General features: G+C 41.2%; 1 protein-coding gene and 1 long non-coding RNA gene across 4 annotated transcripts; both read left to right on the plus strand.

The window, feature by feature from the left end:
- Positions 1-10641: 10641 nt before the first annotated feature.
- Positions 10642-36236, plus strand: oser1 (oxidative stress responsive serine-rich 1). 2 transcript variants are annotated; one of them, XM_046319329.1, is made up of 5 exons: positions 10642-10790; positions 18678-18849; positions 23301-23410; positions 23569-23679; positions 35128-36236. In XM_046319329.1, the coding sequence occupies exons 2-5, from the start codon at positions 18838-18840 to the stop codon at positions 35867-35869; spliced, it is 975 nt and encodes a 324-aa protein (XP_046175285.1). In that variant the 5' UTR covers positions 10642-10790; positions 18678-18837; the 3' UTR covers positions 35870-36236. The 2 variants fall into 2 exon arrangements, with proteins under 2 accessions (XP_046175285.1, XP_046175284.1); XM_046319328.1 differs by having other exon boundaries at positions 10689-11062.
- A 1932-nt stretch (positions 36237-38168) lies between these two features.
- On the plus strand, positions 38169-47726 carry LOC124008540. 2 transcript variants are annotated; one of them, XR_006834112.1, is made up of 3 exons: positions 38169-38525; positions 40113-40295; positions 46847-47726. It is a non-coding gene; the product is annotated as an uncharacterized LOC124008540 (long non-coding RNA). The 2 variants fall into 2 exon arrangements; XR_006834113.1 differs by lacking the exon at positions 38169-38525 and adding an exon at positions 38632-38885.
- Positions 47727-58352: the final 10626 nt, after the last annotated feature.

Genomic DNA, 58352 nt, shown 5'->3' on the forward strand with positions numbered 1-58352 from the left:
TGCCCTGGCCCCCCAATGGTGGAACAAACTCCCTCACGACGCCAGGACAGCGGAGTCAATCACCACCTTCCGGAGACACCTGAAACCCCACCTCTTTAAGGAATACCTAGGATAGGATAAGTAATCCCTCTCACCCCCCCTTAAGTTTTAGATGCACTATTGTTAAGTGACTGTCCCACTGGATGTCATAAGGTGAATGCACCAATTTGTAAGTCGCTCTGGATAAGAGCGTCTGCTAAATGACTTAAATGTAAATGTAATGTTTTACACTATCCATTCTCAAAATAGTCCAGTTAGTGCAATTGCGCTGATAGAACGCTAACTTCAATATGCTAGTATATTTTGATTGTGGTTTTATGTGATTGTGCCAATTCATAATTGCCTCTCTGCATTTTTCTTCTGATTTGAATTCTCTGTTAGCAGGGAAATGTTGACTAATATTATCAATTTTGCTCAATTCTTTCCATATTTGAGCCGAATTAGTAGAATTTGCGTACACTTCTTTCAGCGACTCCATGGTTTCATTAAAAATAACTATTCTCCAAGACTCTCCTTATTGTCCTGTGATATTCATATTTATTCTTTGCTCCCAAGTTTCATGTTATTGTGCTATTCACTTGAGTATATTCTTACTTCAAATGTTATAATTTCTATATTTCCCTGTACTGTATAATATTCTACCTTGCAGCACAGTATGCAATTGTCAATGGCCTTACCAGGCAATCGCTAATATCGTCTTGACATTTATTACTAATTTAATATAATGTTCATGTATTTTTTACATTTATCGTAACTGTTCAAACTTCTAGTATTATATTCCTTCAATGTGTATTTATGTACCATTCACCCACCCCTCCTTTAGTGCGGGACTGGGTGCGTCCTCCCAACCAGGCTACACTTAAGCAACGGTTTCGGGAGTGGTGTGCGACCCTTTCCCCACCAACAGCAAATAACTTTTACACTCACTTTCACACACCCCTTCCGCTTTCCTAAGCGACCTGAAAACTTTAGTCCATTCTATAATAAAAAAAAAAAGTATTATGCAGAATTTTCACTTATTTATTTAACAATATCGATACACTTGCGCGACACAAAAAGCAACCCTATAGGATTTCTCTTAGACTTTCCTAAGTGACCTGGAAATTTAGAATTTTCTGATGCACTTCCTCGACACAGAAAATGCAATATTATACAGGATTTTTTACCCACCCAAGCAGTCCCACGCTAAATCTAGTTGAGGCGGTATTCTGCGCTACCCACCCAAGCAGTCCCTTGCTAAATCGAGTCAAGGCGGTATCGTGGGATTTCCTATCCGCCCAAGCAGTCCCTTGCTAAATCAAGTCGGCATCGTGGATTTCCTATCAAACAATTTACAAGTAATGTTATTCGACCATGCAGATAGACAGTTACCACTTCAAACTAGATTGAACAGAAGCAAACAAATAACCTGAACGAGACTGAACACCCACCCCAGCTGAGCAACTGAGCGAGCTGGATGAATTGAATGACCCACCTGACTCTGAATGACTGAATAAGCTGAATGGGCTGCGTTGTGCGCAAACTCAAACAGGTCTAAACAAATAAACCCAGCCAAACTGAATCAGACAGTCACAACCCAAAGACTGAACAAACTGGTCAGATGAACCGCCTGAACAAATTAGAGAATAACCCCACTTAACTGAGCCAGACAGATGAAGCACATAAATCTCCCTCTGCAATTGGTCACACACACCAATTACTATACTATATTTTCACTGTTGCAACACTCAAAAGTGTTTAATCCCCCCAATATTTTGCATGCATTTCTAAGATCTCAATATTTCTTTGGTTCGTCAAATTTGGAGACCCACATGGTGAACTATCGCTACGACAGATTCCCAGAGTGAACCACAAACTCTATTAATATAGGTAAGTACTCAGCTTACCGTCTTTCAAGTTGTATTTTTGTGCAGTTCATCCAAGAAGCCTGTCCGCAGCTGCAGATTTTCACCGTCTCTGGTCCCTTTTCGCCACTCCTGGCTAACTCGACATTTATGTTGTGGAAATATTCAGTCAATAATATTTCTCGAATACCAGAGCCTGTAAGTTCAAATATACTTTTATTACAATAGTAATATAAGCCGAGCTGGTTCATGAAACAACTAACTTTCTAGTCTTGGCACACACTCTTTATAGAGGTTACATCCTTACGTCACACACACACATAGTAACTCCTCTTTATGATTCATCCACTCTGGAATTTGGCCACCATTATCCTTTTTGCCTTGCACTAATTTTAGTTTGGTTTCACATTAGGGCATGGAAACTTTAGAGCCATGGCAATGATTAAAAAATAAACAGTCATGTCCACTCCCCAGACAGGTGCATGTCTAATGGTGTCTAATGAGAGGCGGACCAAAACGCAGCATGGTTATTATTCATGGATCTTTAATAAAGAAACTATACATGAATAGACTAACAAAACAAGAAATGTGAAAAACCAAAACCGCCCTATCTGGTGCAAACACAGAGACAGGAACAATCAACCACAAACCCCAACACCAAACAGGCTACCTAAATATGGTTCCCAATCAGAGACAATGACTAACACCTGCCTCTGATTGAAAACCATATCAGGCCAAACACAGAAACCGACAAACTAGACACACAACATAGAATGTCCACTCAGATCACACCCTGACCAAACAAAACATAGAAACATACAAAGCAAACTATGGTCAGGGTATGACAACGCACATATGCACACATACCCATATGCACACATACCCAGATACACTCTAGTGCACTATTCTTGCTGGCTCCTCTGAAAGGAGCACACATGTTCTGGAAAATTCCCAATAGGCGTAACCAACCATAGCAACAGTAAATATTAGACCATAGCCCTGGTACAGAAATTATAAGGGCACAAGGCGAGACCCAGATGGTTAGAGTCTTTGTAGTGTATTTATAATCCAAAAAGGAGTAGGCAAGAGAATGGTCGTGTGCAGACACAAGGTCAAAACTAGATTCTGAGTCTAAGAGGTAAAGAGTGGCAGCCAGGCTCAAAGTCAGGGCAGACAGAAGGGTCAGGCAGGTGGGTACGGAGTCCAGAGAAAACAGGTAAGGGTCAAAACCAGGAAGACTAGAAAAAGGGAATAGAGAACAGGTGCATGGGAAAAACACGCTGGTTGACTTGAAAACATACAAGACAAACTGGCACAGAGAGACAGGAAACACAGGGATAAATACACTAGGGAAAATAAGAGACACCTGGAGGGGGTGAAGACAATCACAAGAACAGGTGAAACAGATCAGGGCGTGACAGAAATGAACAGTCATGTCCACTCCCCAGACATGTGCATGTTTAATGGTGTCTAAAGACACAAATGCACATAGAGTGATTAATCCTTATCCCAGTCTGCTGTTCCCACATGCTTCAAGAGGGCTACCATTGTTCCTGTTCCCAAGAAAGCTAAGGTAACTGAGCTAAACGACGTCCGCCCCGTAGCACTCACTTCTGTCATCATGAAGTGCTTTGAGAGACTAGTCAAGGACCATATCACCTCCACCCTACCCGACACCCTAGACCCACTCCAATTTGCTTACCGCCCCAATAGGTCCACAGACGATGCAATCACAACCACACTGCACACTGCCCTAACCCATCTGGACAAGAGGAATACCTATGTGAGAATGCTGTTCATCGACTACAGCTCAGCATTTAACACCATAATACCCTCCAAACTCGTCATCAAGCTTGAGACCCTGGGTCTCGACCCCGCTCTGTGCAACTGGGTACTGGACTTCCTGACGAGCCGCCTCCAGCTGGTGAGGGTAGGTAACAACATTTCCACCCTGCTGATCCTCAACACTGGGGCCCCAGAAGGGTGTGTTCTGAGCCCTCTCCTGTACTTCCTGTTCACCCACGGCCATGCATGCCTCCAACTCAATCATCAAGTTTGCGGACGACACTACAGTGGTAGGCTTGATTACCAACAACGACGAGACGGCCTACAGGGAGGAGGTGAGGGCCCTCGGAGTGTGGTGTCAGGAAAATAACCTCACACTCAATGTCAACAAAACAAAGGAGATGATTGTGGACTTCAACGCTGGGGGCAAACTACCTGCCCTCCAGGACACCTACACAACCCAATGTCACAGGAAGGCCATTAAGATCATCAAGGACAACAACCACCCGAGCGACTGCCTGTTCACCCCGTTATCATTCAGAAGGCAAGGTCAGTACAGTTGCATCAAAGCAGGGACCGAGAGACTGAAAAACAGCTTCTATCTCAAGGACATCAGACTGTTAAACAGCCACCACTAACATTGAGTGGCTGCTGCCAACATACTGACTCAACTCCAGACACTTTAATAATGGAAATGGACGGAAATTGATTTAAAAATGTATCACTAGCCAATGCCACTTAATACACTGCTCAAAAAAATAAAGGGAACACTTAAACAACACAAAGTCAATCACACTTCTGTGAAATCAAACTGTCCACTTAGGAAGCAACACTGATTGACAATCAATTTCACATGCTGTTGTGCAAATGGAATAGACAACAGGTGGAAATTATAGGCAATTAGCAAGACACCCCCAATAAAGGAGTTGTTCTGCAGGTGGAGACCACAGACCACTTCTCACTTTCTATGCTTCCTGGCTGATGTTTTGGTCACTTTTGAATGATGGCAGTGCTTTCAGTCTAGTGGTAGCATGAGACGGAGTCTACAACCCACACAAGTGGCTCAGGTAGTGCAGCTCATCCAGGATGGCACATCAATGCGAGCTGTGGCAAGAATGTTTGCTGTGTCTGTCAGCGTAGTGTCCAGAGCATGGAGGCGCTACCAGGAGACAGGCCAGTACATCAGAAGACGTGGAGGAGGCCGTAGGAGGGCAACAACCCAGCAGCAGGACCGCTACCTCCACCTTTGTGCAAGGAGGAGCAGGAGGAGCACTGCCAGAGCCCTGCAAAATGACATGGGCAAATTGAGCCTCAACACACATCAGTTGCCACTTTCGCAATGCCCTCGACTGTTGACTCTGACACCCTGTTTAGCACAATAAACTCCTTGTAAGGGACAAGGACAACATAACGCAGGCAGACACTCTCCTGTTCAGCAGCACTGACATCTTGAGTACCATCAACAATTACTGAAAAGTGTACAAACGAAAGAGACCTAATATAAGCTGCAATGCCTCGAATGACTGTATTGGCCATGATGTTCAGAATTTCATTCTGTGCCTTGGGGCCTGTGTACATTGTGGTACGCTCTGTTAACCACTTCAGTAAAATTAGATTATCCTCTTCTGCCCTAAGTTTCAAAAGCTGGTATAAATTCCCACTGTCATCCATGTAGCCTCTGAAGGCCTGTCCCTGTCTTGCTTCATGCCGCACTGAACTAACAATTTTCATCAAGCAATGCCTTATGTCCTGCTGCTGTTTACCCCACGCACTGGATAACTGGGAACTGATTGGATTTAGCTGGTGTGCTGTTACAGTTACAAAGTGGCGGTGGGTTTGGCTGTTTTGATGTGCTGTGAATTTTACAATGGCTTTTCTCAAGTTCCTAAATCCTGCACTATTGAAGGCAGAATCCACTCTTTGGCCAAAATATGGCCAGCTTGAAAACCCTTGGCTACAGTGAAAACACTCCTTTTTTTGATGGATTATAATATAGCCAAGGGACATCGCGAAACCATTTATCTTGAAACGTCAACACTCTTTTGGCAAGAGTTTGTGGTTCTATAAATTGTTGGTGTGGCTGATATGGTTTTTTGCCATCACTGAAGTAACTGGACAATGCTGTGCCACTGTCCCCTATACTGGTGCTGCTGGCAACAAGGTTGACACCTGGTCCTGCCGTGGCTGTGACACTGTATTCTGAAGTCTCTCTCCCTGGCTCTTTCCCTTTCACCACCCTCACTGACTCACATTTTGCCTCCTAGAAAATAAAGAAGATGTTTGCCAAGGTGTCTACCGGTACCCAAAACTACACAATTAATCACAGCAGTAATACCATTGCCTTAAATGAATCTTGGTTCAGTCACCAGTTTAAGTTGAGAGTGGGGGTATCCATGGGATTGTCCAATTATGTCCCTGTTTTATAGGTCTAAAAGAAAGAGGTGACCTTTCATAATGTTGTCAAACAAAGACTCAAACTTACCTGAGACTCCCTGTCTTTGCCAATGTGTCCCTGCCTATCTGTCCCCAGCTCTGCCGTCTGTGTGCCATCTGTTGCCTGCTCTGCCTAATGACATCATTATGAAACAAATCCATTAGCATTTCACTTCTTTCTTGTGAACATTTTATCAACTAGTCTTTGAGATATTAGGCTACTAAGGTTCTTACTTTGCATTTTAGTGTACTGAAAAATGTATTTTTTCCTTTTTCTGCCATTTTTCTGGCTGGCTGACTACACACACACACAGTGTGCAGGCTATTTACAGTAGGAGATGGGCTTCTATCATCTACAAGGGTAGCTGTATGAGTTCACCATTTACACAACATATGTTGCAACCTTTTGTAATTTCAATATTGTTTGTTTTTGTTTTATATTGGCTGGCTTCCCACAATAGCTGAATTTGCAGAGCTAGCGAGCACCAATTTAGTTTCAGTGGTGTTTTCTATAATCTTTGCTATCGTCACTTTACTCCAAGATCGGCACATAGGTGCTTCAAAGTCCCCTAGCAGCAATTTAGCTTTTGCAACTAGACCATTAAAGATATTTAAGACAGTGGTAGAAGAGAGTGTAGTTCTGTTCAGTTTGGAGTTCAGTTTATCGCTAACCTTATCACAGGGAAGAATTACAGCCGCATCCTGATCTTGGAATAAACTGACAATAGCAAAGATTCCATCTTTGACGACGCCACATAAATGGAATAGGTGCTAGCTAGCTAATGTTTGCTCCATTGGTTTGCTCGCTAGCTCTGAAAATGAACCCTGCCAACATAAAATGAAATCGCTATGGTGTGATTGACTGGATTAACCTCACATTAGCTACGTGCATTGAGTGTCTTCCAGATGGTAGACACGAACACTGTCACATTGCCAGCTAAGGAACACTACATTGCATTGCTAGCTTCTCTCATCGACTCAAATTCAAACAGCTGCAAACACTGGTTGATGTTACTGTAGCTAGTTACTACTTTTTCCGCCACTGTAAATCACTGCTCTTTTAAATACTTCACTCATTGCTTCAAGTCACACCTCGCCACACCCACAAAGCTGGAGCAAACGTGCCTCAAATCTGTTGAACGAATGTGGTGCTTTCAAGACAACTGCGAACTCGGGGGAAGAAACTTAGTTAAATCATTACGTCAGTGATCTTCAGGTTGGAAAGTCTGAGCTCTAGAAATATGCCAGAGTTTCCAACATGGATTTCCGAGTTGGGTGACTGTTGAAGTCGGTTGTCAGAGAATTCCGAGTTCCCAGTTGTTTGAATGTGGCATTGAAAGCACCATGACGTTGGTGTGTATGTTCGACTGGATTCATTGGCGGTAGAGCAAAGAACGAAGACTCGCTGGGGACAGCGTTTTTCAAAGAGACGTTGTGTGAACAGTTAGAATTAGCGCAAAAACAAACAATCAAACTTTACTTGTGTGGTGATGGTTCGGCTCAGCTGTGCTATGACTGGGTAAGATATGGTAGGAGATAGTGATGGAGAAGAAAGTGAAGCAAGTATGGAGCATAGTGGTGCAAATAAAGGAGGGAGTAAGAAAGAGTAAAAGAAAGCGGGAGAGAAAGGGTGTAGGGGTTTGAAGGGGAGCAAGAGGTCTATGGAGGTGGAGAGGAGGCAGAAAAGTTTGAGGAAAGCAACATAGTTTCTAATGCTAGCGGCAGTTCAGAGGTAGAAAGTGCAGAGGAAGGGCAAGATAAGACGCGAGGGGAGCATGGAGGTGAGGAGGAGCATAGTGATTCTGAAGTTTAGGGAGGAAGGGTGTAGGGGTGATGAGTACGATAAGGTTGGCGGCTGCGAGAAAATAGTTGATTGGGAAAGTTGTCAATGCTAAAGTGTTAAAAGATGGGAGTTGGGAGCACCCGGGACTGCTGGATAGGAGGGAGGATGTATCGGGTTAACTTCACCTGGGAAAGATGAGGTGTGCTATGTTATGTTGGACCATCTTAGTGATGAGGCACTGGATAAGGTATTGGTGTTGTACAACAGTGTGGAAGGAGGGGACACTACCAGGCAGCTGGAAGGAGGCAGTAGCGGTACCAATCCGGAGGCCAGGGAAGGACCCAACGAGGCCAACAAGATCAATAGCCTTAACATCACATGTATGTAAGATTATGGAGCGTATGATAATGGAGGCTAACTTACTTCCTGGAGAGCAGGGGGTTAGTGTTGCCACATCAGAGTGGATTCAGGAAGGGTAGGGGAACAATGGACCCAGTGCTCTGCTTTGAAGCAGAGGTCAGGAAGGCTCAGGTGAACAAGGACACTGTTGTTAACTGTATCTTTTGATGTGGAGAAGGCATATGATATGATATGGAAGGAGGGGTTGTTAATCAAGCTTGATATTATGGGGGTAGGGGAGGAAGAATGTACAACTGCATAAGGATTTCCTGTTTGGGTGGGGAAGTCTCCCTCAGACAGCTACAGTGAATAATGGTGGATAATGGTACACCACAGGGAAGCGTGATTAGTCCTCTGTTGTTCTCAGTCATGATCAATGATTTACTCTCAAATACAGACAGATATTGGGAGGTTGTTATTTGCAAATGATGGGGCCTTATGGAAGAGAGGAAGAAATGTGCCAGATAGTGTCACAGGCCAGCTCATAGCCTGTGGCAAAAATGAGGGGGCACGAACAACAGGTATAGGCCAATCAAAAAAGTTATTTATTGTAAACCAAAACTATAAACTTTAAACAAAGAAAAAGGAATGTGGTGTGAAAGTATCATAATGTAAGGTGTATGTAAAGTGCAGGGATGCATGAATCTGTGTGTGTGAATATGACTGAGTGAAAACTAAGTAAAACTACAAAGGAACAAACAAACCTGCTCCTCCAGGATAATACCTGGAGGAGCAGAGAGAGAGAGACAAGAATGATTAGTGAAGCAGTTTAAATACCCCGAGCCCAGGTGACTCCAAGCACTAACGACCCTCCTCTGCCTGCAGGAGGAACCGCCCCTGCACTGCAGAGGAGGGGCCGTGACAATAGTCAGGAAGGTACAGGAAGCAATTGATGAGGTAGAGCGGTGGGTATTAATGTGAGGATTCAGGTTCTCTGTAGAGAAAACTCAGAAAGTGTTCTTTACCAGGAGAAAGGTGGGAGATGAGGTATGCTTGAGGTTATATGGAGATGGTTGGAGCCTTCAAGTACCTTGGGGATACTTTGATGCTAGAATGACCTGGGCAGAACACATTGAGAGAGTGATGGGACAGTGTAAGAAGGTACTAAATGTGATTCGCTGTCTGACAGGGAAGGACTGGGTGTGCCTCATTGAAGACCATATATGTTGCATTGATCCGATCTGTAATAGACTATGGAAGTATAGCATATGGTTCGGCAGCTCGTACATCACTGGAAAGGCTAGACGTCATACAGGGACAAGACTCAGAATATGTAGTGGGACGCTTCGGATGTCCCCAGTGGCGGAGATGGGGGAAATGCCATTGCAGATTAAGAGACAGATTAGGAGACAGCAGCTGGCAATTATTTATTGGGTCAGCCTGCAGGGACATGGGGTATCTCATCCTGCGAAAGGGATTTTACAGGCATGCTGGGAACATGAGTGAAGGCAGAACACAAGCTTTCACAGATGGTTCAAAAGATCCAAGGAGAGGGTCAGCATTTGTAGTGCAGGAATGTGAGGTGAGAGTCAGGAAACGTAATTACAGATCATCCGGCTGTATATATGGCGGAGATGATGGCCATACTGTTGGCCTTGCAGTGGGTGGAGGAAGTTAAGTCATAAAGAGTAGTTATTTGCTCTGATCCATGTGCAGTGCTGAGGAGTCTCCAGTCCTTTATATCACAAAGCAGACAAGACCTGCTTTATGAGGTGCTACAAACCTATGGCAGGAGTAAACAAATGGGTATACAGAAAATGTTTACATGGATCCGAGCTCATGTGGAAGTGGAGGGGAACGAGGCAGTTGATGTGCTGGCTAAACAAGCACTAAGTAGTGGGGATGTTGATGTGGTAGTATCAATGAGCAAGGTAGAGTCAAAAAGTGTGATATGGACAGTGATGGTGGAGAAATGGCAGGAGCAGTGGAATAGAGATACTAGGGGCAGGCATTTATTTCAAGTACAGAGGAAAGTTGGGGAGGGTAGAACGGCAGGAAAGGACAGAAGAGAGGAGGCTGTATTTCCAAGATTAAGGGTGGGACACAGCCAGTTGAATAAGACCTTACAGGTCTTGCTAGATAGGAAAGCATCCAACAGGAAAGTGTGAGTATTACTAGGAAACAGAGACGTGGGAGCATGTATTGATACAATGTGGGCATTATTGGAGGGAAAGAGAGAGGATGAGATCTAGTTTGATGGAGAAGGGGATACAGGAAATTAGTTTAAAGAGTATATTGAGTAGAACGTCATTAGATATAGTCACAAATATGTAATATTTTTTAAGAGCAATGGGGCTGGCAGGTAGGATTTAGTTTATCCCTATCTCTGGCCTACATTCCAGTACAGTAGGTGGCACCTTAACGTTGGATGCCAACCGCCGATAAACCACACCGAAGAAGAAGCGTCTGTGTTCTACGTCAGGGCAGAGTGCGTTGTTGCAGAGTCACTGCGAAGTGGTTCGTGTGTAAACAAGATGTTGGAGAAAGAAAAGTCTGGAACTAGACAAGTAAATACTGCTTTTGAAAATAATAATAGATTAGAATGAAACTGAATTGATTGTAGTGTGATGCTTGTGGAACGCTAAACCTAATCGAAAAATGCAATAGCTCGCGTCTCATCAATCGATGAGACATTGCTAACAGAGTTAGCTACTTTAGCTAGCCACCTCACTGTTGCTTAATAGCTTGCTGCATTTGAGGCCCGTTTGTCGCAGCGCCTGGTAGACCCTGCATGTCCAGGCCATCCTCAATCTGGACTGTGGACAGGAGATCCTGAGTTGTGAGTACCCCAATTCTCACACGATGTCAAACTTCGATATTGCTTGGCTAACTAGTATCCAACGTTTGATTATTATGGAACTGATGCGCAACTTCATCCACACACGGTAGGCTAGATAGGAGCAATTCCACGATTTTCACTTTAAAATGTACAAAACAAATACCATTGATTTTAAAGCTTAATAAACCGTACAACTCTATGCACAAGCAGTACGTTGAACAATTTACAACATTTAAGAAAAACGAAGTTACTGGAAGAATTGTGGATGCAAAGTTTGGTGGCTAGCTAACATTTAGAATCTCTATGCTAAAATCAAACTTAGTTTTTTTTATGCGACGTTTACCAAAAACTCTTAAATATCTGCACCGAATTAAGATTTAAAGATGTCTACAGAAAGAATGGGGTGTCCGCTATGATATGACACCTTGAGTTTGAAAAAATATACTGTTGTTGTTGAACTAGGCTACAGGGAGTGAAGTGTATTTATACCTGGTATCAGATTACGGTAACGGAATTACATAATCCACAACATTTTGTTAAATTAATTTCTTAACTGCCATTTTTTTCCTTAACTATATATTTAAATAAATGCAAGCAAAGTTGCTATTCCTCAACAAAGTTATTGGAAGTGTTATTACTTATTCTCCTAGGAAGAAACATGGGGGAAATTAAAGAAATGAGATTCTTGAAAATAATGTTTTAGGATTTCTTCTTGGAAATGTATTTTAATTTTAGGGCAGCTAAACCCTTGTCTTGACTTGAATGGATACTTTTGTAAACATGAACGTTTTCTTGCACCACAGTTGGCTACCTGATATTTCATTACAGCAAGAAAACAAATTAAACGTGCATTATCTAGCTAGCTAGTAATTAACAATATATTACAATATATATTGCAATATTCTAGAAGTGTTAAATAGCTAGCGCTATCTCGTCAATTTGTAAAAAATTGAACTGTCGTTAACTGTCCTAGCTATGTTGGCTATAATGTCGTTACGCGTTAGTTAGCTAACGTAGCTACCTAATTTACAGATCACGCAGTCCCTCTACCATCATTTCTCCTATCATGGACGACACCTTCTCCTCCAGCTGGTCCACATGAATGGTCTCTCCGCACCACTTATTTTTTTACGGCGTCACTGTCCCTTGCCAGATATTTCACGGATGTATACCTGTAAAGCATCCGGTTGACGTTTTCAGATATGGTGATGAGAAGAAGCCCAGTGGCCAGCAGTGGGAGATGGAGTGATATTTTTTTAAATTTTTTTATTTCACCTTTATTTAACCAGGTAGGCTAGTTGAGAACAAGTTCTCATTTGCAACTGCGACCTGGCCAAAATAAAGCATAGCAGTGTGAACAGACAACGCAGAGTTACACATAGAGTAAACAATTAACAAGTCAATAACACAGTAGGAAAAAAAAATGGACAGTCTATATACAATGTGTGCAAAAGGCATGACGAGGTTGGCGAATAATACAATTTTGCAGATTAACACTGGAGTGATAAATGATCAGATGGTCATGTACAGGTAGAGATATTGGTGTGCAAAAGAGCAGAAAAGTAAATAAATAAAAAAAAACAGTATAAAAACAGTATGGGGATGAGGTAGGTGAAAATGGGTGGGCTATTTACCAATAGACTATGTACAGCTGCAGCGATCGGTTAGCTGCTCGGATAGCTGATATTTCATTTTTTTGCGGCTTTTTATGCATTCTAGTACAGTTAAATAGTTGAAACACACACAAATGACCTAAAAAGTAATTTTGTTGCCATTTACTTATTCGCCAATTCGCATTACCAGTAAAACATAATGAAAGCTTTTTTTTTCACTTGCTGTGCTGTTTCGTTGTTCATTTTTTCAGTCTCAACCAGGATTTTGTTACACGTGTCATGCAGTGAACTTTCAGCTCTGTCTGTCTGTGGCCTCTTCCTCGGTGCGCTCTGTCCGCATCGAGCATGGTGGCGACACAATAAAGAGACTGTATGTCACCGAATCGTAGAGTACTTTTGCAAGTTTTAACCCCACGGTATGTGTCGGCAGTTTTGTTGAGCAGGTGTTTCAATGCTATTATACAGAGGGTACTGCGTCTCCTGCAGACATAGTTGGATTAGCTTATTTCTTGAGTCAGTTGTTCGTTTCAGCTCGAATGGTGCTAAGAGTGTCCCCAAATCCTCATTGACCCACTGTGCTGTCAGTCAGCATGCTCATGGGGCTGAGATCGCTGGTCCAAATGTCAGTCGTGAAGCTAATAGCAGTTATTCCCATAACAAGTAGCTCAGGGATGTGCGTTTCAACAATACTGTGTAACTCCGGTAAGGCAACCTCTGAAAAATAGCACCTATTTGGTGGTGTGTACCGGGGCTCGAGGTGCTCAACCAGTCGGCGAATACCAACATCATCCACGACAGAGAACGGTTGATTGTCAAGGGCAATGAATTCCATTATCTTGGAGTTAATGGATTTCACCTTTGAGTTGTCTCTCTGAAAGTTTCTTACTCTTTCAAATGACGGCTCGACTTGAACTTGTTTAGTTGTTGGAAGTGTGCGCTTAGTATTTTTCTGCTTTTGTTCTGTGTAGCGCTGTATTTTCCGTTGCGTCATTACGTCATCTACCTACATTATATAGGTATGCACGTCAGCTTTGACATCGGTTTGCATATCGGCTTTAAACCAGACATTGGGCCGATGTTGGCATTTTTAACTAATATTGGCCGACTCCGATATGCTTAACGATATATTGTGCATCCCTAACGTCCATGTTTGGGCCAAATCAAGGCTGTTTTGGACCGGCCCAAAAATAGACATTTGTGGATGTTGAAGTCAAGGCCAGGGCGGACTGACCAAACTTCAACCACTTCAACATCCATGTTCAGGGGGTGTGGATGCTGGTTACAGTAAGTGGAAAGAGAGGGGGTCATGGGTAGGTGTCAGTAAGAGCCGGTAGAGGTATCATTAACTTCTTGACGCTACCTATCCCGTTAGTGGGATAATTGTCAACAACCGCTGAATTGCAGAGCGTCACATTCAAATAATATTACTAAAAATATTTACATTCATGAAATCACAAGTGCAATATAGCAAAACACAGCTTAGCATTTGTTAATCCACATGTCGTGTCAGATTTAGAAAATATGCTTTACAGCGAAAGCAATCACAGTGTTTGTGTAAGTTTATCGATCACTAGACAAAACATTATGAACACCTAGCATCAAAGTAGCTTGGTCACAAATCAGAAAAGCAATCAAATGAATCGCTTACCTTTGATCTTCGGATGTTTTCACTCACGAGACTCCCAGTTAACCAATAAATGTTCCTTTTGTTCCATAAAGATTATTTTAGATCCAAAATACCTCCGTTTGTTTGGCGCGTTATGTTCAGAAATCCACAGGCTCGAGCCGTCACGACAACGCAGACAAATTCCAAATAGTATCCGTAATGTCCACAGAAACATGTCAAAGGTTTTTTATAATCAATCCTCAGGTTGTTTTTAAAATATGTAATCGATAATATATCAACCAGCACTGTCTTTTTCAGTAGGAGAGGGAGAGACGATGGCTGTCCAAGCTCTGTTGTGCAAGCAAAACTCATGCGAACACCTGACGCGATGTTATCTTTGTCGCTAATTTTTCAAAATAAAAGCCTGAAACTGTCTAGACTGACACCTTGAGGAAGCGATAGGAAAAGGAATCTGGTTGATATTCCTTTAAATGGAGCGAAGGCAGACTATGGAACATGGAGCTTTCAAAATAGAAGCCACTTCCTGGTTTGATTTTCCTCAGGTTTCGCCTGCAATATTCAGTTCTGTTATACTCACAGACAATATTTTGACAGTTTTGGAAACTTTGTTGTTTTCTATCCTAATCTGTCAATTATATACATATTCTAGCATATGGGCCTGAGAAATAGGCCATTTACATTGGGAAAGTTATTTTTCCAAACATAAAAAGTGCTGCCTAGCTGAAAGAGCATTTTCAGACTGTTCACACTCGCTTTGACCACCATATGACTAAAAGAGAAAGAAAAACGTTATGAGCTGAACATGTTTAAAAAATAAATTTAAAAAATGTAACCTTTATTTAACCTGTTAGTCCTACCCACACCGTATTCGGTAGCGTAATCATAGCCTCAAGCTCATTACCATAACGCAACGTTAGCGATTTCTAAAAATCGCAAATGAAATGAAATAAATATGCCTATCCTCAAGCTTATCCTTTTCTTAACAATCCTGTCGTCTCAGATTTTCAAAATATGCTTTAGAACCAGAGAAAATCAATAATTTGTGTAAGAGTGGTGATAGCTAGCTTAGCATTTAGCATTAGCATTTAGCACGCAACATATTCACAAAAACCAGCAAAGGGATCAAATAAAATAATTTACCTTTGAAGAACTTCAGATGTTTCAATGAGGAGACTCTCAGTTACATAGCAGATGTCCAGTTTTTCCTGAAAGATGCTTGTGTAGGACACAACGTTCCGTTTTGTTACTATGCATTTGGCTACCGAAACTAACCGAAAATTCAGTCACCTACACGTCAAACTTTTTTCCGAGTTAACTCCATAATATCGACTGAAACATGGAAAACGTTGTTTGAATCCATCCTCAAGGTGTTTTGTCATATATCTCTTCATTGAAATGCCATTCCTGGAAGCCTGCATTGTTCTCAGATTCGGATGGAAAAATACTGGTAGGTGACTTTTGCGCACCAATTTCCACGCAGACACCGTGCGGGACCCCTGGTAAATGTAGTCTCTTATGGTCAATCTTCCAATGATATGCCTACAAATACGTCACAATGCTGCAGACACCTTGGGGAAACGATAGGAAGTGTCCGTTCATTCCTGTCGCATTCACAGCCATATAAGGCGATCATGGAAAACGTGCCATCAGAAATCCTGTTGATTTCCTGGTCGCTCAAACATCTTGGTTTTGCCTGTAGGTTTTGTTCTAAGGCACTCACAGTAAAAATCTTTGCAGTTCTGGAAACGTCAGAGTGTCTTCTTTCCAAAACTATCAATTCCAAGCATAGTCGAGCATCTTTTCATGACAAAATATTGCGCTAAAAACGGGCACGTCTTTTTATCCAAAAATGAAATACTGCCCCTAGAGTCTTAACCGGTTAACTAGGCAAGTCAGTTAAGAACAAATTCTTATTTACAAAGACTACTTAACCCGGAAGACGTCTGGGCCAATTGTGCGCCACCCTATGGGACTCCCAATTACGGCCGGTTGTGATATAGCCTGGAATCAAGTCAGGGTCTGTAGTGACTCCTCGAGCACTGAGATGCAGTGTCTAACAGTATGCCAGTGGAAGGAAGAACAGTAAAAGGTGACCCAACTGTGGTTTGCGACTACTATGAAAAAATGTATAGGTAATTTTATTACCGATTTGGTAACAAAATTAAGAGTTTTAATCACTTAACAAAAAATTATATTAGTACAAACACAAACTAATTGGTAGGTTTAACTTGTTACTTCTGTTAACTTTCATTGTCCTTCCTCATGAGGTAAAACATTTTGGTAACAGAATTACAAGACACACGGCAATGTTTTTTAAACTAAGAAGGCAAATCATTTCTACAAAACCATTTTTTTTGTTGATATTAGTTGGCAGGGGTCTTTAAATGTATTTCTAATACCTTTTAAGACTTTTTCTGGTAGAGGGTTTGTAAGACCCTTTTTCGATCAGTTTGACCAGAACTCAAAGCCAATACTTACGCCTAATTTTTAAGGGTGCTTGTTATCTGGAATCCTTGGGACATCCCAATTCTGACGTTACCCAATTGAAGTTTGAATTTAAAATGGTAAGGGTTACGTTTAGGCTTAATAACTTCTTAAAGCTGAAATCCCGTGAACGGGATCGATTTGACAGCCAGTGAAAGTGCAAGGCGCCATATTCAAACAGAAATCTCATTAAAATTCCTCAAACATGCAAGTATTATACACCATTTTAAAGATACATTTGTTGTTAATCCCACCACTGTCCGATTTCAAAAAGGCTTTACAACGAAAGCATACCATGTGATTATTAGGTCAGCGCCAAGTAACAGAAATCAGCCATTTTTCCAGCCAAAGAGAGGAGTCACAAAAAGCAGAAAGAGATAAAAATGAATCACTAACCTTTGATGTTCTTCATCAGATGACACTCATAGTACTTCTTCATGTTACACAATACATGTGTGTTTTGTTCGATAAAGTTCATATTTATATCCAAAAATCTCAGTTTACATTGGCGCGTTTATGTTCAGTAATGTTTTGCTTCCAAAACATCCGGTGATTTTGCAGAGAGCCACATCAATTTACAGAAATACTCATCATAAATGTTGATGAAAATACAAGTGTTATGAATGGAATTAAAGATATACTTCTCCTTAATGCGACTGCTGCGTCAGATTTAAAATGCTTTACAGCGATAGCACACCATGGAATAATCCTAGTACAGCGCTAACCCTAACCCAGATGTTGTGGAGTCAACAGAAGTCAGAAATAGCATTATAAATATTCACCTACCTTTGATGATATTCATCGGAATGCATTCCCAGGAATCCCAGTTCCACAAATCTTTGTTTTGTTCGATAAAGTCCATAATTTATGTCCAAATACCTCCTTTCTGTTTGCGCATTTAGTTCACAAATCCAAATTCACAAGGCGAGATCACTAGGTCTGAAAAAGTCAAAAAAGTTACATTACAGTTCATAGAAACATGTCAAACGATTTATATAATCAATCTTTGGGGTGTTTTTATCATAAATCTTCAATAATGTTTCAACCGGACAATTTCTTTGTCCGGACTTGACATCTAGTGGAAGCCTTGGGAATTGCAATCGGACCAAATTTTTGCACTGTATATTGGATAGGCAAAGACTTGAATACCTACAATCCTCAGATTTCCCACTTCCTGGTTGGATATTTTTCTCAGGTTTTTGCCTGCCATATGAGTTCTGTTGTACTCACAGACATCATTCAAACTGTTTTAGAAACTTCAGAGTGTTTTCTATCCAAATATTCTAATATATGTTTATTCTAGCTTCTGGGCCTGAGTAGCAGGCAGTTTACTCTGGGCACCTTATTCATCCAAGCTACTCAACTGCCCACCAGCCATAAGCAGTTAAGGGTTAGTTAGGTTAGGGACTTCCCAAGGAGCCCAGATAGCACTAACCAATTTTTAAGATGGAAAATAGTTGAAAAATGTATCTATGCCTTCATTTCCCCAAAATATACTCTTTTCTTTCATTTGACACCCAATTTGATATGAACCTATGAACTTCACATGTTGGTGCTCATGGGTTCATTTTAAATAGAAATTAACCTAACTATCCGCTAGCTGTGGTGATTGTGATAGCTAGCTAGCTAATGAAATCAGTTTTTCTAAACTGGTCTGTGTTTAAGGTCTGCACGCTGCTGTTTTGAAAGGTGTTGCCTCACAGTAGCAGAGCCTATTTGTAAAGCCTATTCACCATATTATGGCCAGAGATGGTTCATATTATTCATACAAAATCTGATTAGGCTATTGCTAATTAGGCTATTCCTAAATCTGATTAGGCTATTGCTACTAGCTACAGGAATGCAAACTCGTCACTTTTCAATGATATTTGCTGTTTTGATTTCAAAATAGGTCAACCACGTGAAAAGTAAACAGACGCAGAGAGCTTCACCCATGGAGCTATAAAAGAACGGGGCGATCAGATCTTCTCCCTGTGTGATCACATTACCTTCTCTGTCGGCTGTGTCATCACACACTCCACGCAACATTGTCCCTGACTGGGATATTTGGAATGCAACTCGAGGTAAGCAACCTATGGTCAAAATAATGCTGTGTTTATAGTTGATAAGAAGTAAATTATAGTTGCATGTATGTTTCAATAGAGCAAATTATTACACTCAAATTAAACTTTAGCTAGCTGGCGTTAGCTAGCCACGTTAGCAACTAAGATGGCCAGCTAACATTACTATAACATTACCACTCGTCAATGAATAGTTGAGTGAGCACTGAATGCATTCCTACGTGTCCTACAAATAGAATATCAGAGTTCAGATCGTAATATGTAATATCAGAATGAGTGGGTGGGGGAGTATGCTGTATGCTGTGTATGCTGTGTGTAAAGGTGTCTGAAGAGTAGGCTAAAGATGGTTTCACGTAGGGTTAGTGTGCTAGTGTGTTTTTCCCTTATTGCCAAAATGAAATATTATATTCCTTACTATGCCTAATCACAAGTAGACCTTTTAGATATGAGCAAACCAGCTATATTCTGCAGTAGCCTTTTCTATTATACAGTAGAAAGTGTGGAGTTAAATTCAATCTGTTGTATTGTGAATATCAGGGACAGGTTTTTCTCCGCAGCACCTACATGCAGAACGTATACAGGGTTCGATACTGTGACAAAAACAGTCACATTTGAAGCTATTTGACTTGGCAGTACGACGCACATTTTGAATTGGCCAGTGAAAATAAATTACATGGTCACATTAGTTTTTGGTTCACAATTTGCAATATTTTTGCCATTATGATGTGCAATTGACCATAATAAACCAACTTTATGAAGAGGCAACAACAGTCTGTGTGTCAGGACTCAACATACAGGAGAGGTTTTGGAAACCCTTTGATCATCCCCATCAGTGACCCGCTTGGGCCAGTGAACAAAATGTTGTAATAATGGTATTTTTTAATCTAGGCTATATAATTTATAAAAAACAGATGGATTCCTTAAGCTGTTCCTTATGTCGATTTATTTATCACACACGCGCAACTCTCAAACAACTGGTTGTTGCATTTTGTGATTAGGGCAGAACTTTGGAGTGACGGTGGAATCAACCAATTACATTTTAACCTGTAATGGGTGGGACCGTTTTTACCAAAATGGTTCAATTTAAGGGTGTAACTATTCTGTTGCGGTAAAACCATGTCCATTTATTATTACCAAGACAATGTTGAATGTTTCCCTCAACTTGGTTTTTACATACAATGCGTTCCATTAGAAAGGGAACCCAGTTTTTGGTCACTTTCTTGTTTTAGGACATGATACAATAACTCATCAATAACTCTTTAAACATCTCAAACGGCATGACTGACTAGCTACCACACGTATATTCTTCATTAGTGTGTTTGTGTCGGGAGCATGCTTTCTATTTTGTCAGGCAATGCCCACGTTATTGTGACATTGTATAATGTAATTATTTTATAATGTAATTTTGCCGTGCGGTAGCAGAGAAAACAGTCTATGACTAGGGTGGCTGGAGTCTTTGCCCATTTTTAGGGGCTTCCTCTGACACTGCCTGGTATAGAGGTCCTGGATGGCAGGAAGCTTGGTCCCAGTGGGCCATACGCATTACCCTCTCCCCGTAGTGCCATACCAGGCAGTGATGCAACCCTCCGGATGCTCTCAATGGTGCAGCTGTAGAATCTTTAGAGGATCTGAGGACCCATGCCAAATATTTTCAGTCTCCTGAGGGGGAATAGGCTTTGTCTTGCCTTCTTCATGACTGTCTTAGTGTGTTTGGACCATGATAGTTTGTTGTAATGTGGACGCCAAGGAACTTGAAGCTCTCAACCTGCTCCTCTACAGGCCCGTCAATGAGAATGGGGGCATGCTCGGTCCTCCTTTTCCTGTAGTCTACAATCATCTCTTTTGTCTTGATCATGTTGTGGGAGAGGTTGTTGTCGGTGATCAGGCCGTACGCTGTTGTCATTGGCTAACTTGATGATTGTTTTGGTATCGTGCCTGGCCATGCGGTCATGAGTGAACAGGGAGTACAGGAGGGGACTGAGCACGCACCTGAGGGCCCCCATGTTGAGGATCAGTGTGGTGGATGTGTTGTTACCTACCCTTACCACATGGGGTTGGCCCATCATGAAGTCCAGGATCCAGTTGCAGAGGGAGGGGTTTAGTCCTAGGGTCCTTAGTTTAGTGAGCTTTGAGGGCACTATGGTGTTGAACGCTGAGCTGTAATCAATGAATACCATACTCACATAGGTGTTCCTTTTGTTCAGGTGGGAAAGGGCAGTGTGGAGTGCAATAGAGGTTGCATTATCTGTTGGGGCGGTATGCAAATTGGAGTGGGTCTAGGGTTTCTGGGATAATGGTGATGTGAGCCATGACCAGTCTTTCAAAGAACTTTATAGCTACAGGCATGAGGGCTGTGGGTCGGTAGTCATTTAGGCAGGTAAACTTAGTATTCTTGGGCACAGGGACTATGGTGGTCTGCTTGAAACATGTTGGTGTTACACAGTCAGGGACAGGTTGAAAATGTCAGTGAGACACTTGCCAGTTGGTCAGCGCAGTACATGTCCTGGTAATCCATCTGGCCCCGCAGCCTTGTGAATGTTGACCTATTTAAAGGTCTTACACACATCGGCAGCGGAGAGTGTGATGACATAGACATCCGAAACAGCTGGTGCTCTCATGCATGTTTCTGTGTTACTTGCCTCGACGCGAGCATAGAAGTAATTTGGTTTGTCTGGAAGGCTTGTGTCACTGGGCAGCTCGCGGCTGTGCTTCCCTTTTTTGTAGTCTAATAGTTTGCAAGCCGTGCCACATCCGATGAGTGTCGGAGCCGGTGTAGTACGATTCAATCTTAATCTTGTATTGACTCTTTGCCTGTTTGCTGGTTCGTATGAGGGTGTAGCGGGATTTCTTATAAGCTTCCGGGTTAGATTCCCGCTCCTTAAAAGTGGCAGTGCGGATGTTGCCTGTAATCCATGGCTTCTCGTTGGGGTATGTACTAATGGTCACTGTGGGGATGATGTAATCGAGGCACTTATTGATGAAGCCAGTGACTGATGTGGTGTACTCCTCAATGCCATCAGAAGAATCCCAGAACATATTCCAGTCTGCTAGCAAAACAGTCCTGTGGCTTAGCATCTGCTTCATCTGACCACTTTCTTATTGACCGAGTCACTGGTGCTTCCTGCTTAAATTTTTGCTTGTAATTATGGTCAGATTTGTCAAATTTAGGGAGAGCTTTGTATGTGATTCTGTGTGTGGAGTAAAGGGGGTCTAGAGTTTTTCTTTTCTTTCTTCCCACTAGTTGTACATTTAACATGTGGTTAGAAATGATGTTAAACAGATTTGTTTCCCTGCATTAAAGTCACCGGCCACTAGGAGCGCCACCCCTGGATGAGCGTTTTCCTGTTTGCTTATGGCCGTATGTAGCTCATTGAGTGCGTTCTTAGTGCCAGCATCGGTCTGTGGTGGTAAATAGACAGCTACGAAGAATATAGATGAAATGCTCTACCTCGGGTGAGCAAAACCTTGAGACTTCCTTAGATTTCGTGCACCAGCTGTTGTTTACCCCATGTCTTACCAGAGGCCGCTGTTCTACCCTGCCGAAAAAGCTTAAAACCAGCCCAGCTGTATGTTATACATGTCGTTACTCAGCTACGACTCGGTGAAACAAAAGATATTACAGTTTTTAATGTCCCTTTGGTAAGATATACGTGCTTGTAGCTCATCTATTTTATTATCCAATGATTGTACATTGGCTAATAAGACTGATGGTAAAGGCAGATTACCCACTCGTCGTCGGATCCTTACAAGCCACCCAGACCTTCGTCCCCAATATCTCTGTCTATTTGTCCAGCGAATGAGGTGGATGAGGGCCTTGTCGGGCATCTGAAATAAATCCTTCCCGTCTGACTCGTTAAAGAAAAACTATTCCTCCAGTACGGGATGAGAAATCGCTGTCATGATATCTAGAAGATATTTTCAGTCATAAGACACAGTGGCAGAAACATTATGTACAAAATAAGTTACAAATAATGCAAAAAAAACACAGTATAATTGGTTAGGGGATCGTAAAATGGCAGCCATCTCCAAACGGCATTACAAATGTGTTTGATTTAAATGGATAGTGCGAGATTCAGTCAGGTGAAGGTAGTTTAGCGAGTGAATGGATGCTAAGACAAAAATGGTATCCATGAGTTCATCTGACTCTGGGTAAGTAGAAAAAATGCTTAATTTCCAACATCTCGCACTATCCCTTTAAGTCTGTACCTGTTTAGCGACATCCCACTTCGGAAGGAATATCCGTAGTCGGTAGATAGTTTTCATTAAATCTGCATCCCGTACATCATCACCGAGCAGTTCACAAGAAAGTATTTAAGCCAGTTGTTAGATGCTATAGTGTGAGAACATGACAACTTTAGCCAGCATGTCTATAACCAACCTTACACTAGCAAGTCAGTCACTCACATCTTGAGTCAGCAGTAATACCTCGCTAATGAAGTGTTCTTGTTTTATAGCTGGGTGGCTGGTCACTACAACCTCCTCCCACTATGGAGGCAGGAGGAAAAGACTGTGAGGACGAGACCCTACAAACTGCCTTTAAAAAGCTCCGGGTAGATGCTGAAAGGTTTGTAGTACTGTTAATGGCTATTACATTTAATTCTTTCACGTTTTAGGTCCTTCCTTACTGGTTGATCTAGGGTCAGTTTCCAGGATTAATGTAATATTTCTTGAAAATTTGAAGTCTCAGTATATTGTGGTCTGAGTTTTTGTTGGTTTCTTTAGCTTGCCTGCTACGCTGCACGTCTGTGAGACCATTACTCCAAGAGTGGTTAGCCGAGCCTTTCTAGAGGGTGCCAAGCCCAAACTTAGCTGCCCCAAGGAGAACTGGCATGGGTAAGGAAAGGCCCTCTTACAATCATTGTCCACTGTTTTATAAGTATCTTCTTGCTATGCTTCTCTATTGTCTGTTCCTTTTTTATTATTTAAGTATAATAACTTGTTAGAACCCCTATGGCCAGATTCAGTTTTATAAATTCTATATTTGTAAAATGTACACATTTTGTAATACAATGTAACACATTGTGTTTAAAATGAGTACAAAAAAGGCTGTATAAAACAAATTACACAAATACTGAGCTATATTGTATGCAAAAAATATGAAATTATATTATTTTATACTAATATAAATGCTCAGAGAAAAAGATTTGGCCTAGCAAGTAATACAAAAAAGAGCCAGCACCCTATTTTACAGTAGGTTAGGGGTTATTTTCTGCTTATAAATCTTTGTTTCAATGCTAACCCACCACTGGTGTGTGTGGCCAAAGAGCTCTATTTTCATGTCATCCAAAAAATGTAAACGCTTGGAGTTTTCTAAACGGCATTGGCACTTGGATTGGAACCATTGCTAAGGTCAGATGACATGAAAATAGAACTCTTTGGCCACGCACATGGTGGGTTTAACGTTGAAATAATAAGGATTCGTAAGCATAAAATAACCCCATACCTACTGTATAGTATGGTGGTGGATCTTTGATATTATTGGGCAATTTTGCATTATAAACTTAGAAACTTTACCCAGTATGAGGACATTTTAGCCAAAAACCTGGTTGCAAGTGGATCTTCCAGCAAGACAATAACCCCAAGCACACATCAAAATCCACAAGGAAATGGTTGATTGACTATCAACATTTTGCAATGGCCATCTCAGTCTCTGGACTTGAACCCTATTGAAAACCTGTGGTTTGAATTGAAAAGGACAGGCCATAAGATCTGGAAAGATTCTGTATGATGGAATGGTCTAAGATCCCTCCTAATGTGTTCTCCAATAAAACATTTTAGAAAAAGGCTCAGTGCTGTTATCCTTGCAAGGTGATGTATTGAAAACGGGTGCAAATAATTTTGACCCCTATCTTTTTGAGAGGAAAAAACATATTGATTGGTAAAATTGCCATCTGAGCAATTCATTGGTATAAAATAATCATATATAATTTAAATTGTTTGGCATATAAAAGCTCAGAATTTGTATTATTATTCTTTATCAAGGTGTGCTAATAACTTTGGTCCTGACTGTAACCGCCGCAGATTCATGTCTCAATTATCTCAAGGCTCAAAAATATATCTTTGACCTGTCGCATCCCCTTTATCTACAGTGATTGAAGTGGATTTAACTAGTGACCTCAATAGGGGATTGTGGCTTTATCCTGGTCAGTCTGTCATGGAAAGAGCAGGTGTTCCTTATGTTTTGTACACTGTATGTCAGGTTTTCTGTTAGGAAAATTTGGCACCGGACAACTTGACCAGTAAGATTTTAATTTACTGGACATTTGAAAATGTTTCCAGACATCCATATGCACTGGGTGCGTAACGCATTCACCCACGGTGCTCAAAATCACATTTAGATGTAATTCATCTTAACAGAATCGAATTTTGCCTGTAAAGTTGTAATAAAGTAGAATGATGTTCTTATACCAACATGACAGGTTTTATAGAAAAGCAAAACATTGCCCGTTGTCTGTTCATCCCTGTTATAAATCACTTTATAGCAGCAGGTTAGGAGAATTAGGTTAAGGTTAGCTAAAATGCAATTTTGTTTATTTTTTACTTTTGACGTTAATTTGACAAAAGCTGGGATCCCTTTTAGCCCGGCTGGCTTTCCCACCACCCTCCATTCCATCTGCGATTCAGCAACACAAGCAGTTGAACGAGGACACTCTAGGCAGCCACAAAATTAATACGTTATTAAACTGATGTTGTGCAATCAAATTCAATATGTACATAAATTAAATTCGTTAAGGCTGCTTCATTGAGAAAAAGCTTATTTTTACAATCCTCTTGTGAAACAAGGCCCATGCCATGCATTTATGAATTCACTAGTTTGCAAAGCTCAAATTCTGTCACTCTTTTTACAGTTCTACTGGATGATGTTAATAAATTGTATATTTACTGTCATTTGAACTATCGTGGGGTTGTGTAGTCTACCACGGTATGAATCACAATACCCATAAAACCTAACGGTCAAACACGGAAATGGTTCCAAATGTTTTTCCACCATTTCAATTTATCCATTGTGGATTTTAGAAACACTTCGAATAAGGGCTGTGTTTCATGGAGACTTACCCCGGTATGGCGTTTTGATAACCATGTTACCATGTTGTCTCCTGGACAAGGTTACTTTTTTTTATCAATATATTCGCCTGTATTCAATGTGGCTGTCATAGAGAACTACAAATTCCTGTCTCAAGCTTCAAGTCACTCACCAGGGCCATGATGATCTAGACGAGACTGCCGAATCGAGGCAAAGGTAAGCATCTCTGGATTAACTATCTAATATTAGCTACATTTATTAGTTAATACATTGCCTAAAATTGTTTCAGTTTGCAGAATTGCCAAATGTCTTGGGCAAGTTTTACATAGAAAATGTCTTTATCTAGCTAGCTCATGGTTAGCTAGTTAGCAACATTACTTTGGCTACATTAGCCGTCTATTTGTCTAGCCATTAAATGCATGTGAAATTCAGAAAAACAAGTTTAGCTTTCTTTTGGCTTCTCTAAATCAACAATAGCTCACTAGTCAGCAGTTTAGCTCGCTAATTAACTAACAAGCTAGCTTAGATGGTGAAGCTCTAGCGCTAGGAGTTCTTGATCATGTTTGTTTGCGTCTGTGGGTAGCCTACTTCAAAGTACTACTTTAATTGTAGCTAAATTAGCTAGCTGTATTATTTTAGTCTGGCATTCTGAGAGGCTTCATAAATGGACTGATTTAGCATTCTCTCGAGTCAGTGTGCTTACTGTACTGTGGGAAAACATTGTGTGCTGTTACCCTCTGGACAGCAGATCATTAGTATAGGTAGTAGGCAAGGTTATGTAACCTTATTTGGTGCTATCGGCTTACAAGTTGATTGATATTCACACATTTGTTTTTTGAGGTAGAATTACTGTAATGTTAATGATTCCAAATTGCTAACCTTATTTGTACCTTGTCTATTCCAGAACCAATTGGTGTGCCTGAGTCTCCTCAACTAGGTAAGCTGTTTCAACCTCGAACACCATTCTCCTGTTTTTGTCTGTTTCAGTCATTGCACGAAGTCCTGAGGAACAGGAGCGTGGGAAGGGTTTTGTCTCAGCCCTGCTCTAACTGATTTAAATAAGCAACATACCGAATCATGGCGATAGGCTATGATTTGTTGTCGGGTATGGGCTGGGCTGGAACAAAAGCCTATACACGCTCTTGCCATTCAGATCTGGAGCTGTCCATTCTGTACTATGGGTACACTTGGGTGGGGTTATTGCTATAACACATGCTCCACTCTCAAATTGAAGTTGAACTTGTTGGAAATGCTGTGATCGCTTATCGTCTTTAATGTTGTGATCCACAGACACAAGACAACCATGATTTGAATGCTGAAACTGAGACGTAATGATGTCGAGGGACATATGCAGAGACCACGAGTATGATTGGACATGGTCTGGATATTTGTGACCACTACCTACTAGGGGTGCAGAAGCACACCAGCACCCCATTTTATTTTTATTCCATGGCCAACAAGCTCTCAAGCTACCCTTTATTCCACACTGTCTTTCAACTTCAGACACTTTGGAACTCTCTACCCTACCTTCACACATTTCCCCTATGTTGCTTCCTTCACTTGTTCTTCTCCTGATTTGATAACATCTAGACTCAGTAACACATTTAAAAGTGTTGTGGTGTACTGTTTGTGCTATTGACAAGCAACATTGACAAGAAGGGTGTTGATATTGCTGCTAACTTGTTTTGAGTCTTAAGTGCGTTTCTCATTTTATATTTTTACATTTGAGTAATTTAGCAGACGATCTTACCCAGAGCGACTTACAGTAGTGAGTGCATACATTTTCATACTTTTATTTTTGTTGTTGCTGGAGCTGGCTAGTAATTTATATAAAACCTACCTTACGCATCAAGTTTTTCCATTTGTAACCCACCCACCAAAATCACAATATGCTGTTTTACATGTATTATTTGTGCTGGCCTAATTCCTAAAAATGGGAAACACAGAAGAATCTGTTCTCTCTCAGATAGTAATAAAAGTTCATATGGTGCTCTTTGATGTCCCAGGTGTGTGGCATTGATGAGTAAATAATTGAATGTTTACTTAACATATCATATATGAATATGTATGCATTGTTAACTATTTTTTTAATTTAAAACAATGTGATTGTTGGAGTTTGGGTGTGTGTGATTCATGGGTGACACAACTATTTTTGTCAAATATATGTTTATTCATTCATGATTATGGATATATTCTGCAATGACTTAATTGGGCTTTGAAACTGCTTTAATACAGCAGTGCATTCTGACAGCATTAATTGAAGTAGATTTGACCTTGGTCATATAGTTGGCAGAAATGATAATGGATTAAATAAAGACCTCTGTCTGAAGGAGAAGAGTATCTGGTAAAATAAATGTATGTTGCTAATATCATCTAGCTAACTAGATATATAGCATCTTTGCAAAAACCAAGTAGTATTCATGGAACATTATAAATATCTGACTGCTACTAGAATAGTATTCCGTACAAGACTAAATGCATACCGTAATTTCTGGACTATTAAGCGCACCTGAATATAAACCGCACCCACTGAATAAAAAAATATATATGTATTTTGTACATAAATAAGCCGCAACATGTCTATAAGCCACAGGTGCCTACCGGTACATTGAAACAAATGAACTTCACACAGCCTTTAAACTAAACACGGCTGGTAACAAAAATAAATAGGCTTTAACGAAACACGGCTTGTAACAAATGAATAAGCTTTTATACTAAACACGACTTGTAATAAAAATAGCAGTGAACAGTAGCATACCAAGAAAGTTATTGGTCACTATCTTCCTCCTCCTGTGCACTGAAACCACTGAAGTCATCTCCGTCGGTGTCTGAGTTGAATAGCCTCAGAATTGCTTCAGCCGATGTTGGATCGTTTCCATTGTCGCTCTCGTCACTTTCATCCGGAGGCAAATTCCCCGCTGAGCTCATGCTGCCCTCTTCAACACGCAGCTGTCCCGCCTTTCGAAACCCGTTGATGATAGTGGATTTTTTGACAATGCTCCACGCTGTCAGGACCCACTGGCAGACTTGACCATAAGTTGCTCTTCGCATGAGGCCCGTTTTAGTGAAGGATTTCTCCCCACTTGTCATCCAAAGCCTCCCACTGAACACGGAGCGCCACCTTAAATGCACGATTTATACTGATGTCAAGTGGCTGCAAATACTTTGTTGTGCCCCCAGGAATCACAGCTGGAATTGAGTTTGTCCTCTTGATGGCTTCTTTCACAGAATCTGTTATGTGGGCCCTCATGCTATCCAACACGAGCAATGCCTTGTTTTTGTGAAAGAATCCTTCCGCTCGCTTGCCGTAACACTCTGTATGCCATTCATGCATTAGGCCTTCCGTCATCCATCCTTTCTTGTTGACTTTCACATCAATGTGAAAATAAAAAGTAGGTCTTATTCTTTAAACATATTCAAGAGTACAATACGAAGTTTCACGACTCTACGTGCATATTTAGTGCTGTAAAGATGGCCTCATTTCTACATTTGACCAAATGTACAGTTTAAGCTCTTAAATATTTGGGGCGGCAGGTAGCCTAGTGGTTAGAGCGTTCGGTCAGTAACCGAAAAGTTGCTGGATTGAATGATTAGCTGACAAGGTAATAATCTGTTCTGCCCCTGAACAACGCAGTTAACCCACTGATCCCCGGTAGGCTGTCATTCTAAATAAGAATTTGTTCTTAACTGACTTGCCTGGTTAAATAAAATAAAGATTCAACTTATGGTTACGTGCCAGTTCCTCACTCGTCACCTCAAATCTATCATTTTATGTCATGGATGCTAGCAATTGTTGATTTAGTTGCCATACCTACGAGGATCAAACGAAGAAATATGTTTTCCTGCTGGTAGACGGAGATCCTTAGTGGAATGAGAAAATGCGTTTATCAGCTGGTGGATTTGTAATCCTATGCAGACATTTGCCCTTGTAACCAGGAACACGTTTCGTTAATAAAACAAAGAAAACTAGAGACCGCTGCAAGCATCCAAGGTTAGATAACTGTTTGTGTCCAGCGGCCGACCACGCGTCATATGTTTATACAGAAAGAAAATACCACAACAGAGAAAATTGGCACAGTTTTATAGGATACCTACACGAAACACTGTTTTTAAAATCCATGGTGGAAAAACAATTGGAACCATTTTTGGGTTTGACCGCTAGGTTTTCATGGGTATTATGACTCCTCCACTGTGGAGCTCAATTGATAACTCTGTTTCCTACTATAGGCAGTTGACTGCCTTGTGATTGCAACATTGTCACTGACGTGAATAGTTGGCAACGATGTTTCGTTTCCAGGTTCTGCTGAACTGAAAGTCACAAATTGCACATGATACATATCATTAGTCTCTCTACTCTAGTGTAGCAATCAATTCCAAATCTTTATACTATACATGAGACGGGCAGCATATCTTGGTCTTGCCTAGAGCGGCAGCAGAAGTGCTAGGACCAGGCCTGACGAACACAATAAATGGCCTCTAATTTACTTGCGTTTGCGGTGGATCTGGGCCTGCTCAAAGTGAGCCGCTGCTGTTGGGAAGTCAAAATTGTCCAACTCTTCAGAGCAGCTTGCGTTGCGCATCAGCCTTGTTCCTTTTTCCTCAAGATGGTGCGATTTGAGGCCGTCTTTACTCTGTTTTGGAGGAAAAATACACTCTCGGTGGGCACACTGGAAGTTAACACAATCTTTGCCAATTTTGCCCAGTTGGGGTACACTTTGCTCTAGTCCCTTAAGAGGACCTTCCGTGAAAACATGCACTTGACACTAATTTCCAAGCGGCTTGAGGATTTATTAGCCTATGAAGTATATTTGCCTTTGAAGTTGGAGCACATCGACTGGTATTTCCATCAATTAATAAAAAGCATTATTTTGCTATGGACTTTTTTTTCTTTCTGCCGTGGACAATTTGACCAGCAATTATTTTTTTATTGGCCAAAAGTAGTATTTTACCATCTAACGGAAACCCTGGTGTGTGTCAAGTTTTTTAGAACACCTCATTCAAGGGTTTCTTTTTTTTAAACAATTTTCTACATTGTAGAATAGTGAAAACAAACTATTGAATAACACACATGGAATCATTTAGTAACCAAAAAAGTGTTAAACAGATGAGATTTGAGATTCTTCAAAGTAGCCACCCTTTGCCTTGATGACAGCTTTGTACACTCTTGGCATTCTCTCAAATAGCTTCATGAGGAATGTTTTTCCAACTGTCTTGAAGGAGGTCCTACATGCTGAGCACTTGTTGGCTGCTTTTCCTTCACTCTGCGGTCCAACTCATCCCAAACCATCTCAATTGGGTTGATCGTGGGTGATTGTGGAGGCCAGGTTCTGATGCAGCACACCATCCCTCTCCTTGGTCAATTAGCCCTTACACAACCTGGAGGTGTGTCTTGGGTCATTTACCTGTTGAAAAACAAATGATCGTCCCACTAAGTGCAAACGAGATGGAATGGCGTATCGCTGCAGAATGAGGTGGTAGCCATGCTGGTTAATAAGTGTACCTTGAATTGTAAATAAATCACTGACAGTGTCACCAGCAAAGCACCATTGCACCTCTTTCTCCATGCTTCACGGTGTAAACCACACATGCAGAGATGATCCATTCACCTACTCTGCGTCTCACAAAGACAAGGTGGTTGGAACCAAAAATCTCAAATTTGGACTCATCAGAACAAAGGACAGATTTCCACCGGTATAATGTCCATTGCTCGTGATTGTTGGCCCAAGTAAGTCTCCTTATTATTGGTGTCCTTTAGTAGTGTTTTCTTTGCAGCAATTTGACCATGAAGGCCTGATTCACGCAGTCCCCTCTGAACAGCTGATGTTGAAATGTGCCTGTTACTTGAACTCTGATTCATTTATTTGGGCTGCAATCTGAGGTGCAGTTAACTCAAATGATCTAATCCTCTGCAACAGAGGTAACTTCCTTTCCTGTGGCGGTCCTCATGAGCGCCAGCTTCATCATAGTGCTTGATGGTTTTTTCGATTGCACTTGATGAAACATTCTTAACATTTTCTGGATTGACTGACATATCTTAAGGTAATGGACTGTTTTTTCTCTTTGCTTATTTGAGCAGTTCTTCCCATATAATGGACCTGTTCTTTTGCCAAATAGGGCTATCTTCTGTAGAACACAACTGATTGGCTCAAAAAAATTCACAAATGAACTTAACGAGGCACACCTGTTAATTGAAATGCATTTCAGGTGACTACCTGAGAGAATGCCAAGGGTGTGCAAAGCTGTCAAGGCAAAGGGTGGCTACGTTGAAGAATCTCAAATATATTTTGATTTGTTTAACACTTTTTTGGTTACTACATGATTCCATATGTGTTATTTCATAGTTTTGATGTCTTCACTATTATTCTACAATGTAGAAAATAGTAAAAAATAAATAAAGGGAAACCCTGGTATGAGGTGTGTCCAAACTTTTTACTAGTTCCGTATACAGTTGAAGTCGGAAGTTTACATACACCTTAGCCAACTAAATTTCAACTTAGTTATTCACAATTCCTGACCTTTAATCAAAGTAAAAATTCCCTGTTTTAGGTCATTTAGGATCACCGCCTTATTTTTAGAATGTGAAATGTCAGAATAATAGGAGATTTTTATTTCTTTCGTCACATTCCCAGTGGGTCTGAAGTTTACATATGCTCAACTAGTATTTGGTAGCATTGCCTTTAAATTGTTTAACTTGGGTTTAATGTTTCAGGTAGCCTTCCATAAGCTTCCTACAATAAGTTGGGTGAATTTAGGTCTATTCCTCCTGACAGAGCTGGTGTAATTGAGTCAGGTTTGTCCTTGCTCGCACACGCTTTTTCAGTTCTGCCCACAAATGTTCTATAGGATTGAGGTCGGGGCTTTGTGATGGCGACTCCAATACCATGACTTTGTTGTCATTAGGCCATTTTGTCACAACTTTGGAAGTATGCTTGGGGGTCATTGTCCATTTGGAAGACCCATTTGCCACCAAGCTTTAACTTCCTGACTGATGTCTTGAGATGTAGCTTCAATATATCCACATAAATTTCCTCTCTCATGATGCCATCTATTTTGTGAAGCTCACCAGTCCCTCCTGAAGCAAAGCACCCCCACAACATGATGCTGCCACCCCGTGCTTCATGGATGGGATGGTGTTCTTCGGCTTGCAAACCTCCCCCCTTTCCCTCCAAACATAACAATGGTCATTATGGCCAAACAGTTCTATTTTTGTTTCATCAGACCAGCGGACATTTCTCCAAAAAAGTACGATCTTTGTCCCCATGTGCAGTTGCCAACCGTAGTCTGGCTTTTTTATGGCGGTTTTGGAGCAGTGGCTTCTACCTTGCTGAGCGGCCTTTCGGGTTATGTCGATATAGGACTCGTTTTACTGTGGATATACAGTGGGGAGAAGTATTTGATAACCTGCAAAATATGCAGTGTTTCCTACTTACAAAGCATGTAGAGGTCTGTAATTTTATATCATAGGTACACTTCAACTGTGAAAGACTGAATCTAAAACAAAAATCCAGAAAATCACAAATGTATGATTTTTAAGTAATTCATTTGCATTTTATTGCATGTAATTTTCATGCATTTTTTTTTGTTGCCATGTAGAATGTCCTTTCAAAAAGTCACCAGAAGTGACCTCAGTCTTTCTATAAAATAAAAAAAAGTATATTGGCTGGGCATGCCCCTGGGCCCCCAAGCTTCCTTTGTCACCACTGCTGAAAAGAATCCTCGGGAAAACACTAAAACTCTCTTTTTTCAGCTGAAAAAACAACCGATTTAACACACAGCAGCGGCTAACATCTCAACATACTGTATTCTGGAAAACCAAAAGGAATGTAACGCTGCTAAGTGAAATCTGTCAACGTGTCAATTTATAACTTCATTGTTTATCGAGGTCATTTATGGCTAACCACAAAGATCCAAATATATTCTGATTCCACTCCTTCACTCTGATTCAAATAATTTTTGCTGATTTTGAATATTCGCAAAATAACATTTTGCCATGAGCAACTGGCGCAAATCTTTGACAAATATTAGTAAGAAATGACTAATCTGATTCTAATCACAAAATTGTGATAGATGGACAGCCCTAATGTAATTACACAAGTAAACAATGGCTCATACCAAACAATAGATTCAGCTAATAAGAAATTACCACCAGTGGCAGTGTGAACCAAGGATATTGCAGAGTGAGAGCAATGCAAAAGGCAGCACTTTAAAGCACCCACACAGAGCATCTGCGCATGTGCAGGAAAGTATGGTCCACTCTTCTGCAGCTTGATAGCTGCATGACAAGAAATGCAAAGGAGATTAGCATCTTGCTACGTGCTCTTTGTTGCTGCGGAAGTCAACCAAGTACAGTTAATGTTTACTTTGTACCATTTTAAAGACTTATCAACATTCAAAATCATGTTTTTCATTCAATCTTATGATATTTGGATGACACCAAATCAAACTATGATGACCAAAGTGTGAAAAATTCCTGTTGCTTCTACATTGATAAAGTTTGATCATAAAGTTACAATTCCACCCCCAATGTAAAACACTTGGGTTCACGAGGTGGGATTATTAATACACCAATGGTAACATTATCTTTATAAGTACTGCCTTGTAACCAACATCTGCAAAGTGTGTTTGCAAAGGGGTGGGGATTATATAGCAAGATAGCTATACTACTGGTCCCAAAATTTGACTGTAGGGTGTCGGGAAATATATTTAAAAATGTACACTATTCAGATAGATACTAATGTTTTCCTTTTCATTTGTGTATGGTGTTAACTAGTTACTGGCTAGCTCTGTATTCAGCCAGCATGGAACAAAAGGGCGAAAGGGTAGTTCCGATGCAGTTGTCAGTGCTGCTATGAACCGCATCACAAGAGACATGCCAAACAAGTGTTGTATAAAAAAATTGACATCATTGATGCAATTTCAGTGTTTGAGTTGCTTTGTGTATCACAACATTTGCTTGATGATTTTACTGCAACTGTTCACTGCAAGTTTCTCGACATGGGCATTTCAAAGAACTGTCACTCAAGGCGAGACCATGACTGTAAGCTCCCCGCCCACTCAGCCTATCTTTTCAAACTTCTTGGTAGTTAGCCACGAGACAGAGTGCTTTTTCTAATTTACAGCATTTCTATTCCCCCAAAATATTATGTGTTTTATTTTAGTCACTCAAAAGGCATGGTAATCAGAATGGCTGTTTGGGTCCATTTTTATTTTACCATCATAGTTATGTTTGGTTTTAACATTTTTGTTTTTCTATGTAGTAGTTGTATGAGGAAGACGTCAAGAGGAGCCGTGAGAAGCCAAAGACGCCGGAGATCCAAGTCTCCCATTCTCCATCCTCCAAAGTTCACCTACTGTGGTTCCAAGATGTCGCCCTCACCTGGCCATCTGAAACACAAGAGCCTGCCAGAGGCTGAAGGTTGCAGCTCCTCCCTGGAGATCCCCGCCAAGAAGGAACTGCTCTCCTCGGGCCACTCCTCCCCTGTGTTTGGCGGTGCTGGCTATGAGCCCCACATCCCCGCTGCCTCTGGGGAAGGCCCCACAGCCAAGCTGGAGCGCAGCCCCAGACAGCCCCTGTCTGACGACAAGGATGTCCCAGAGGCAGCTCACTGCGTAGGGGCTGAAGCCAAAACCGGAGCTGTGCCCTCTGACTTCAGGTCCCTGTCAAAGCTCCACGAGGGTGGGGGCTCGTGCCCCTGCACTCAGAGCGAGTGCCAGTGCACGGGCTGGCAGGGCATAGAGGTCTACTCCTTTACGGGCCTCCGTAACATCCTCTCAGAGTGCGAGAGGAATCTGGCGAGCCCAGAGGATACATCCCAGACCTCCCTGCAACAGAGAACTCAGACCGATGGGTCCACCACATCAACCTCCCCGCGTTCCTGTTCCGAACAGGCTCGGGCCTATGTTGATGACATCACAATAGAGGATCTTTCTGGTTACATGGAGTACTATCTTTATATTCCCAAGAAAATGTCACATATGGCAGAGATGATGTATACTTAAATAAGTAATTGAAAAAATATATACATTTTGGGGGGTGGCTTAAGGAATGGTTAGGCATGAAGTAATTTAAATATAAGGTTTAAATGTTTATTACCGCAGTTTCTCCATTCTCTTCTTTGCAACTCCAGTACCAGAGCTGAAAGACACATTGTATTTTTCTTATTACTTTTGGATTATTTGTTTTCTTTTAATTTTTCATGATTGTCCTTATTTCTGGTTGACAAATGAAGTTGCCAAAGCTCTATCGCAAAAAGTGCAGGTGGGATTTGTTGGTATATGCAAAGCAAACTTGTAATGCCAAGTGTGATTGTTTTCCACGGCCAAAGAGGTTTCCATTTCACTCAATAAAACATTTTTGTTGAAAACAGATGTTTGCCTTTGTCACACTTTATTTCTATCACTATTTTACCCTTTGTGTTTATTGTTTGATTCATATGCTGTAGTTCGAAGCATATTGTTTGTGCTGCAATAATGGAGAAGCTAGAGCAAAGAATTGTGCCCTTTTGTGATAAAGCACCACATTTCACCCAACCAGATCCATGGGCTCAAATTGGACTGGTTCCACATGTATTTGTTTCTAAGAACTCTAGGGAATAACCAGTAATTTGATCAGTTGTTTGATTTCAAAAGGGTGAGCGAGAAAATGTGTTAATTTGACCACATTCACTCAAATTATGTCTGAATTATGTCTTACAAAATTGGACACAAATGTAATGTACCACTGGAGCCTGAGCTTCACTGCAACACAGGGGAGGAGTAGCACAAGGAGAGCAGTTCCTTCATGGCGGGAGCCCCAGAGAGGAGCTGCAGACCTCGGCCTCTGGCAGGCTCTTGTTTCAGGTGGCCAGGCGGGGGCGACATCTTGGAGCCACAGTAAGAATGTCTTAATATAATAATAATAATATATGCCATTTAGCAGACGCTTTTATCCAAAGCGACTTACAGTCATGTGTGCATGCATTCTACGTATGGGTGGTCCCGGGAATCGAACCCACTACCCTGGCATTACAAGCGCCATGCTCTACCAACTGAGCTACAGTCTTACAAACACAATTTTTCAGAAATATAATTTGACATTGACCACTAAAGCCTGAACTTTAATGCAAATAAATAATGAAGGGGCTTGAAAAAACCTGGCACACTGAAATGCTAGAGCACATTAAGACCATTAATAAGAAATTGGTTCTATTATGTCTACAGTAAATGACTGAGGAAACTATTTATTGAAATCAATGCAGTTATGATATTTTATCAGTAATATTGTGGGCTGGAATTTGAAGTTATTAGGAACCCCATTAACTGATGTCATGATGCCAGCTAATCTTGTTGGGGTCCAACACATCAATAAAAATGCTTACATTTTACATTGAAGACATTACAAATGTTAACAAATAGATATTACAGACATGAAATACCTGACCGGTAACAAACACATTTAACATTTAAACCTAAGCATTAGGTGTTTTATTATTTTCTTGAAGGTGAATTAACTTGTTGTAGGTTGGGATGAGCCTCTGGTGTCCAAGGAGATACAGGGCCAATTGTAACCATCGAAAGCCAGTCTTGATTGCAGCCAACATTTTTCCAGACTATTTCGTCCTCTGGTTGGTATTATCATCAAAACATCTAAGTCATACTTTATGAGCAGACTACACGCGATTTATCTGTTTGACAATCTTTCCGAACAACTCGAATAAAGTATTTCCTCGTTTACCATGGCAAATCTACTGTGGAAATTTACCAGACACGTTGTATGAATGGAAAATTGTTTATGGTGTAGCCAACTCTTATTATTTTATGAAATACAGGACAACTACTTCTACTCCAGTAAGTATTTTTACATTCACCAGCCTTATGCTCCAATGCTCCTGATAGGTTAATATTTCATTGGGGGCAGGAGAAGAGCACAACGCCTCCCGTTTAAACCTAGATAGTTTGTGTGTCTATTGATATGTAGGCTACGTGTGCCTTTTTTTAAATTGATGTAGTTCTGTCCTTGTCTATTAATGTTTTGTATTATTTCATGTTTTGTGGACCCCAGAAAGAGTAGCTGCTGCTTTCGCAACAGCTAACGGGGATCCTAATAAAATACCAGGTACTGGTATCTCAATGACTTGACACATTAACAATGACTATATTCAGTATGCCGATTCTGTTGCAAATTGTTTCTTAACCCGGAAGCAAACGGAATGAAACATTAGAAACTCGTTTTAGTTTGGACTAATGATTACACCCCAGGGGCCTCATTTACATTTAAGTCATTTAGCAGACACTCTTATCCAGAGCGACTTACAAATTGGAAACCGTGCATACTTACAACATACACCCCAAAATGTGTGTGCGCCAAAAGTTGGCGTTTATTTAAAAAAAAGATGTACTCAGCTCCCCGCAAACTTTAGACCATGCGTACACACATCTCTGATTCGAACCATTCTGATCTAGCGAGCTAACAATGTTTCGTTGCACGGATACAGTCTGGCTGATGCGCCAACCATGGATATACACGGCGACCTGTGACCAATGATTTATATATACAGTGACTCACTGTTCTGAGGTGCGCTCAGTTCGCTTGAACATTTGCTACATTGTGGAACGATTTGTACTGAACTAAACACTTCCCAAAAACGTTCATGTACGTTATTGAACAGACTTTGAGGTACGTTTGCTCCTGTTTGGTGGGTGTGGCTTGAAGCAATGAGTTAGGTGTTTTACAGGCAAGGGCAATGCTGGCAGCATTCCCCAACCAGAGTATGTGACAATGACGGTGTAGGCTAGCATTGTAAATAAGAATTTGTTCTTAAATGACTTGCGTAGTTAAATAAATGAAATACATTTGTGAGGAGATGCTCAATATGCCCAATTTGAGCGAGATTCCCAAAGGCTGGACCGTCGGCCTTTTCGCCCATTCCAATTTCACTGCAGTAGCGCTCGCTTCACGGGGCAGCAGGTAGCCTCGTGGTTAGAGCATTAGACTAGTAACCGAAAGGTTGATGGATAGAATCCCCGAGCTGACAAGGTAAGAATTTATCATTCTGCCCCTGAACAAGGCAGATAACCCACTGTGGGCCGTCATTGTAAATAGGAATTTGTTCTTAACTGACTTACATAGTTAAATAAATAAAAATGTTTTAAATTCACCAGCTCAGGGCATGCCTGGCCCAGCATGCATTGTAGTGTACTTGTGTGCTGCTTTAGCTACTGTCATGGAGTTAGCAAACTATTTACATTTTCATAAAGAAACTGATAAACACACAGGAACAAGAGCAAAAGAGGGAGTGCGGTGATGTAGTGTCTATAATTCTATAATCATTGTGGAATCTGAAAAGACACGTACCCTAAAGCATGATGTTGTACTTACTATGTGCACATGATAAAAGAAAGGAATGGGTTGGGTAGATAACTAAGTGTGTCATTATAGCAAAGTATTTATAGACAAAATCTGATCTCTTATGTTTAGTTCATTTTTGTTGCATTATCTTTACAATAGGTCAATTGAGTTTGGCCCAATACGCCTGGTATATTCCCACATTCAAAGAGTTTTACGTTTTGATTGCCTAACCTATAGAAAACAACAACAAAAAACGATCTCTGCCTAGTGGCCAAAAGAGTGTTTAGCATCCCCAGTGGCTCTGCAAGTGTGGAGAGGGTATTCTCCACTGCTGGCCTGCTCTCCAGGCACCATTGCATGAGCTTGAAGCCACAGACCGGCCAAACTTGTTTCAAAAAAATTCATTTAAATGCACCAGTAAGTCATTTTTCACTTAATTTGTAAATGACAGCTTATATTTGCAATTTATAGACTTAATTTGTAAATGACAGCTTATGTTTGCAATTTATAGACTATAATGATTTAATACAACAAAATGTTGTTTAAATACTGAGTGCTTCATGTTCCTACCAGCCAATTGTGTAGCACTCGGACATGCTTCACAATGTAGCTTATAGCCTTGAAATAATATAGCCTAAATAATTTATTTCTGTTCCTTACGCTCCCTGTCTGGCTCCTGACCTGTTTAGTGTGTTTATGCTGTTTAATATGGTGTTCCCTATTTCAAATTATGCTTCTTACATTCACCTTTTCATGTTTATTCAAATACTTTTCATTCAAATCCATATGGTTTGGTTTCAATACTTCAAAACCAAGCGGTCGGTCCAGGTCATCACAAAAATAGATGTGTGTTGGTTAAAGTGTGATTTTAATGAATGACTTTATGATTGGTTGTCATATGCATACTATTTGCAGGCACATGCTTCCTCGTAAATTTGAGATGACCCCACTAGAGAAGTAAACAAGCCAAGCTAAAGTTAGGCTAGGTAGCCTAGCTAACTAAAACTTGGGAGAAAAACTCAGCGATGGACCTTTCTGAAAAGAAGACCGAACACTGCCACATAGTAATAACCAACCTGAAGCATTTTTTTGTGCGAGGTGAGTATGTATTGGCAGTCTTGCCAATGAGCTTTGGGGAAAAGTCTAATTTACCAGTTAGCTAGTTGTAATCTTCAAGAAGCTAGTAAAACAGCCTCTAATTCTGACAGTTGTGTCCCCGTTAAAGGCTTTGGTGGACAGATGATCAAATCTGCAAGGCGACAGTCCTTGGTCTCAGAGCGGTAGTGATAGTAGCTCGCCTAGCATAGTAGCGACTACTGAACGGCTCCCTGATTAACCTATTGCTACTCATTGGACCCTATGATCACCCGGCTACACATGCCTCTCCCTAATGTCAATATGCCTGTTTTGGTTAGTGATTGTCTTATTTCACTGTAGAGCCCCCAGCCCTGCCCAATATGCCTTAACCTGTTATGGCTGCATCCCTTTGTTCTCAATTTCCGCCTGAAGACATACCCAAATCTAACTGCCTGTATCAGCCCCAGAGGCAAGGATATGCATATTCTTGGTATCATTTGAATGGAAACATTCGGAAATGTTAATTGAATGTAGGATAATATAACATAGTAGATCTGGTGGAAGAAAAGAGAAAGAAAGCATACGTTTTCTGTTTTTTATTGTTGTAGTATCATCTTTCACATGTACTAGAATAGCATGCTGGAGAAAATTTTGATGGATAACACAAGAGGGAAACTGTAGGTGTGCAAAGTTTCAGACTGATAACTTCAGGAATGGGTGAGCTACATGACATTTAGCATGAAGTCACCCAGGTGTCCCACACAAGTTGCCCAAATGTACCCAAGTGGCTGAATTGGTGAAATTACCTATAACTATATAGAGCAGAGCAAATAACTATATGCAACATATCAAAAAGCAATTCTAACACACACACAACATGTTTAAAAAAAAATATATATATATATATATATATATAATTAATTAAAAAAACAGTACACCCCTTGGAAGTCACCGTCATAATATTTTGCCATGTCCCATAGCAGTCTCTTTCTGATGTAAAGCAGAGGCAAACTGAACAAGTGGTGCATTTCATGCGACACAGAACACAACGACGCCTCCATGCTATGCCCTTTTGGCCCTGTGGCACAGTCATGCCTGCAGTAATGCACTGTGGCATATGAACACCACTGGGGGCACAGGTAGAGCGGGCACCGGGGGCTCCCAGTCGGAGTCGCTATCACTGTGAAAGAAAACATTTAAAACATATGTGTATTGTATGAGCCTTTTATCATCACATAAAATAAACAGATATGTATTGATTGTATAGAGCAGAGGGAACAGTCACTAAGGTGTTCCATTCAACTCCGGCCATTGTTGTGTATATATACCCATATATATATACACACACACACACAAACTACACATTTCATTGCAAAAGAATATATATATTTTTATATATTTCATAAAACGGCATTAGCACTTACCCGTCCAGAAGTACGTCCTGTCCATGCAGAAACAGCTTCTCAGTTCGTTTGAATCATAACACTCCAAGATTCCCCAAACAAAAAAATCTCTCACTTTCACTTTTTCACTGTAGAGTTTGACTTCGCTTTACATGATTTATTTACCATGATATCTTCAATGAAATCATTGAAACTACAACTTTCCGAAATACAGCTGCGCGTAAAAAGCCTTTCAGCAACTCCTCTGATCGTCAAGGCGAGAATGGAGTTCCCTGCGCGTGCGATTACAACCAAGGAATTGTGGTCCAACCACAAACCATTACATACTGGCGTTTACCTTACCTCAGCTCATTGGCTATCTACCCAGCTAGATTTCAAGAAGATCAGTGGTCATTGGGCAGAAATATAGTCAATGAAGCTTCGCTAAAATTATTGGTGCGTAAGGTAGTCATTTATCGTCGTCTTCAAATCAGCTCACTTCGGTCAATACTAACTGCAATAAAACAATGTTATTTGGCTGTGTTGCAAACATCCAGAGGAATGCACTGAAACTCACCATGACTAGATAAACGATTGTTTACAGGAGCGAATCACGCTGAATGCTCCGTAAAAAAATTGATAGAGATGGAATTCACGGCACAAACAGTTTACAAAAGGTTTTGATTTAGGCTATAAAATGGATTTTATCAAAGAAAACGGCAATTCATTTGATCAATGGGTCACTCGGGAAGAGAAATAAGAGCAAGATATCAGAATGTAAGTCATAATTTTACCTTCAGATGTGAATGTGTAAAATCTGTCATGGCGGAAAATGTTTGTTCTTGATTGCTCTTCTCAAACAAAAGCATGGGATTTGTTCTCTGTAATAGCTATTTTAAATTGGAAAACGTAGTTTGATTACCAAGATTCTAATCTTTTGAAGGGTGTAAGACACTTGCAACATAATCCAGGTAGAATCAGAAATTCCCCAGAGCAGCTGTCTAGGCCCCTTACTTTTTTAATCATTACTAACGACATGCCATTGGAGTTGAGTAAATGACTCAACACTATACACGTCAGCTACTACAGCGACTGAAATGACTGCAATGCTTAAGAAAGAGCTGAAGTTGGTTTCAGAGTGGGTGGCAAGGAATACGTTAGTACAAATATTTCTAAAACTAAAAGCATTTTATTTGGGAAAACTAATTCACTAAACCTCAACTTGTAATAAATCATGTGGAAATTGTTGAGCTGACTAAACTGCTTGGAGTAATCCTGGATTGGAAACTGTCATGGTCAAAACATATTGATATAACAGTAGCTAAGATGGGAAGAAGTATTTCCATAATAAAGGTACTGCTCTACCTTCTTAACAGCACTATCAACAAGGCAGTTCCTACAGGCCCCAGTTGTCGCACCTGGACTACATTTCAGTCGTGTGGTCAGGTGCCACAAAAGGGACTTAGGAAAATTGCAATTGGCTCAGAACAGGTCAGCCCTTGCATGTACACAGAGAGCTAACATTAACAATATGCATGCCAATCTCTCCTGGCTCAAAGTTGAGAGATTGATTTAATCACTACTTGTGTTTATGAGAGGTATTGACAGGTTGAATGCACCGAGCTATCAGTTTGAACTAGTCTCACAGCTCAGACACCCATGCATACCCCACAAGACATGCCACAAGAGATTTGAAGCTGGAAAGACTGCAAACTGGCTGCACTTCGTTTTTTTTAAACTGTTTTCTATTGATATTTCTTTGTATATACAGTGCAGTCGGAAAGTGTTCAGACCTGTTGACTTTTTCCACATTTTGTTACGTTACAGCTTTATTCTATCACATTTACGTAAGTATTCAGACCCTTTACTCAGTACTTTGTTGAAGCACCATTGGCAGCGATTACAACCTCAAGTCTTCTTGGGCATGGCACACCTGAATTTGGAGATTTTCTCCCATTCTCTACAGATCCTCTCAAGCTCTGCCAGGTTGGATGGGGAGCGTCGCTGTACAGCTATTTTCAGGTCTCTCCAGAGATGTTCGATCAGGCTCAAGTCTGGCCTCTGGCTGGGCCACTCAAGGACTTGTCCCGAAGCCACTTCTGGATTGTCTTAGCTGTGTGCTTGTGGTTGTCGTCCTGTTGGAAGGTGAACCGTCGTGAACCGTTCGGCTAACCAAACCGAACAATTGTGCTCGCATACTCCCTTAAAAGACAGTCGCTTGAAAAACGAGAAAAAAGTGGCAATAGTAGTTTGTCCATTTTGAGATGCCGTATCCAGTATACACTTCTTCAAAGTACTAATCTAAGATGGCAAAATTGACATTTCTTGAGTTTTTGCTGAAGAGAGCTTAGTCACGCAAATTTACATCTAACTAAGATGTTTGATGCAGTATTTTTCTGTGAAAAAACTTGATTGAAAACAAGTAATCGCTCATTCTATGGTATAATGACGTTCGTAACAATTATGTGCATTCCGCCACCTACTGTGCAGGTGGATAAGAAGGATCCCAAAAAGGAAAACCATTTGGGTAAAAATAAATAAGATATCATACAAACTACCAAAAAATGTATTAACTAAACAAAATCAACCTGCTTTCAGTAAAAACCTCATTCTAATCAGGTCCCAACACAGGCTCAGAAGCCTCCTGTGAGGGCAGGACAATTCGTAGTCCTTGTAATGCTTCTGTCATGAAGTCTGAGCCCCACAAACTTCTCGGCTGCAGATATAATAGCCAGATTCTTTTACTTCTTAGACACGTGTGCTGTACAATGAATCACTGTGGCTATAAGTGTCCCAAAATCCACCTTGTTCAAAATGAGTGTATCCAGATCACCCGATTTGACTTGAAACACTAGCAACAGGTTGCAATGCATCCACCGCTATATCTTCAACAATGCTGCCTCTTGTTCCTTCGATTCTCTTCACCGGCCTCCACATAGGAGATCCGCTGCGCAACCTTCAAGGAAGTCCGTAGTATGATCCCCACCACAGTTGCAACATTTTCCATTCACAGATTCTTCAATATAATACCTCTCCCGTCAGCAAACATTTGACATGTGACCATATCCTTTACATTTTCCATACTGTAATAGTTTGGATACACATGCTTTCACCACATACCTCACATATCCAGTCTCCTCAAATAACAATGTTGACAGGCTTCTCCTTCCTGACCATACAGGTCAGGCGACGTGCACTCACCACTCATGGGATTTTCTGACGAAGTTGTACTCATCATCTATATCCGACAGCACTCCAGCTAGACTCCTTTGGCACGCGCCCTGCTCCGAAGATCAACACATGGAATATTTTGCCAGATCCAGAGCATACTTCTGTTCTTGATCCACCTTTCCCACTGATTTATTCACAGTCCTCGATATTACAAATGGATTTCCCAAATGAATCTCCTTGTTCAAAAAACAGTCCATTAATTAAGAAATCTGACCGGTCCTTGTCTTCTACTACAACTTTTGCTCGTTTTGTTCCATTCTTTGATTGAAATACTTTCCATTCCTTATCACACACTTCCATTGCTGCACTTTTAGATACAAGCACAGTCGCCATTACATTACAACTTTGCCTTACTTCCAGAAAACATTTAGTGTGCTCTAACAGAAAAAATAACAAATGCAAAACAAAAACTTCAAAATGTAGCCATAATATACAGTGGGGCAAAAAAGTATTTAGTCAGCCACCAATTGTGCAAGTAATCCCACTTAAAAAGATGAGGCCTGTAATTTTCATCATAGTTACACTTCAACTATGACAGACAAAATGAGAAAAAAATATCCAGAAAATCACATTGAGATGCTGTGCCACAACAAAATCAGAAACAGAGTACTGGCTAATAAATCCTTAGTTTTGGGGTCATGCTCAGGGAAAACATTTTGGCTTATCTATACTTCCATATTTCCAAGTCCTATTGTTGAAGATCAAGGGGTGTAACATTTATTGGAATTCTGATATCTTTACATTAAAAAAGTCTATCATTTAATCGTAATATGTAGTAGAAAGCGATGAAGCCTACATAACCGACCCATAAAGTTAAATTTAACATGCATATATAGCCAGCCATGTAAACTGTAACATGGATTTTATCCTGCAATAGATGTCGTTCAATTGGTAACATACATTTGTCTTCTTCTAATGCCCCTTAAGGGGAAAGTAATCTAAAAGTAACAATGTTATCAGATTACATTACTGAGTTTGGGTAATCCAAAAGTTAAGTTACTGATTACAATTTGACAGGTAACTTGTAACTAATTACATTTAGAAAGTAACCTACCCATCCCTGGTTATTATGAGTGATAACTGTTGTGTTACACATACATTTCTGGCTGTGAACAGTGAGTATTTGGTGCATGGTGGTGGAAGGTAGAGACAAAGAGGCTGAGGGTGGAGCGACAGAGTCTGCTGGCAGGAAGACAAACAAGAAGACATGTACTTGGGGGTTCAAGTGAGGAATGGGATTAGCTGGAAACACTACTTATTAATCCGATAGAATGTTGTTTTACATGATACATATAGTTGATTTTCTTTTTTTATAGATTTGCTTTTCGATGAAAGGCAGCAGCTGATTGACCCATTGGCTGTATAGGGTCAACCATGAATATTTTCACAAAATTATTGGTTTTGTCTTTGACCACTAGCTAGATCCAAATAATTCAGGTAGCTAACATTACACAGAACCACCGGGACCATATACAATATGTTGTATGTGTTACTGTAATTCAGCATTTAGCTGCCATATTATACATTAAACTAAATAAACAATTTTCATTGTTTAATCTTGGAGTACTCTGTGCCATCCCCACTTGAGACCAGTTGGAGTTGCGCAAATCCTTTGTGACTCACTGGTCATAGCAAGCTAGCTAGCATAGCTAACTATGACTGTTAGCAAACTAGCTATGTTAACGGGTGATTACTTCCCTAGTCTTAGCTAGACTATGGATGTTTTACAAACAGAAACACTAGCTATCACACAGGCTAGGCCCTAAACGTATAGACTTAGCTAGCTTGCTACATCTTTTCTCACGGTCGGCTAAGATGGATAGCTAACAAACTTTGACATCAATGACCAGTCCAGAAATTAAGCTAGCTACAATGTCAAACTAATTAGCAACTGTGATGAAATACACTACTACAAATACAATAGCAATAATGACCTATTTTGAACTTGTTGGTTAACAGTCGAGGCCAGCCAGAAAAGATACCAACTGACTCTCTCAACCACCGTTGAAAAGTCAGGCTCAAGCTGCAAGGCAGGCGGCTCGAGTAGCAGAGGCCACCGCTGCTGGATCATCTGTTTGTGGTTCCTTTAGAGAATGTTAGCTCCCTCATTGATGATGGCAATTGACAATACATGTATGCTGCCATTTGCTATGAATCACAGATTTGTAAAAGAGAATATATATGAGCCTATTGTTGACTTGGTGATGTGAGGTCTGAATCTTGTCTATATTCAGGTTCATCAAAGATTTGGCATGCAACCTTGGGTTATGACAAAGAAACACTATGGCAAAATTACACAGTTGGTGATATAACTAATCTGGTTAAGATGTGGTTTTATTTTCTTGTGTCTTCTCAGAATGGACAGGCAGCCCATAGCCACTGTCAAAAGTTTCATGCAGCGAAATGTTCGATGTATCACAAATATGAGGTGTGCAAAAATAAGTGACATTAAGCAGATGCTTTCATCCAAAACACTGTGCATGCATTCATTTTCTGTTCGTGGCTCTGGGAATCGAACCCATTGACTGTCATGGTCGTTATTTATTTAGCTATTTTAAATTCGCTATAGACTTCATTTAACAGTTTAATAGGCTATTGCAATAACTCAACATGCATGGTTGTAGGCTGCATCACTTCAGTCTATGTAGCAGATTATCCGGTGGAAGATATAGGCCTTCATTTCTTTTTTTTAATAAAGGTATTCTATGTCCTAGGCTACAACACAGTGCAATAACGAATGTATTATTGTTAGTACACAATGATTGTCTAGGCAGTGATGTGGGCTAATCAAACATCCTTTTGCGTTTCATGCCAAAATAAAGCCCTGCTTATACAACCATTTGGATCAGTTATGGGTTTATTCTCGACAGTTTACAGGGTCCAGAAAATTACATTAGGCCACTCCATATCGTATTTTGTCAGGATGTATCAGCGTTTACAGATAAGTCTACCACAGAACAATAGGCTATGACACAGATGTGCTGTTAGTCATGGATAATGTATCTCAAGTCGTCCTATAATTAACATGACCACCAGCATATGCCTAAACATCGCTAATGCCATTATTGGCCGAATGACTGAAATGAATAGAATTAGTGTGACTGGGCCCCGAGTACCATTAGCCAGAACCCAGAGTAATATGATTCTGCCGGACTCGGGAAGAGCTCGGCCTGTTTGAAGCCCCGAGTCTCAGATGGAATAGGCCCGAACCAACGGTGTTGACTGGGCTAGCTTGTGAACAAAATAATGTAAATAGCCAAGAAACACAAGAACAAAGTCTCACTTCAGTAGACTTTAGTTTCAAGTAAATTATACCAACTTTTATGCCTGTGCGCATCAAAAATTAAATATTTCACTCAGATCTCACGTGTGCACAGCCCCCAGCCAGGCAGTGTTGCAGCGCGAGATGGGATAGGCTATGTAGGATTTGTGGTTCTTTTACCATGTGCTATTACATTTACCAGCTATGGAACAAAACAGCAGAAATATAGCTACTGCAACATTTATTTTACTATAAATGTGATCATATTTTACTATTTTTATTCACAAAATGCGAGTTAAATGCTTGCACTGTGGAGCCCTGACCACCTGCCAAAGTGGCTAGTGGAAAATACATCTTGCCCGCCAATGCCAAAATCTACCCGCATGTGTGTTAATTTTATGCCCTGAACATATTCCATTCTTATTTACAATAAAAGTGACCAACTTCCTAAAACCAAAGATGCGCCCCTGGTTCCAAATACCAAAACTGAAGTTCATGTCAATTATTTCAGGGTTTCATGTAAGTGACCATCTACATCCAGACTCTGCCATTTATTTTTCCCCACCAATAGGAATCTTGCTGTGAAAGAAAAGGCAGCCGTTTTGGCACTGCAACAAAACGAGCGATAAGAGTTCCTCAATTGACACCACCCAAAAGAAAGAGGCTCCCCAGGACATCCAATGACAATGGTACTTCCATCTTTTGTGAGCCAAATGATGCTTTGCCCTTTTTAAGGGCAAGTCTGTTATTAAGAACAAATTATTTTTTACAATGACAGCCTAGGAACATTCGGTTAACTGCCTTGTTCAGGGGCAGAACAGATCTTTTGCCTTGTCAGCTCGGGGATTTGATTTAGCAACCTTTCGTTTACTGGCCCAATGCTCTAACCACTAGGCTGCCTGCTGCCCCAATAATGCTTCCCTAACTGACAGGTGAGCTAGTTAAAGCACAACATGATCCAGAAGATATCTCAATGGGTTCCCTAAGGCCTGTTGCAGAAAGTGAAAGGGCTAAGATGACAGTTGAAATGGAAATTCTTAGAAGAGAGAGATGAAGCAAGAAGAGAGGTGTAGAGGGCAGCAATGTGTTGTGTACATATAATATATATACATCACATGTGACTCATAATAAGACTGAAATTAGCCTTTTAAAATTCTGACTCTATAAGATAAATGGCAATATACAAGAACACTATGGTTGAGTTATAGTAATAGGCAATGTCTGAGATGGATTGAAATACAAGGCATAAAGCGTAAGTTACAAAGCATTAACAAGCATTACAAGGAATTATTCTAAGCATGGTAAGAGAGGGAGAAATCATAGCCTGAAAGGCCATGCCGAACCTCACCACAACAGTTCAGGAACAAAAAGGAGAAACAATGAATCCAATACCTTTTTATAAGCTGTTGAACAATAGTGTTACTGTAAAATTAACCTCGAATCAAATATCTGACCTACAGGATATAACCTCTGCTTCTCAGAGGTGAGACAATGGGGGTTGGAAAGAGCAACATAGAGAATGCTGAATTCCTAAGACAAAGGGGAAATTCTTGCATAGTTGATAAGAGTCACTTCGAGGGCTGCCCTACAGATGAGTCGAGAAGAGAAAGATGCTGCAAAGGAGAACTTGACTAAAGAGGGACTGTCTGCCAATGCTGTAAAAGGGAATGACAAGGCATGCTAAGCTGTAAGGACTGACACCGGAGACGAGAAACAGGTACGGGGAGTTGACATTTAATTAGGAACAGACAAAGAGAAAGACAGAAACAGCGTCCCACCTGGGTTAGCCTGACGGGCCAGCCGAGGCGTGAGAGCCTAGTGAGCCTGTCGATCCCGCAGAGGCGTGGGAGCCCGATGATCCGGCGGAGGCGTAGCAGCCTGATGAGCCGGCGGGCCATAAAAACCTGACAATCCGGCTGAGGCCTGACGTGGGATGGGCGCCTTCCGAGCCAACCGGGTTAAGAAACCTCAAGCCAGCTAGGGCGGGATAGCCCGACAGTGTCGGCCCCTGGACCCGACGTCACCACCAACCAATTTAATTAGGAACAGACCAAGAGCAAGACAGAAACAGCGTCAGCACACTGATACACAGACAAACGACAATCAATGCAGCAGTGGGGAACAGAGCTGGGGAACTGACAAATATAGGGGAGGTAATAAACCGGTGATTGAGTCCAGGTAAGTCCAATAGTCGCTGATGCGTGTGACAGGGGGGAGGCAGGTGTGCGCAGCAGGCGGGAAACAAAGCTATGACTGGGCTCAGTTGGGCAGTGTTTGTGCCTGCATGAATATCCTGTACAGTTTATCAAGTCACCACACAGACCTCCAATTTCATAACCAACCTTTCCTCTGCCTATTGAAGCTACACCAGAATCCACCCTTAGCCTTAGTAATGTTCAATAAGAACAGGTTGGGGGATGGGTAGTGTCCATCCCCCTAATTGAAGGGCTCAATTGAAAGTAAAACCTGAACTTGAAAAGCAAAGGAGTATACCTGGTCAACCTAGTCAATTAAGCTAAATAATCTATTGTTAGCTCATTAGACATTCATTTGTGTGATATGATTGATAATGCATGTACTCAGCATCTTACTGAGCTGCTCTCCACCCTGCATTTAAAATCATGTTTTGACTAACACATTATCTATTTATTCTGAATAGTGTTTTAACCACAATTTGTTTCACCAGAACCTCCTGGTCCAGCTCTCGGGTTGAAGTTACCACTAGCGAAGGTAAATGTGCCTTGTCCAGAATCTGCTGATGATGGCCACTGCCTTGATCAATTCCTCATTTAGAGATACGGAAGATGACGCTTTGTTGGGGGGGGGGGGGGGGGGGGGGCGGGTCAATAAGTATTCAACCCATGGACTCACTGTGTACCACACCGACTACCTCGTCGCTGTACCCCACAAATACAGATAATTGTAAGGTCTGAGTCAACCACAAAGACCAGGGAGGCTTGACAATGCCTCGGAAAGCAGGCATTTATTGGTAGATGGGTAAAAAAAAATAAGTAGACATTGAATTTCCCTTTGAGCATTAATTACCCTTTGGATGGTGTACCAATACACCCAGTCACTCCGTCCTAACTTATGGTCTCACTGTGGTTTCCTGATACTCGTATATGAATGGGCACATTGGTATGTGTGACTCTTCCAATAGAACGGCCGTCCATTGCCCATGCATCCATGGGGACAGAGAGAGGTTGAGTGGGAATACCTCATTCAAAAACCATGGTAGCATCCATAAAACTTTCATCAGCCCCAGAGTCAATGAGCACCCGGAGAGACTTAGACTCAGCTGGAGTGGAAGGAAACCACCAATGATGACTTTAAAACAGTTTATTGTGTTTAATGGCTGTGAAAGGAGAACTGAAGCTTGATCAACAACATTGTAGTTACTCCCCAATACTAACCTAAATGACAGAGTGAAAAGGAGGAAGCCTGTACATACTGTACATAATATAAATATTCCAAAACATGCATCCTGTTTGCAATAATAAACTAAAGTATAACTGCAAAATAATGGGGCAAAAAAAATCTACTTTATGTCCTGATTACAAAGCATTATGTTTGAGGCAAATCCAACTCAACACATCACTGAGTACTGTACCACTCTTCGTATTTTCAAGCTAGCATGGGGGTGGCTGTCTTTGGCAAAGACTAGGGAGCATCATAGAGGGGAACAGAACACACATCCATGTTCCAGAGAGTCTTAGCTTTCAGGAATGAGGCCATAATAAAACCAAACGATTCAAACGCTAGAATCTAATTCATAGGAATAAAATAGATTTTACATGCCACATTTGCTTCAGAAACCGCTCCTTTGGTACCTCTAGCTTGTTTACCGCAGAGAGCATTTGACATGTTCTCTACCTTTACTGGCTGGCAAAGTACCAAGAAATTGTTTTGGAATCTGAATTTAGAGAACTGAATTTGAAAACTGAATTCATTTTAGAAGTTTAATAATATATATATGAAACTTTGATCAACTTGAAATTATAGTTTGTAAACTTGATGCACAGAAAATGAGTGCAATATTTGTCATTGCACACAATGTATATAGACTCTCTTTTTTTTCTACTGTGTTATTGACTTGTTAATTGTTTACTCCATGTGTAACTCTGTTGTTTTCTGTTCATACTGCTATGCTTTATCTTTGCTAGGTCGCAGTTGCAAATGAGAACTTGTTCTCAACTAGCCTACCTGGTTAAATAAAGGTGAAATTAAAAAAATTACAAATAAAAATGTTGAAACTAATATAAATATTGAATTTGAATATTCATTCAATTCCATTTCAAATAAGAACATACAAGGTCAATGTATGAATTCTGTTTTTCCCCACATTCCTCATCTATCCATTCTCTTCTGTTCCTCTATCAGTCTCCTCATCTTTTTCTGATGTTGAGCCTCAAACTGTCGCTCCATCTCATTCTGTCTGTTATTCCATTGAAGTGTTAAATAAAAATGAAGTGGTTGAAGTGTTTCCATCACCCATTGCGCATTAATAAATTGATGACCGCTTGTATCCCCTCCCACCTGTTTCATGTCTCAGGTAGCCCGCAAACGCCAGCTTGGATAGAATGCAAGAAATTACTAGATCTGAAATGTATATTTTTTATATACAGTATTTCTGGGGACGGGTATAAAATATAAAATAATTATTTGAAATAATTTGTTGAAAGTTTCCTAGAGCAGTGGTCTCCATCAAACATATGGAATATGACAGCACACCTGGAGTCTGCCAAAGGCACATGAAAGACTCCAAGACCAAGATTCTGTGGTCTGATGAGACAAAAATGTAACCCTGAATGCAAAGTGGTATGTCTGTAGAAAACCAGTCACAGCTTGTCACCCGTCTTAACACCATCCCTACCTTGAAGCATGATGGTGGCAGCATCATCCCTCCCGGAAATAGGGCAACTCAAACAATGTATTTGTTGTCTTGAGGTAAATGCTGTAAATTTAGAGGACTCTGTCATTTGAAAGATGAGACGTTGAGGATTATAATTAATACCACTTTGATTTTGATTTGATTTATTAGGATCCCCATTTGCACTGGCAACAGCTAGTCTTACTGGGGTCCGACACAGAACAAAAAAGACATTACAGACAGAAGACGTTGCAGTTTACATACATTTAAAAACATTAACATGTAGTGTGTGCATGCATCTACTGTATCAGTTATACATGTCAGTACATACACATAACAAGTAGGTCACATGGGGGAGAGGTGTTTTGACGTGCGGTGTTGCTTTATTAGCTATTTCTGAAACCAGGATTGCTGTTCACTTGAGCAATATAAGATGGGAGTTCCATATAATACTGTACATTTCCTTGAATTCGGACCTGGAGACTGTGAAAAGACTCTTGGTGGCACATCTGGTGGGGTAACTGTGTGTCAGTAATGTATATACGTATGTAACAATTTGGAATTTCCAACACCGTCGTGTGCTCCATCTCTGGTCATCAGGCTGCTCATTATGGCGCACATCTGTCACCATCGTTACACGCACCTGCGCGTCATCAGGCTTGCCTGGACTCCATCACTTCCCTGATTACCTTCCCTATATATGTCACTCCCTTTGGCTCCTTCCCCAGGCATTATTGTTTCTGTTTCATGTCTGTGCGTTGTTTGTGGTGTTTGTGTTTCTTGTTGTGTTTATTTATTTAAACACTTTCCTCAACTCCTAGCCAAGAGACTTGCAGGCATAGTATTAATATTAGCCCTCTGATTACATTGAAGAGCAACCCCTACCGCTCTGTTATGGGCCAGCTGCAGCCTAACTAGGTCTTTCTTTGCAGTACAGACATACCACTTTGCATGTTAGGATAAGGTAATACCCAGATGCAGACTGTGTCGAAGTAGCAATGTTTATTACAGCGACAGAGGCAAAGGTACATGATGTCAGGCAGTCTCAGTGTCAGGTCAGGTAGAGGTTTGAAATCCAGATAGGGGTAAAGGACGGCAGGCAGGCTCAGGGGCAGGCAAGGGTCAAAAACCAGGAGGGTGAGAAAGTGAGGCTGGGAAAAGACAGGAGCTGACAGAACAAACGCTGGTAAGCTTGACAAACAAGATTAACTGGCAACAGACGAACAGAAAACACAGGTGTAAGTACACAGGGTAATGGGGAAGATGGGTGACACCTGGAGGGGTGTGGAAACAAGCACAAAGATAGGTGAATCAGATCAGGGCGAGACAATCTCTATTACGGACAGACATCTCCCTATCTTTATAAACATTGAATCCACAGTACCAGTCAAAAGTTTGGACACATCTACTCATTCAAGGGTTTTTCTTTATTTTGACAATTTTTGTAGATTGTAGAATAATAGACATCAAAACTATGAAATAACACATATGGAATCATGTAGTAGCCAAAAAAGTGTTAAACAATAAAATATATTTCATATTTTAGATTCTTCAAAGTAGCCACCCTTTGCCTTGATGACAGCTTTGCACACTCTTGGCATTCTCTCAACCAGCTTCACTGAATAACAAAACAACGAAAACAACCGAAACAGTTCTATCTGGTTCCGACACACAAAGACAGAAAACAACCACCCACAAAACACAATAGAAACCAGGCTCCCTAAATATGGTTCTCAATCAGGGACAACGATTGACAGCTGCCTCTGATTGAGAACCATACCAGGCCAAACACAGAAATAGCAAATCATAGAAAACGAACATAGACAACCCACCCAACTCACGCCCTGACCATACTAAAACAAAAGACAAAACAAAGGAACTAAGGTCAGAACGTGACAGTACCCCCCCCAAAGGTGCGGACGCAAAACCCGAACCTATAGGGGAGGGTCTGGGTGGGCATCTGTCCGCGGTGGCGGCTCTGGCGCGACTCCACCATTGTTTTTCTCCGCCTCTATCCGCCTCCGTGGCCTCTTAAGAACAGCGACCCTCGCCGCCGACCTCGGACCCAAGCCACGGGTCCCGAATGGACGGGAGATTCCGGCAGCCACGGACGGACGGGAGACTCCGGCAGCTCAGGGGGGCTACCACCAGAGGGCTGGTGCGTGGACGTGGCACTGGATAGACTGGACCGTGAAGGCGCACTGGAGGTCCGTTCACCTACTCTGCGTCTCACAAAGAAACGGCATTAGAAACAAAAATCTAAAATTTGGCCATCTAGTCCCCCGCCGCAAGTGGAGTAGGCGCTCACCTCCCTCTCTGCCCTCCGGTGGATAATCAAAGATATATTGGAACAGAGCCATGAACCTCTCATATGAATCCTCTCCTCTCTCCCAAAAGTCTGCGGCCCATTCCAACGTCTGCCCAGTCAGCAGAAAAATAACCGTGGCAACCTTGGTGAGGGAGCACTGAAGTAGGAAGCCACGGCATTTAGATGGGGTCCCGTCATATTTATCCAGAAGGGACAAACGGGCATCGCTGACCTGAGCGGGTTGCTGAATGGGTTGTTGTGCTGGCTCGCTGGGTTGACTGGTTGTAGACTATTCTCCGCTAGTTGATGGCAACACCTCCCGGGTATGTTCAAGACATGGCACACTGCGAAGAACCTCTTCTATAGGCGTCCCCAGGTGTGCCAGCTGGTCGTGGTGTTAACGAAGAAGGTATCCCTGCTCGTCGACTGTCTGGGAGATATTCTGTTTTCCTGCTGCTTCCATTGTTTGAGTCAGTATTCTGTAAAGAAGACGCTGAGAGTCGAGAAGCAGGTGGTACTTTTTATATAACAACAAACATGGAAGGAGACAACATAGCAGTGGCGTCTTCACATAAACACATAAACAATACTGACTGGGGAAAGAATTTAAGGAATTAATAAGTGAGGTAAAGAACCTAAGGGAGTAATAAGTGGTAATAGTATAGTGAGGTAATGGAGTCCAGGTGTGCCTCATGATGATTAAGTGCAGGTGCACGTAATGATTGGTGCCAGGTGTGTGTAATGACGGATGTAGGGCTGGTGGTTAGTATACCGGCGACGTCGAACGCCCAAGGGGAGGAGCACAATTCTTCAGCCATTCCTGAACCTGAGACCAAAAACAACCTACATATAGACAATACCAAAACAAATAATCTCGTGATCATTTCTCTTCACAGCAAAATCTGCAGAGTTGGGATGGTTGTATCCCCCATATATATAACATTGTGTTGGTTGCAAAAGGTTGTATAATAATGTATAGAGAAGGGCACTCAACGTGTACTGCACTGACACAAATGACTGATGATTGGTTGAAAGAAATTGATAATAAGATGATTGTGGGAGCTGTTAGACTGTACTGTTAGATTTCAGTGCAGCCTTTGATATTATTAAGACATGAAAAGCAAACACAAAACACGAAAATCAAAACAGTCTTTTGAATCCAAAAGGCCCTCTAACATCTGCCCTAGAGGTACCAACTCCATCAACTTTAAGGAGTTTTGGAGATCAATCCACAAGAGACACAAAAAAACTAAAAGTAGATTTACCTAACCCGGTGGAGATAAGAATAATAATCAATGTAGTTGTGCAGCAAGTAAGCACCTCCGCTTTTCATAGCCGATCATTAAGAGTATCTCTACCGCTCCTGCTGTCTCTAGAGATTTGAAAACAGCAGGTCTGGGACAGATAGCACGTCCGGTGAACAGGTCAGGGTTCCATAGCCACAGGCAGAACAGTTGAAACTGGAGCAGCAGCACAGCCAGGTCAACTGGCGAAAGCAAGGAGTCATCATGCCAGGTAGTCCTGAGGCATGGTTCTCGGGCTCAGGTCCTCCAAGAGAGAGAAAGAAAGAGAGAAAGAGAATTAGAGAGAGCATAGTTACATTCACACAGGACACTCGATAAGACAGGAGAAGTACTCCAGATATAACAGACTGACCCTAGCCCCCCGACACATAAACTACTGCAGCATAAATACTGGAGGCTGAGACGGAAGGGGTCAGGAGACACTGTGGCCCCATCCGATGATACCCCCGGACAGGGCACAAACGGGCAGGATATAACCCCACCCACTTTGCCAAAACACAGCCCCCACACCACTAGAGGGATATCTTCAACCACCAACTTACCATCCTGAGACCATCCTAGCCCACAAATATCTCCGCCTTGGCACAACTCAAGGGGGGGGGGGGGCGCCAACCCAGACAGGAAGATCACGTGCACCCATGAAACGGGGTATCAGCTTATTCAGTGACACCCACAAAAAAACAATTATCAAGAGTTTACACAAATATTAGCATCTTAGCTCTTATAACATGACTGACAGTAGGAAATCACCTTCCCAGTCAGCCTATTGTGCATATCGAATATTCAAATTGCACTAAACAGACTGTGCACCCATGAAATGGGGTATCAGCCTACGCAGTGACACCCACAGAACACAATTCTCAAGAATTTACACAATTATTAACGTCACTGTACAGGCTAAACTATTAATTGTGCATCCATGAAATGGGGTGTCATCATACTCAGTGACACCCACAGAAAATAACCATTTTGAGTTTACACAAATAATAGTGGCGAGTGGTACTTGGGTCAAGCTAGTCTGCAAAACCACACCCATCATTATTATATTCCTCAGCATGCTCAATTGCTGTTAGATTTGTAGAATTGTTTGTTTCAATATCTGTATTGTTGCATGTTAAAAGGAAACCCCTTTATTTAACCAGGTAGGCAGGTTGAGAACAAGTTCTCATTTACAACTGCGACCTGGCCAAGATAAGCAAAGCAGTGCGACAAAAACAACAACACATGGGATAAACAAACGTACAGTCAATAACACAACAGAAAAATATGTATGCAGTGTGTGCAAATGAAGTAAGGAGGTAAAGGCAATAAATAGGCCAATAGTGGCGAAGTAATTACAATTTAGCAATTTACACTGGAGTGATATATGTGCAAATGAGGATGTGCAAGTAGAAATACTGGTGTGCAAAACAGCAGAGAAACAGAAACAAATATGAGGATGAGATAGGTAGTTGGTTCGATGGGGTATTTACAAATGGGCTGTGTACAGCTGCAGCGATCGGTAAGCTGCTCTGACAGCTGACGCTTAAAGTTAGTGAGGGAGATATAAGTATCCAACTTCAGTGATTTTTGCAATTTGTTCCAGTCATTGACAGCAGAGAACTGTACGGAAAGGCAGCCAAACGAGGTGTTGGCTTTGGGGATGACCAGTGAAATATACCTGCTGGAGCTCCTGCTACGGGTGGGTGTTGCTATGGTGACCAGTGAGCTGAGATAAGGAG

Source organism: Oncorhynchus gorbuscha, linkage group LG21 (assembly GCF_021184085.1).
Source record: "Oncorhynchus gorbuscha isolate QuinsamMale2020 ecotype Even-year linkage group LG21, OgorEven_v1.0, whole genome shotgun sequence".
NCBI lineage: Eukaryota > Metazoa > Chordata > Actinopteri > Salmoniformes > Salmonidae > Oncorhynchus > Oncorhynchus gorbuscha.

What these genes read in the sequence shown, in the direction of transcription:
- oser1 (XM_046319329.1), top strand. An exon ending in CTCCGGGTAGATGCTGAAAG is followed by an intron (nt 23,411 to 23,568) that starts GTTTGTAGTACT and finishes TGGTTTCTTTAG; the next exon opens with CTTGCCTGCTACGCTGCACG. An exon ending in CCCAAGGAGAACTGGCATGG is followed by an intron (nt 23,680 to 35,127) that starts GTAAGGAAAGGC and finishes TTTTCTATGTAG; the next exon opens with TAGTTGTATGAGGAAGACGT.